At 39.7% G+C, this 52884-nt stretch overlaps 1 protein-coding gene across 1 annotated transcript; it reads left to right on the top strand.

Moving 5' to 3' along the window:
* The first annotated feature begins 2542 nt into the window (after window positions 1-2542).
* Window positions 2543-39286, top strand: LOC138841625 (zinc finger protein 585A-like). Its single transcript, XM_070042401.1, is given in 7 exon segments — window positions 2543-2610; window positions 3595-3677; window positions 5909-5967; window positions 9621-9747; window positions 11432-12923; window positions 36391-36397; window positions 38081-39286. Coding segments are annotated over 7 exon segments (3042 nt in total).
* Window positions 39287-52884: the final 13598 nt, after the last annotated feature.

The raw sequence follows: 52884 nt of genomic DNA, 5'->3' as shown, positions 1-52884 counted from the left end.
CCTTTGATAAAGCCTGTCCAAAGAAATGGGGACTGTCTCGAAACCCTTGAGGGAGGACCGTCCAGGTCAGCTGTTGTGCCCTTGAAGTGTCTGGGTCCACCCAAGTAAAAGCAAAGAAATCTTGGCAGTCGGGATGCAGGGGGATTGTGAAGAATGCATCCTTGAGGTCCAGCACCGAGAAGTGGGTGGTACCAGGAGGTATCTGTGAAAGGAGAGTATATGGGTTAGGCACAACAGGATGAATGGGAAGGACTGCAGCATTAATAGTGCGCAGGTCCTGGACTAGGCGATAGGTCCCATCAGGTTTAACTACTGGCAGGATAGGGGTGTTAAAGGGGGAGTTAGTGGGTCTGAGAAGTCCTCGTTTAAGAAGGCGAAGGATGATGGGTTTTAAACCTTGCCTGTGCCTAAGGGAAATGGGGTATTGGGAAGTACCAGGGAAATGGGTAGGGTCTTTAAGTTTAATGAGGACAGGAGTATGGTGTCTAGCCATAGTAGGAGTGGAAGTATCCCAGATAAGAGGGTTGACAAGATCTGGAGGTAAAGGGAAAGGATTTAGTTGGGAAGTTACAGGTGGAGGTTCATCTAAAGATAAAAGTAGAACAGGTGTGGGCTGTTTGGGGATATGGAATGAAAGGGAGACTTGAAATTTAGAGAGCAAGTCCCTTCCTAGGAGTGGGGTAGGACAGTGAGGTAGGATTAGGAAGGAGTGTGAAAAAGGAAAGTCTTCTATTTTACATGATACTGGTCCCGTAGTTGGGGGACAGGTAGGTAGGCCATCTACACCCACCACCGAGATCTGGGAGGGAAAAGTCTTGCCTGTATATTGACATAGCACCGAGTAAGTCGCTCCCGTATCCAAGAGAAAAGATATTAACTTACCGGCTACATAGAAACACACCCTGGGCTCCGTCATTGTGATGGTTTGGTTGTTGGGAGCAGGTGGCCCTGGGCACCTTCATTCTGTAGCCAAGCAGAAAATCTCCGACCGGTCTGGCTCCGCCTGCCTGGGTGGGCGGGGTGGGGGAGGGGCTGGCCTACCTTGTGGAGGTGAGGAGGGGCAATCGACTCCCCAATGTCCTTGTTGTCCACACCTTGGGCAGGGTCCAGGTGGAGGTCGTGGTGAGGGACAGAATTTCGCCCAGTGGCCCTCTTGCCCACACTTGAAGCATGCTCCAGGTGGTGTTTGTTGGGTGCGTCTCCTCAGAGGAGGCCGGATGGCAGCAGCCAGGATTTGATAGTTTTCCCTCTCACGGGCTGTCTTATCGGCAATCTCCTGTTCCTCTCGATTATTGAAAACTTTAAATGCCATACTCACCAGATCTCGTTGAGGGGTCTGAGGACCGTTCTCAGCCTTTTTTAACTTTTTTTCTAATATCGGGGGCTGATTGGGCAATAAAATGAGTATTGAGAACCACCTTAGCCTCTGGTGACTCTGGGTCCAGCCTTGTATAGCGCTGGAGCGCTACTGTAAGGCGTTCAAGAAATTCCGCCGGGTTTTCATTGGGCCTTTGAGTAATGTGGTTTAATTTGTCGTAATTAACAGGGAGATAGGCTGCCTTTTGAAGGCCAGCCACTAAGCAAGTTATCATCCTATTTCTGCTTTCCCGCCCAGGAGCATTATGTTGATAATTCCAATTGGGCTCTTCCCTAGGCACAGCTGTTGCTCCCACTGGAAAGTTAATATCTAGGCGGTGAGCTTCATCGGCATGTGCCTGGGCTGCAGTCCACACCCTTTCTTTTTCCTCAGCAGTAAGGGTAGAGGATAGCATTAGATATATGTCCTGCCAAGTAAGGTCATAGGTCTGAGCCAGGTTCTTAAACTGCTTGACATAATTATTAGAATCTTGGGCATAAGATCCCAGCCGCTTCTCAATCTGAGCAATATCAAACATTGAGAATGACGCATGCACCCTAATTACACGTTCAGCCCCTGCCACCTCTCGCAAAGGGCACAGGGGGTCTGGTGGAGGTTGTGTGCCACCAGTGTGAGACCGGGTGTGAGCTGCAGGGGGGGAAGAGATAGAGGGTGAAGGAGAGGAGAGTGAAGAAGGTGGGGAAGGCACCAGATGCTCAGCAGGAAGAGGGGCAGAGTCAAAAAGAGGGTCAGGCACATCAGGCTCCGGAGGGAGCCCTGCGCTAGAGTTGGGTTCTCCACGTGCCAGGAGGAGTGGAAAGGCCGGGCATGATTGGCATAGGGCTGGGTTGTCCCGGAGAGCAAAGAATGGCTGAATATGAATGACCTCAGACCATTTACCATTACGACGGCAAAAATCGTCTAAATCTCTGAGAATGACATAGTCCAAAGTCCCATCTCTGGGCCATCGAGAACGATTATCCAGTTGGTACTGTGGCCAAACTTGAGTGCAATAATAAATCAGGCGTTTCTTGTCGATGCAGTCAATAGACAAGACATCCAGGGAACGCAGGAGGCATTTTAATGGAGTTTCCTCCTTTGGGCGTGACTTACAACAACCCATTAGAAATGCAAAAGAGAAAAACGTAGGGGGAAAAATTTAGTGAGTGAAGGAGGGCTTACTGAATGGAAGCGGTGTCCCAACTTACCACCGAGCCCTCTAGAGAGAACAACCGGAGTCAAGTAAAGGCCTAGTAGGTTCTCCGGCGTGGTATCTGTAAAGAGACTGAACGACAGAGGCCCCTTAGGGAGCAGGTCACTCACCAAAATGTAGAAGTGTCGAGGAAGATGCAGAGGCCAGCAATAGAATTGATGCACTGTGTCCGCAGCAGATAGACAGGTTCATAAAAGGCCGTCAGAACTGTGGGTATTCCTCAGAGCAAAAAGGGAAAAACAAAAATGAAAAAAAGAAAAAAAAACAGAGAGGAATCTCGGCTGTCCTGACTTTAAGCCCTTTATCCGAGTCACGGCACCATTTATGTTAGGTTTTTAAAAAGAGGTAGCCGAGTAAGAACTGCACCACGCACGTGGTATTTAGGTAAGGGGTAGGTTTATTCAGTAGACCTGCTGGGACCAGGCAAGGTTGGCACTCCACGCAGCTGGCAAAGGAAAAAAAGGGGCGGTCTGGCGGCGGTTTAGGCCTTATATAGGGTAGGGGCGGGGAAGGGTGTGTCCAGGTAAAGGGAAGTGGGATCAGGTGGGAGAAAGGTGTGGCCACATCAGGTTAGGATGTGACCTTAGCAGATGAGGACGTGACCTCTTCCAGGTATCCCAGTTGCCTGGGTAACGCAGGTACTGGGCGAGGTCTGTTCGTAGTCCAGGAATGGACCTTACAGTCTTATGTATTTCAAGAGGAAACAGTGGTTTTCAAGAAGAAACTGAGCTTAACTCCCACAGAAGGCAGAGAAAAGTCCCAATGCACACAAGCCACTTGTTCCCAGGTATATAGCAGGGTGGCACCGAGCATTGTGGGAATTGTAGTCTCCATGGAGGATATTTTCTTTGAAAGTCCTGGTTTGTTTTTGTCTTTTGGAGGGGGGAGGTGGGACAGGAGATGCTTTTGCACAAGCGTCTCCCCGCCCACCATAGGCGTGTTAAGTTTGCCTCTTCCGGATTCTTTTATTTGTCTTGCTGCTGGAAGTGCCCTGAAGTACAGTTTGTCCTTCCATAGGTGTTAGCCAGGAGGCCGAGGCCCAGCTCTGTGCAGTGGAGCTTGGGAGCTGTAACTTGAAAGAATCTCAGGCTTTGGAACTGATGTCAGGTAGGAACTGTGCGATTGCTGCCGTAGTCTCCCCTCCATGGGTTTCTGTTTCTTTTTCTGTTTCTGTTTGTTTGGTGGGGCGTGAACTCTGGGCCTGCAAGCAGCATTACTGAGCTCCTCAGCTCAGAGGGAGAGCTTTATACTTGAGCCAAAGAGTATACTTCCCTCTCCACGCTTTTCTCCAGTCTGGGGTTGATAATTTGCTTGAGGTTCAGGAGTTTGTGCTGCCATTAGCCTCTGGGCCTTCAGATGCAAGAACCTGGTTCCCAAATGTCTGAGAGCAAGCTGGGTGATTGTCCAGACTAGGAGAGCCCAAGAGCTGTGCATTTGTACTCCAAGACCAAGGGATTCTTCTATTAACTCATGTGACTTTATTTGCTTTGCCCAGGTGGAGGAGTAGTTCAGGAGAATTCTAGTGAAATTGTGAGGTGTGTGCCTGCCTGAGTCCTCTTACACTGCAGTTGTATTTGGGGCTTCTGTATTGTTTATCTTAGAGTGTTTTAATCTATTTGGCTTGATTTTTTATTTTCCTGGCTTGAGTTCCCAAGCGTTTGTACACTATCCTGTTTCTAGAGACAGTTGTACATGGGATATTGGAGTAGTGAGTACTGGGCCTGTATGTTTAGGAATGAAGCCTAGCAATGTTTGAAGCAGAAAACCCTATGAATAGGAATCTCCATCCTAAATGACAGACCTTGTCAATTCTGGGTAGCCATATAGAGCAGAAGCAGAAAAGCACAGGAAGGGGAAGATGTTGCTAGCTTCCCTTGCCTTATGCAAAAATTGTTGCCACTTCCCTGAGTACCAGATTCACCTGGTATTCTTTCCTACACCACTCTCAATTACTTTTTGCTGTTGAAACATTTAAACTAATTTCTTGGAGTTGTGATGTGATGGATTGAGGAATAAACCAGAGCGTAGTTATCACAGGGTACCTGAGGCAGTGGTTTGGGATGGTTGGGCAATTATTTTGACTGAAAGTATTAATTTATGTACAAATCCCTACTCTTCTCGCTAATTTATGCAGCCTATTTCCACTAAGACTTCTAGTATGTAATCATTGAAACTTCTCTTAAATGTGCCATCTGTGGATTTGCTAATGCTAGCTCTAATCAGTTGGTTGTGCCTGGTAGTTCAGGTTGGTCAGGGACCTTTGGTCTTATAAGAAAAATCACAGAAGAAACCTTGGGGTAATATGTCTTCTCAAGGTTGTATGCTTTGTAGATGTTGCCTATCATCAGTTGTGTCACTCCTATATTGTGTATTTTATGCTGTACATTTTTTTTTAGCCCTGTATCTCCAGTAGGATGGCCAAGGTTCTTCCCATGACTGTTTAGGAAAGTGACCAGTAGGAACTTCTCAAACCAGGGTTTACATCATCTTTACTCATGTTCCTGTGGCCAAAGCATGCTAAATGTCAAATTACAAGTCATTGCATAGGTGTGCAATGGATACAGTGAAATTTGCCATTTGACAATCATTACTGAAATAATATCACTTCAGAAATATGTTCTGTATATATTTTCCTCTATAACATTTGATAAAAACTAACTACTGAGTTACATCAGACATGCATTCCATGGAGTTTAAATATGTACATCAATGAGGTAGCACATACATTCCAATGGATTCCTAGGATACCTTTGCATTAAAAGAAAGCAGTTCACACATCCTGAAGTACATTCAGTAATAATTACTTTTAGTGGAAATGTGATATGTTTTTGCTTTCAATTATTCATTTTTTTTGGGGAAACTTTCTTTTTCTTTTTTCTTTTTTTGGGTCCATTCGTGGGGCCTGAACTCTGGGCCTGGGCGCTGTCCCTCAGCTCTTCTGCTCAAGGCTAGCACTCTACCACTTGAGTCACAGCGCCACTTCCGGCTTCTTTTCTTTTTGCTTATGTGGTGCTGAGGAATCGAGCCCAGGGCCTCATGCATGCAAGGCAAGTGCTCTACCACTGAGCCACCTTCCCAGCCCCAGAAGCTTTCATTTTTACAAATTTAGTGTGTACATAAACATAGAAATTAGTTGCTTTAATGATATCTTTGTACCAGGAAATGGGCTGGATTTGTGTTTATAGGAGACATTAATGCTCTTCTTGAGACATTAAAGATTCTTCTCTTTAAGAAAGCTTTATGCTTTTCCAAACCATGTATCATGTTTGCAAGAGGAAATTCTGGAGCAAAATACTCAAAGATTCTTTTCTGAATGTGTCATTTGCCTTATATCTCAGCCATGCTTCCAGAATCTTCTGTTCATTGTCAGCAGCAAGAAAGAATGAAAGGATCTCTGGTGAGTTTTTTATTTTTTATTTTTATTTCTCATTTGTTTTCCATTCCATTATATGAACCTAAAGATGTTCAAGAATTAAAAACAAGGGGCTGGGAAGGTAGCTCAGTGGTAGAGCGCTTGCCTTGCATGCTTGAGAACCTGGGTTCGATTCCTCAGCACCACATAAGCAAAAAGAAAAAAGCGGGAAGTTGTGGCTAAAGTGGTGGAGCGCAGGCCTTGAGCTGAGGAGCTGAGGAAAAGCAAAAGGACCAGAGTTCAGGCGCCACGACTAGACCCCCCCCCCCCAAAAAAAAAAAGAATTAAAAACAATAGGAGCCACACAGATTCAGCCTCAGGAACATATTCTTAAATCAGATAAAGATGGCTTGTAGATTTAGCAGATAAAGATTGCTTGTAGATTTAGCAGATTAAATGGTTATATTCTTTCTAAGTTGAATGCAGATTTGCTTCAGAATGTCTATGTTTTATGTTGTCATAAAATTGATTCACACTTGTTATGTGATGTAATGACACCAAGGAGGTTATATCTCATGAAAGGTGAAGGATAGATTGCAACCAGATCACATCCTCATGAGTAACATTAAACTATCTCAATGACATTTTCCTGGAATTGCTGAAAAAGTCTGGTCACACACAACTTCATGTGTTCCTAAGGAATGATTAACCTACATGTACTTAAATTAATCTCCATATCTACTTCTTGGGCCACTTCATGTTCTTGGTCTTACTTGAAACTATATTTGTTGCTAAACTTTATGGTCTTTCTACAAAACCCTGATTGTTTTCTAAAGTATCCTCACAAGATTCCTTTCCTCTATATTCTCTCTCAATTCTTGATTTTCTACTCACTAGTGTTGGTTATTTTTCTCTTCCTCACTCTTTGTATCTATCTTTGAATCTTTTTTTTTAACTTTTTTTATTCCATCTTTCCTCCATATGTGTCTCAGTTGTTTCTTTTCTTCAAATGATCTATCTGGGAGCTAGTTTTTCTTAGTGATCAGGTTTACTTTGCTGACGTGGCTCTTATGATTAACATTTTTCTTACTCATTATATAGGAAAATTGTTTCCTAGAGAGTTCTACAGGATTCCAGAACCAAAGACAATTAGAGAAACACAAAAACATAAACAGATAGACTTAGGGGAAATTAGGGTTTTGAAGGATCTATATTAATATTACAATCAGAGCCACAACAGGTTGTGAGGGAAACATATTTCCTTATTCTCCTGAGACAGACGACTGGCGCCAAGAGAAATTGCAGACATGAAGTTCACCTTTCCTAGCCGTCAAGGTAAACAGCACCTCAGTTTCAGCTGCTGTCTGTCTAAAACTAAGGAAAAGGCCTGCACTCCAGTTTCTTAACCCTCTGCAGAATTCTTTTAAGCCTTCTGCAGCCAGCTCTCAGTGCTCTCAATGCTGTCGGGCTGGAATTCCAACCTCTCAATCCTTTACCCCCTGCAGCTCAACTTCAGAGTTCCATACAGAAAAGTACTTCATTCCCTCAATTGATACACTATAAGAAAATCTGATTTCTCCTGCTTCTGTTATCTTTGGTAACTTCATTTGATGTGGTATTCAGTTTTGTTTTTCCTTCCCACTACTTTTGAATATTTTCATTCACTGCCAGTATAAGTTTTGAACTACTTTTGATTTAAAAAACAATACAGTGCTGAGGTCTTCTCTACTAGAAATATCACTTGTTGCAAAATCTCACAGATGTTTGCTCAGGAATTTATTTTGATGTCTGAGGAATTTCATTATTAACTAACAAAAGTGGAAATATATCCTTAGCGATCTACTGTTGAAATGACTCAGGAATATGTGCCACATTTGATCATTTGGTCATATTTATAATTTTTGTCATCTTGAGTGTTCCTTGAGCCTGTATAAATTTGCCTCCACCTTCCATGAAGGCCTATTAAAATGAAAATCTTCTCAAGGAACATTTTATTCCCCTCCCAAATATATTTTGTATTGTAGAATGTGGGGAAACTTTACAAAACTTCATGGTAGCAGTTCTTTTTTATGTAGGAAGGAAATATCAGGGTATCTATGACCACATTTCAATATTTAGTATTTAAACCAAACATGGTTGATGGAGGATGTTGTTTTTTCTTTTTTTGGGGGGGTGGGTTGGTCCAGTTGTGGGGTCTGAACTCTGGGCCTGGGCGCTGTCCCTCAGCTCTTCAGCTCAAGGCTAGTACTCTACCACTTGAGCCACAGCGCCACTTCCGGCTTTTTCTCTTTGCTTATGTGGTACTGAGGAATCGAACCCAGGGCCTCATGCATGCAAGGCAAGCGCTCTACCACTGAGCCAACTTCTGAGCCCAACCTAGGTTATTTTTATGTGGGAACTACCTCAAATCTTATAAGGGTCCAATAAATCATTAGCTTCTTTCTGCAGTACTGCTACTGTTTTTTAACATTCATGAGGACACTGCTTTGCATAGATCTGGTAATGTTCTATGTTCTGTATTCCATGTGATATCCTGAATGTGTTCTGCTTCCTTATTGTAGTACTTGTTAACAGTAGATATAAATAGGATTTATGATGATGCAGTATATGTAAATGCAGGAAAAATATTTGTGTAATTCATTGTTACCCTGATATGTACTAAAATTTTATCAAAAAATGATAATATAATTTTTAACATACCTCATTAGACTTATTGTTGTCATGCCACATTATTGTCTCCTTATAATTTTTTTTGGGGGGGAGGGGTCTGGTCCTGGGGCTGAACTCGAGGCCTGGGCGCTGTCCCTCAGCTCTTCAGCTCAAGGCTATTGATCTACCACCTGTGCCATAGCACTACTTCTGGCTCTTTTCTTTTTGCTTATGTGGTGCTGAGGAGTAGAACCCAGGGCCTCATGCATGCAAGGCAAGTGCTCTACCACTGAGCCACCTTACCAGCCATGTGTAGAATTTTTACCTTGTCTCTATTGCTAGCAGCAGAAATGTGTTTGCATGCACTAGGGAAACTGTAATTTTTATTGGTCTTGGGCTTCAATTCTGGGCCTGGCTGTTGTCAATCAGCTCTTCAGGTCAAGGTAAGTGCTCTACCACTTGAGTCACAGTGCAACTTTCAGTTTTCTGGTAGTTTATTGGAGATAAGTGTCTCCTGGACTTTCCTGCCTGGACTGGCCTTGAACCATGATCCTCAGACCTCAGTCTCCTGAGTAGGTTGGATTGAACACATAAGCCACCAGTGCCCTACAAATCTGTGTATTTTAATGACCAGGTTTATATATTGTCAAATATTTCTAATTTGCTAATTAATTCTCTAAGTGAATAGATAACACAGCAAACTGTGAACATTTTATGTAAGACAAAAGCATACCTGCAGGGGTTGGGAAGGTGGTTCAGTAGTAGATCGCTAGCCTTGCATGCATGAGGCCCTGGGTTCGATTCCTCAGCACCACATAAGCAAAAAGAATAAAGGCTGAAGTGGTGCTGTGGCTCAAGTGGTAGAGTGCTAGCCTTGCGCTGAGGACCTAAGGGACAGTGCCCAGGCCCAGAGTTCAGGCCCCATGACCGGACCCCCCCCCCAAAAAAAAAAAAAAGAAAAAAAAAAGCATACCTGCAGCATAATGAAATTCCAGATTGGAGTTCTCATAACCCAGGTCTGATTTCTTGATGGATATATGCCATTACAGAATTTGATATCATTTGATGATGTGGCTGTGGACTTCACCTGGAAGGAGTGGCAGGATCTGGATCCTGGTCGGAGGACCCTTCATAGAGATGTGATGCTGGAGACCTATAGCAACCTCATGTCCTTGGGTGAGCAAAGGTTTTTTTTTTACTTAGAAGATCAAGTGCTTTTTATTTTACTAGACATTAGACTCTTTATGTTATTTAGGGATAAGATTCCAGTCCATGGGAAGTGTCATTTCTTTCTAAGGGAAACTTCAACCTGATTATATGTAACTCAAGAGCTAATTTTATTCTCACTCTTTAAGAAAGCAAATCAGTAGTTGGACAAAAGTCAACTATGTTCCACTAATACAAGACTGACTTCCCAGACTTGGAATGATTATTATAGGTGGATCTACAGTCTAGATAGGATATACATTACTACTGATTATGATCTGGAAATCAGTAGTTGAAAGTGTGTATTTGTACGCCAAACCTGATATAGAGTTTAGTGCTTCAAGCTTTGAATTCTAGATACTCTGGAGGCTGAAATCTGAAGATTTTGGTTTGAAGCCAGCAACTGTAGAAAAATGACCATGAGACTCTTATCTTCAATTAACCATTCAAATACTAGAAATGTAGCTAAGATTCAAACTAGTAGAATGCTAGCTTTGAGCAATAGAGCTGAGTTCAAGCCACACAATTGGCACAATAAACACAAAGCTGGGGAAACTCCACAATTGAGCTGTTAAGAATTGAGAAACCATGGGCTGGGAAGATGGTTCAGTGGTAGAGGAATTGCCTTCCATGCATGAGGCCCTGTGTTTGATTCCTCAGTACCACATAAGCAGAAAAATATTGGCGATGTGGCTCATGTGATACAGTGCTTGCCTTGAGCTAAAGATCTGCTGGACAATGCCCAGGCCCAGAGTTCAGGCCCCAGAACTGGACCCCAACCTCCTAAAAACAATTGAGGAACTAGATTTAGGAGCAACCTTGTGGACAGGATGTCTGCGTCCTTACATTAATGATGACCCAGCAAGAGCAATAGTTCTCCACTATTTCTTAATCACAGGGCTCTGTGTTCCTAAGCCTAAATTGATTGTGAAGCTGGAGCAAGGTGCAGAACCATGGATAAGAGAGGGCTCAGAAGAGAATTTCACAGGGAGTTAAAGCATCTTGAATGGTAATGGTGGGTCCAGAGCCCAGTTGGTCTGTTTAACTTGAGCTGTACAGAGCAATAGTATTACTAGTGCTGCTGAGTCATGTGTGGCAGAGAAGTAGGTGATCTTTTGTCTCAAGGAATTGTCAATCCAGAATTCACGTGGAGACAAACTGAATTTGGTGTATCAGTGTAGTTAATGTTAGCAATTCTCTTTGTCTGTAGAGAAATAATTCTGAAAGAGAAAAACACAATGAGAAATGTAGAAAAGGTGATCTCATTTTCCTTTAAACTAGTATGATGCAGGTAGGAGGAAAAGAGGAGTATGCTAGGGCTGCTATCCTGTGATCATGACAATTTCTTATCAGTGGTAATGGGCATAGAGGGAGATTCAGAATTGAAGCATTAAGAGGATGTAGATAAATAATTTAAGTAAATATTTCCTGGAGAAAAATAGAAAAATCTGAAAAACAGAAAACATTGTTTTCTATTGTAAAATATCAGTACTACTTTCTTAATTACTACATTGTGTAGAAAAGTATATATTCTGCATAAAACAAAGCTTTGATATATGAAAATCTAGTAACAGAAAGTGAGGAAATATCTTTACCTTAAGGAATTTATGGATCTCATTTATGTTTTTGTCTATTTTTCTCTTATTCATTTTAGATGTCCCAGAAATGGAGGATATGATTAGCACCTGTCAGGAAAATCACAATGAATATCTATCTGAAGTAGCAGTCATGACTAGTAACCCAGGGGAGGAAAAAGTGAGATTTATAAGAAGTTTTAATTTGAGCTCAAAACAGAAGTCAGAACTGATTAAGAATAATGGGAATTCCTTAGGGATGAGGACAGAAAAGCTCACTGGGTGTCAGAACAGGAGTGTTTTCAGTGAACCTGGTAAGATGTGTGCTGTATATAGACCTCATGTGTCTTCTGTAGTTGAAGAATATAAACAATGTGAAAGGTCTTTCACCAAGAAGACACAACTTATTCTCCCTCAGAGAACACAAACAGGAGAGAATCCTTATGAATGTAACATGTGTGAAAAGATTTTCACCTGTAAGCCATATCTTACTGTCCACCAGAGAATCCACACAGGAGATAAACCATATGAATGTAAGGTGTGTGGAAAGTCTTTCACTCAGAATTCACACCTCACTGTCCACCAGAGAAGACACAGAAAAGAGAAACCTTTTGAATGTAACATGTGTGAAATGTCTTTCACCACGAAGTCAAACCTTACTATCCACCAGAGAACACACACAGGAGAGAAACCTTATGAATGTAACGTGTGTGGAAAGTCTTTCACCCAGAAGCTATACCTTACTGGGCACCAGAGAACACACACAGGAGAGAGACCTTATGAATGTAACATGTGTGGAAAGTCTTTCAACTGGAAGACACACCTTACTGTCCACCCGAGAACACACACAAGAGAGAAACCTTATGAATGTAACATGTGTGCAAAGTCTTACTCTTGGAAGGCAGCCCTTACTGGCCACCAGAGAACACACATAGGAGATAAACCTTATGAGTGTAACATGTGTGAAATATCTTTTACCTCGAAGTCAAACCTTACTGTCCAACAGAGAACACACACAGGAGAGAAACCTTATGAATGTAACCTGTGTGGAAAGTCTTTTACCTGCAAGGCATATCTTACTGACCACCAGAGAACACACACTGGAGAGAAACCTTATGAATGTAATACGTTTGGAAAGTCTTTCACACAGAAGTCATACCTTACTGTTCACCAGAGAACACACACAGGAAACAAATCTTATGAATGTAACATGTGTGGAAAGTCTTTCACCCAGAAGCTACACTTTACTGTCCACCAGAGAACACACACAGGAAAGAAACCTTATGAATGTAACATGTGTGGAAAGTCTTTCACCAAGAATTCAAACCTTACTGTCCACCAGAGAACACACACAGGAGAGAAACCTTATGAATGTAATGTGTGTGGAAAGTCTTTCACCCAGAAGTCACAACTTACTGTCCACCAGAGAAGACACGCAGGAAAGAAACCTTATGAATGTAATGTGTGTGGAAAGTCTTTCACCCAGAAGCTAAACTTTACTGTCCACCAGAGAACACACACTGGAGAGAAACCTTATGATTGTAACATGTGTGGAAAGTCTTTCACCAAGAAGTCATACCTTACTGTCCATCAGAAAACACACAGGAAAGAAACCTTATGAATATCATATGTGTGGAAGGTATTCCAGCCAAGATCTATACGTTACTGTCAACCAGAGAGCACACACAGGAGAGAAATTTTATGATTGTAACCTATGTGGAAAGTCCTTCACCCAGAACATACACCTTTCTGTCCATCAGAAAAAAACCCAACAGAGAGAAATGTTATATATGTACCAGGCATGGAAATTCTTTCACGTGGAAGGCACAACTTAACATCCATCACAGAACACAAGAAGAGAAACCTTATGAATGCAACCAGTGTGGAAAGACCTGGAGGTCACAGCTTAACACACATAAGTTGATTCACACAAATGAAATAACTTACGATTGTACCAAATGGGAAAATCTTTGACCTGTAAGAAAATTGAAATTGCAATACAGAACCAATACAGGATAGAGACCTGATGATATAGCAGATGTGGAGTCCTCCAACTAGAAAACACTGCTCAGGGTTCATCATAAAACACACAAAACACAGAGACACACAGACACACACATACCCTCACACACAAAGAGGAGAGAAATCCTATGTAGGAAAAATAAATGGAAATGTTTTCAAGAAAAAGTCCTAACTCAGTTTGCATCAGAGAACAGACACAGGCGAGAATATCCAAATGTAACAATTGTGGAAAGTCCTTTACCAAGTATTCATGGATCCAAGTTCGTAGGACACACACAGCAGAGTAATCTTAAAAATATTACAAATGTGAATAAGGGAAACCATGGGACCTATTATTTGCAATATCTAGTATGTGTATGAGTCAAGCAGAAAAAGTCAGATAATGTGATGTTAGGAAAATGAACGCTTAGATATGTATTTAAATGTTTTTTTTCTTTCATGCATTTCTTTCTAATGCATTTATAAGATTATTTCTTTGTTGCTTTGTATGTCCCTCACCCACAGTACAATCCCTGCTTTCACTATATTTGATGTAGGTATAATTTGTGGAGGAGAAGGGGAAAAACAAGTCAATCAAGCATACCGGTGGACCCGTTTCAACAATGAGAAGTACAAGTTGTCATGTCTTAAATGAACTTTACAACTTTGGTTGGGGGGGAGGAGGATAGGGTGGTGGGGTGGGGTAAGGTTGGGAAGGGATTTGAAGGGTGAACGAAGGAGTAGGCTGCAATGCTTGATAAAAAATGCACTCATTATCTTGCCCATGTAATTGTAACCCCACTGTACAGTGTGTTCACAAAAAAAATAAAATGAAAAATATTACAAATGTGGAAATCCTTTGATCAGAAAGGAATACCTCATGTTCATCAGAGAACTGACTCACATAGGAGAAAATAAAGTAGTGCATAGAACATATGTGAAATGACTTTCAATCAGAACTGAGTCTTCAGCATATGTGAGAGCAGAGACAGGAAAGAAATTATGAGTATAGAAAACATTTTCCCGAAGTCCCATCTGTACAGGTGTCAGAGACCTGGACACATGACAGAATCTCTGTAACTATAAACATGAGAGGATGTCTTTCAACCAGAAGCCAACCTTCAGCAAGTATTAGAACATTCACCCAGGAAAGAAGCCCAATGTAGGAAAATCTTTTTCAGAAAACCTCTGTAAATTATACAGAGAAATCCTTCATGGCAGAGGTAAGCTAGGTGTGATGGGAAACCATTCTTCACTCTTCAGCTTTCTTTGAGCCAACATTTCTCATCCTCTCATATTGTTGAGTGGGTATGGTGTCATTCAATATTATCCAAAGCATGTGGAAACAACCAGTTATAATAAGTAAATCAGAGATTGAAATTATTAACTTGCATCTTTTATACTAAGGAATGGTGTGTCACGGTAATTTGATAAACTCTTCTTAGAAATATCATCAGGTCTGTCCCTTTGGGACTGTATTCAGATCATCTCCCACATGGTTAGGGGAACAATAGTTGAGTGAAGACTGGTATGATAGGAGGCAAGAACATGAGAACAACTTTTTTTCTATTTCTCCCTTAAGTCCCCCTCTGTATGTGTGATCCATACATTACAGTACAAATGACTTACTTATTCCAGTTCAGTTTTTGAATGGAAGTATTAGTCCTTATTGCAGTACATACATAGTAGTAAAGTCTCTATCGGAGGGGTAACAATGCTCGATAGGAAATGTATTCATGACCTAATTCATATAATTGTATAACCAATTTGTACAGTATCTTTACAATAAAATATATATTCTAAAAAATATGGTGGATTAATAAAGACAAGAGTCTCAGGATTTTGCCTTGGAGAAGAACCTCAAAATATCTTCAGTGCTTGCTGTTTTCTTTAATTAATCACTGGTGATGAACAATTTGTGATTGATTCACTCTTAGCCCATTTAGTTGTTCTGCTGAGTGAGCTATAATAAAACACCAGTGAGAACGATGCGTCACATCTGTGTTATCTCATACAGGGCCAATGTAGATATGACATTAGGGGAAGTAATCAAGCACACAAAGATATTGATTAATCTGTCACAAAAATTGAAATAAACAAAAAAAAAACTATCTTCCACTTGAGCTACAGCATCACTTGTAGGCCTTAGAGGAAGGAAAGAAGGAAGGAGGGAAGTTAGAAAGGGAAAGGGGAAGGGAAGGAAGAAGGAAGAAGGAAGAAATAAACTATTCAAAAGAAGAATGTTTAATTTTTGGTGACTGTGAGAATTATTCTTTCAGAAGTGGAGCTCAAGAAAAATGGCTTTAATAAAAAGCAAATTCTTGAACTGTTTGCAAAATGGTAAAGAGGATGTAACATTTTATAAATTGATTTAATAATTCAGTAATATTAAGTAATGAGGTAAGGTGTGGCTGGTGCCCTATTGGCCACATGGTGGATGGTGGGGTCTGGCATCTTGTCTTCATGCAGGGGGAAGGAAATTTCCCCATCCATTACTTGCCACCCAACGGATGGTTGTGGCTGGTTCCCTGGAAGCAGGCATGGGCATTTGGCTGATATGTTAATCTGTTAGTCCAGTGCCTGGGACTGGAATTTCCTGTGGATCTGCCTCCTGCTTAGGCCCTATTTAGGCTAGACCAGCAGTGGCACTAGATGCCATGGTACATGTCTCTGTGATCATGTCCTGTGTCCTGTCTCTTGGCTTGTCTCCGGTAATCATAGTGTGTCAATTCAGCACTCTCTTGTGCTGATTGGTTTCTTTTTTCTTTTACTTTTCTTTTTTTTTTTTTTTTTTTTACATTTTCACTATATTGTGTTTTTGCCTTTAAATATATTTTTATTGTAAAAATACTGTATAGAGGGGTTACAATTACATGGGCAAGATAATGAGTACATTTCTTATCAACTATTGTAGCCTCCTCCTTTGTTTCCCCTTCACATCCCTTCCCAGCCTTCTGCCCCCTCACCCAATACTTCCCCCCCCAACCAAAGTTGTTAAGTCTGTTTTTGACATGACAAAGGGTACTTCTCATTGTTGCAACGGTTTCACCTGTATCCCTATTTTGCTGATTGGTTTCTTAGTGTTGTTTTTATTCTTTTTTTCCCTTTCTGTCCTGTTTCCAACCTGTCTAAATGTATTTGTGGACTGCAAGTCTTTGTTACATCAGGCTGCTTGCAGACTGCTAGCTGTGTAATAAAGACTCCAGTATTCCATCTTCCCAAATATGGCTTCCAACAAATATACTATCTTCTTTTACAGAAACACAAAGGTTGACCTAAATTTAGAATTTCTAGAGCCAAGATAGATGCCACAGTATAGTTATGTAATTAAAGATATCCTGAAGTCATTTAGAAAAAATATCTGTTACATCAGAAAGTGCTTAATTAGTAAACCAAGACCAAGACTCCAGATCCTATATAAGCCAGTCATTCTACATATGTCTAGAGCAGTTTGGTTACATGAAGAGCTCTACTTTCACACTTTCATGAAGAAATGTTTTGTGTCAATATGAGCTGTTCAACTCAGGAACTGAGTTGAAGCCAACCAGAGCTGGCTTCAAAGGAGATTTTCTCATCTTGGCCTCCATAAAAGCTAGGAATCAAAGCATGAGCCCTTTGGGCTTCTCTGAAGAAATGTCTCTCTGGGAATAAGAGGTTTCATTCAGTGCTTCGCCTCATGATTCCTGTCCCTTCAACAATTTCGGTATTTATTTTAATTTCTCAAAGAGAATCCTTAAATCCTGGCCAGGGTTCCATTTACAAGATAAGGACAGTGGACTTCACATTGCTAGATTTAGCTAGGTTGCTAGCTGAACCCCTTCCCTCACACTGTTCACCCTTCTGCTTATCTACTAAAATAGGGGGATAGGGAGGCCCTTGTCTTCCTACTTGTAACACACACACACACACACACACACACACACACACATACACACACACACACACACACACACACACACACACACACACACACACACACACACACACACCGGCCATTGGATATAGTTCATTCTCCCATTTTTACAAACTGGATGCTTTCTGATAAAGGATGGTTATGGACTGAAGTCCCTTCAACCTAGGCCTGTCATATAGCTGTAATTAAAAGACAAACCAACATACCACATTCATTCAAAGTAGCCCTGATGATAACATTTTATTTTTGATTTTATTATTTTTGTTATTATCGTTTGTCCAACACTTTTGCGTGACCTCAAAAGTTAAGGGACTTACTGCTCACTGAATTAGTAAAGTACCCTTTCCTTCTTTTAATTTAAAACCAGCAATTAAAAATGAGCAATTACACTCCGTCATGTGTTGAATCTTATCTACTCAGGAAGCTGAAATTAGAAAGATAGTATTTGTAGGCCATGCCATGCAAAAGCTTCATGAAAATGGTGTCTTAGGCAATAAAAGCATGGATCTGGTCATATGTGCCTATCTTGTTTGCTACTTGTGATATGTAATTATAAAATTAGTGTGTTGAAAGGCACAGACAAAGAAGCAAGACCCTAAGGTGAAATATCAATGATACAAATGGGCATCTGGTATAGAAGGTGAAGGAAGCCTCACTAATTTTGCCCCTGAATTCAACGTGAGGACCACTAATATGATCTGTGCAAACAATGCATTCTTTCAAATATTTATTGGAAGAATTTGGATGTGGTTTACAGAATGATAGGTAAACAGTCCCTTACTGAGATTGCAAAAGGACCTTTGCATATGTCTATATAATGTTATGAATTTTATATCCAATTCTGTGGAAACCATGAGTCCTTTAGATCAAGTAGTTAAGATCTCCTGATCTAACAGGGCACTGGTGCTTCATATCAGAATTCTTAGTTGCTAAAGAGTATGAGGTTTAAAATCACAATTGAAAGACCAACTAAGTAGGTAATGCTGTGAGACTGTTATCACCAATTTTCACCAAATTTCCCACAAGTAGTGCTGTGAATCATGTTGATAGACTGTCATCACATTTGTTCCTTTATTACAAAATCTGAGGGACAGTACCCAGGCCCTGAGTAGAAAGAACTTCAAGGCCGGGGAAGATATTTTGTAAAAATGGGTTCTTTGGCCTTCGTGCAGGAAAGTTTCCATTCCTATAGAAACCTAAAATACTCTATAGGATATAGTCATGGTCTGTCAATTGAAGTTGATATTGAAATGTCTTATACGCCTGGGTAATGATAAATTGTCACAAATAATTTATATCTTTTGTCATGTGAATGGAAATGCATATTCCTTTATGTTTCTGACTAGTTCATAGGTCCTTGAAGAGGTTCAGGATACTATGAATCACAGTGTGGTCCCCATCTGTAAGGTATGGAATTAGACATTCCAAGAGAGATCTCAACATATAAAATGTGGCCAAATATTTCAGTATACTTTAAACAGTATCATAGAGAGTCAATTGTGATTATTTAAGATCTCAGAATACCAATATATTTGAACGAGAACACAATGGTCTTCTACTGTGTGCACACAGATGTAGGAGATATACTCTTTTCAGTCTGTTCTGTCCAGATGTGTAGAAGCACTTTTGCAGTTCTTCCCTTATGGATTGCACTTTATTTCAAGGCCACTCCCAGGGGTGAATGAGTGGATGTTTAGTTTCAGCTCATTCTAAAAGCTCCTATGTCCTGAGAAGAGAAGTGGTGAACCATGACTTGGGTTTATATCCACCTTAAACCTAATCACTAAGAGTGGATTCTGTTATATAAATTTTCAGAATGTCAACAGTCCTATCAAGTTTCATCCTGTAGCAATATCCAAAGTTAGGCTTTAGAAGAGTTGTGCCTTTGTTCAAAGATTTCAGCTCTAAATTAGATTATTTTCAATAGCCATTCATTGAATGTTACTGGATAAAGTACACAAACATAGTCACATCTATGTTACAGAACATTGTGATATCATCAGCAGGGGCAGTTCATATGACCCAAAGTCATGACCCTGAAGAGTCTGCTCTCCAGAGATCTAAGTATTTAACCAAAACCCTCCAGTTCCTAAGCAATCTTGATCCCAATGAGAGAGCAGGATATTAGGTGAATCCTTGTTTCTTCCTGAGGTTAACCTGGAATGAGGCATCTCAGAGTGACTGGAAGGGACAGAAGCCGGGATACTGAGCACAGTGGGTACTGAACAAGGCAATCATAGGATTTTCACTACAATGCAGGTCCCACCCAAGGCCTCCTTCCATTACCTTGAGCACTTATATCTTTATTGTTGTCTACCTCTAGGTCATTTTTCCTCCCACAATTAGCATAATATTAAGTGTACATTTTTCCTGCTCCTTTGAGAAACATCTTACCCTTACCTCTCTTTTCAGTTTCCTCAGTGAATTGTGAGTTTTTTTTACATTTTTTTCTTTCAGTTTTCTTGATCAGAAACATCCTTGTATGAAGTCCCTGTTATAGAGTTGTCAGTACTTTGAGAAGATCACTACCTGGGGCATCCTCAGCTAAACATCTTTTCTTCACTTGTCCATGGGGTCTGAGCAAAACCCAGCCAAATCTTTATATGTGCATTCTAACTTAAATGTTTGTTACCAATAGTTTGATGCGGAGACTTCATCAGGTGTGTTGGAAGTTGTTTGGGCTTGTAGTGTAGGCCAGAACTCAAAATGGAAGGTACGGGAAAGAAAAGATTGGTGAGGAGCTAGCTGAGGAGAGGAGCGCAGTGCCCAAGTCTTCATGCAATATGCAAGCCTGGCAAGCCCTTTGGAACAGGAGTGAGGAGCCCAGAACAGGGTCTGTGCTACCCACCAGTACACCACCAGCACCACATGGCAAATCTAGCATGGGACATGGTGTGCCCAGGTTTCAGGAGGGCTGTTTGTTGACACAGGGACCTGTTAGTCAAGTTAAGCCAGTGGCCTAATGTAATTGTCTTGTCTTGTGTAGATGATACAATTGCTGTTGACAAGAAGAATTGGTAGTAAAACTATTGTCTGATGAACTAGTTAAAATTCTTCAGGATATTTGTGTGTGTGTGTGTGTGTGTGTGTGTGTGTGTGTGTGTGTGTGTGTGTGTGTGTGTGTCCTAAGAAGAAAACAAATTGAAAAGTAGTTCAGAGAGAACTCAAATGACAATGGTGTCAGACTTAAGTCCTCAGCAAGATAGATCCATTCAATCACAACCAATAGGTGAAAAGGAAAGATTTCCTTCACTTATTTTTACCTACCTTGACAAAGTCCATTGTGTTCAAAATAATAAGAACAGAAATGTATGTGTTGCTGCTTACTGTTGTACATCAGCTAGATTACAATTGACAGCAGAGGCAGAGAGTCTCTTCTGAGTGCGGCCCCTGCACTCACTTGAAAGGAGGACAGTAGTATTGAAAGTGAACTAAAGTCACCTGTAAGTTTGTCTTTTAAATTGCAGGGGAAGCATTGACTAAATGAGCAGACATTTTGTTTTGCTGGTCCTTAGGCTTCAGCTCAGAGGCCAGGTGCTGTCCCTGAGCTGCTTTTGCAAAGTGTAGCATTCTACCACTTGAGCCACAGTACCACTTCCAGGTTTTTCTGTGCATGTGGACCTGAGGAATAGAACCCAGCTCCTCATTCATGCAATGCAAGCACTGTACCATTTCGCTACCTTGCTTGTCCTATAAGCAGACTTTTTATGTTAAAAGGAGAAAGAATAAGCTGGTATGCAGTATCCACCTTCCATGTACAAGTCCCAAGTTCAGTCACCCAAAGTGAAAGGAAGAAAGTAGAAAATGGAATAATATGAAGTATACAGTTACAAGAACAAAGAAAAATAGAAGAACAAAGGCAATGAACAAGTATTAGGTTTTTGTTTGGTCACGATTGTTTCTTTTTTCTTTTAATTGTTGGTTGTGGGGTTTAAACTCAGGAGGGCCTGGCATATTCCCTTATCTTTTCCCTAAAGGCTACCATGCTACCACTTCCAGCCAGAATGTTACTTCTAGTTTTCTGGCATTTAATTGGTGATAAGTCACAATGAATTTTCTGCTGATGTGGTGCTGAGAAATGGAACCCAGTGCCTCATGTAGCAAGGCAAGCTCTCTACCACTGAGCCACACTCCCAGCCCTGCCTCCTTTCTTAAAATAGTGTGGTTGGGGCTGGCAATGTGGCTTAGTGATAAAGTGCTTGCCTAGCATGTATGTAGCACAGGTTTTGATTTCTCAGTACGTAATAAACAACAACTACCAAACAGCCCTAGAAGCACTGGTGTTGTAGCTCAAGTGGTAGAGTGGTAGCCTTCAGCATAATGAAATTCAGGAACTGTTCTCACACCTTAAGCTCAAGCCCCAGGAATGTGAAACAACAACAACAACAACAAATGAGCAAATGTAAACCAAAAACCCAATGTGAGCAAGTTTCATTGATAAACACACCACACACAAACACACACACACACACAATTTTTAAAACCATATTCACCTCCTATACCATGTCTGCTTACCCTCGCTGCTCCAAATGCTACCTACATCCATAGGAGAATTTATTCTATGTTTCTGTTGCTTTTGCATACTTAAAAAATTATTGTGAAAGTGATATACATACGTATGTACGTATGGATACCTACATATATATCTATATATACACAGGTGAGTATATATATATATATATATATGTGAGTATATATATATATGTGAGTATATATATATATGTATATATATATATGAGTATATATATATGTGAGTATATATATATGTATATATACACATATACACATATATGTATACATACACATTTGTATATATACATATATACTTATGGGTATTTATACATATAAATATATGTCAAAGTTCCATAAGCCAGGTATTGATTTCATAACTTGATTGATTACTCGATTGATTTCATTACTTATTGAACAATATGCATTTTTGCACAATTCCACCCACTTTTTAAAAGTAGCATTTATTTCCATATATCACAGTAAATCATAGTAATATTAGGTATTGATCTTATTGTCTGAGTCCTGTCCCTGACCATTTTATCTTAAGGATTTATCACTTGAGCCATCTATCAATTTCTACTTCTGGATTTTTAGGTGATTAATTGAAGATAAGAGTTTCATTGACCTTTTTAAAAGGGCTAGATGAAATCTAAATCCTCGGGTCTCAGGTTTACCAACATGAGACACTTGTGTCCAGCACCTTTAAATATTATTATATTCACTATGTTATTTGTGGTATGATTTTTCTTTTCATCATTCACATGGCTTGATCTCTGGGCCTTGGCTCTGTCCCTCAACTCTTCAGTTTAAGGCTACTGCTCTACTACTGGACCCACAGCACCACTTCCAGCTTCTTCTGTTTACGTGGTGCTGAGCAACCTAACCCAGGGCCTCATGCATGCAAGGCAAGCACTCTCCACTGAGCCACATAAGTGTTCACATTCACAATTCTTAAGATCAGGAGTGTTACAGATTTCAAGGTGGGGGCATTTTCTGTGTGTTTTGGGATTTGGACTCTCCTCATACACCTTAGTGACTGAACATCCTGCCTTAAAAATTTCAAGTTTTCTATTTCATATTATTTCATTAGAATATAATCTGAATTTAAAAAAGAGCATTGTAACTGGGCTATCATTCTAATAGCTGTAATCTTAGCTACTCAGAAGGCTGAGATCTGAGGAAAGTTAGTATTATCCTTACCTTTAGTCCTCAGCTCCACCCAGACCTGAGCTCCTCCCAGACCTAGAGTTCCCTCCCTACAGCTGGCCACTCCCTCTTTCATCTCAGACTCACCAGAGCATATACTTAACTCACTTCCTGCCCCCCCAGATCCTGTTGCAACCTGAAGAGGGACAAATGCTTGTGCTCCCTCTCCTGGGAAATATGGTCCTTCTAATAAACCTTATAATAATCTTTCTCCTGTGCCTGCTTGTGGTCCCCTGGGATGGACATGAAGGAATCCTACAAGAATCACAGATTGAAGCCAGGGGGATCTGAAAGTCTGAGAGACTTAACTATAATACACTACCAAAGTAGTGGGAAGTGCAAATGTGGCTTAAGTGGTAGAACATTAGCATTGAACCAAATAATTTCGAGGTCAGTTTCCAGACCTTGAGTTCAAGAATCAGGACAGGCAGACACATATCAAGGGCATTGTATTGTATTCAAATTATATTTTAACAAATGTTTTTGGTGTACATGTATAGGAAATCTCTCTCATTTCTTTTTTGTCAGTGTGAGGCCTGAACTCTGAGCCTAGGCACTGTCCCTCTGACCTTCAGCTCAAAGCTAGCACTCTACTACTTGAGCCACAGTACACTGCTGGTCTTTTCTGCTTATGTGGTTCTGAGGAATCAAACCCAGGTCTTCATTCATGCAAGGCAAGCACTCTACCACTGAACCACCTGCCCAGCCAGTCTCTCTCATTTTAAGTGATGTAAAATAGGCTAAATATATTAGTGGAGAAATTGTAATTTGTCAGAACAGACACATCAATTGGAGTATATCTGTGCCAGCAGCATTTTGAAAGTTTCAAAAGCCATAGGAAGTGCAGAGGATGAAAAGAGGATCAATATGTTTATATAAGACATTTTCAAGGAATGTTTACCATTCATTGGCTTCAATTCACAAAAAGCAAGTTTATGAACTCACATGGGTGAGTACCAGAATGTCTAGGTTCAGGAATATAAACACACAACTCCTGACTCTCCTTGTCTCGAAAATCAGAGGTTTGTAGCCAATTTCTGGCACCTGGAGGAACAAGTGCTAATGGCAGCACAAACCTATGTGCCCATAAAATATCATCCACCCCAGACTGGGGAAAGATGGGAAGGGCAGACTCTGGCTAGGAACCTCAGATTGCTTCATGTTTCAGCTCCCAAGTTCCCCTGAAAAAGAGAAGCTGGGCTTCTACCTCTTGGCTCTGACTATGGAGTGCAAAGCCGTACTTCAGAGCACTTCCAGCAGCAAGGCAAAGGGAACGAAACCCGAATTTGCAAACTAAAAACACCAACAGTGGGCAAGGAGGCTCTGGCGCCTCTTTCTCCCCGCGCTCCCCCCCCACCCCCGATTCCCCCCTACCCTTCCCTCCCCCATCCACACACACTTTCAAAGGATCTATGTCCCTATAGAAACTACAATTCCCAGAATGCAATGCACAATTCACCTAGAGGAAGTGGGCTTGTTACAGGGTTTTGACTGGCACAAGACACTTGGTCCTAAGTGTGCAAGGATGCATGGGCGCCTTTCGCACCCAGCTGCTGGAATTTAGGTGAGTTTCTTCTTGAAAATTCAGTTTACAGGGCTGGGAAGGTGGCTCAGTGGTAGAGCGCTTGCCTTGCATGTTCGAGGCCCTGGGTTCTATTCCTCAGCACCACATAAGCAAAAAGAAAAAAGCCGGAAGTGGTGCTGTGGCTCAAGTGGTAGAGTGCTAGTCTTGAGCTGAAGAGCTGACTGGACCCTCCTCCCCCAAGAAAAGAAAATTCAGTTTACCAACATAAATATTGTGAGACCAATTAAAACACAAATGTATTAAGAGCATTGCATAATTGGGCTTTTTAATTCTTAGTTCTTTTAATATAATTGAGATTATGAAACTACGTAGTTTTTATTATTTGTTTTTGTTCAAAAAGTATGTTCTGCTGAATGTAAATTATGTCTCTGTTTATCCTTAAAGTTTTGAATATCTCCCCTCTCACTTTACAAAGGTATTTGCAGCTGGGTGCCAATGGCTCATGCCTGTAATCCTAGGTACTCAGGAAGCTGAGATATAAGGAACACAGTTCAAAGCCAGCCTGGGCAGAAAAGTTCATAAGTCTTATCTCCAACTAACTACCAAAAAAAATGGAAGTGGCCTTGTGGCTCAAGTGGTAGAGAGCTTACTTTGTGCTGAAAAATGCAGGGACAGTGCTCAGGCTGGGTTCAAGACAAAAGATCGACAAAAAAAAAAAAAAAGTACTTGCAGACAGTAAACTGATTGATTCTGGCATCATCTTCCCCTGCTCTAATATATGTACTGGAATAAAATAACAGAATTTAAAGACAGATATACTTTATAATCTTTGAATTTAATTGATTTGTCAAATTCTACTAATTACTTTCCCAGAAACTCCCAAATTCCATCTACGAAATTTTAAGGAGTTTTTGGGTATTCATGTCTGAAATTTGCCTTTCCTTATAACGTTTTCCCCTCGTTTTGTTGTTGGTCCTGTGGCTTGAACTCAGAGCTTGGGCACTGTCTGTGAGCATTAGCTGTGCTGTACTTTCCTTTCTTTTCTTAATTGCTTCAGGGACTAGTGAAAAGTTTCCTCACACGGGTTTTTTAGAAAATGTTACTCCTCCTCCAAGAATCTTCAAAAAAATGGTTGTCTAGGTAGATCAGGATGAATGTGGGAGGAGGTAGAGTTCAGGGCAGGTCCATGTTCATGTGAAGCTTGATTACTTGCTCCAAACCAGTCTGTTTTTACTTTTCTGTTTTGCATATCCTATTTTGTTTTGATTTTTTTTACCTCTTCTCTGACCCTAGAAGTTCCTGTCAGCAAGTCTCGGTCACATATCTAGGGGTCCTGAGACTGGTCTTCCCAGACTATATCTATTACACTGTGGAATAAAACTTTTGCCTCCCTCACTCATATCAGACATCCTAAGCTTGTCTCCTAATGGTTTGTTGTGATTGTTGATGATCCTTACCCCACATCATGATTGGGAAGGATTGTGTAGGAAATTTTCATGCCTGATATGCAGTCCTCCAGTGTAAGGATTTTCCATCCCTCTTTTAGTGGACATTAGCTATTCCTTATGAAAATGGAGATTGTGAGGCACATTTGGATGTAGGGACGGCAACTTTGGAGCACCTATAAAATATGAAGGAAGAATAATTCTTTCTTTCTTTAAAAGTTAAAAGTAAGTTCCTGAGAGGCACGGACATAAGGATCAGGTAAAAATGGGTGCTTCCCAGACTAGCTGTGTCCCATAGTTGTCATTGTTCTTGGTTATATTTTTCAAACATTAATTTCTACGTATTATGTTTATTATACTAGTTTAAATAGAATTTACTTCCTACATTACTTTTGAATTGTTCATTTCTCACAGAAGTAAGTCTCATTATTATACAAATATTATATCCTCTTATTTCATTGGTTACAGTTATTGACTTTTGCAGATCCTGAGGTAGAAGGTACATGTATGGTAAGGTATTCAGGGATAGATTATGGTTCTGACTTCCTCTGGAGGAAAAGGTGAACCAATGGAAAAAGATGGAGCTTATGCATAACACTTGTAGAATTCCTTTGGCAGGAGATGTGGTGCATCCCTCTTAGGTTTCACTATGCTCAGCAACTCCCATGGTTGCGATGATCCATCACCCTGGAGGGCCAGTGCATTTCACACCTTGTCCTCTGTTCTGGTTGTAGGAGTCTCCCATTATGTAAGGCAGGACTGGTGTTAGAGGAGTGATGTGATCAGTGGTACCTTGCTGGCTCCCATTTTTGTCAGTTTGTGTGGACAATCTCACCCTGACATCTTGAGCCTTGCTGCTGCCATGAGGCCTATTTGAACTATTGCCTCTCACCATCCCATACCTCTGTTCAGAGACCTGTCCTGTTTCATGGTTTTGTATCACTTACTGTGCAAGCTTGTGTTATGTATCCATATATGCTAGTAGTTGGGCTGGCTATGGTTTTCAAGGGTGGGGTGGTGTTTCATGGCTCTTGCAGGAACAATTGTGTTCTCACTAACTGCATGAGTAATCCTAGCTTACTATGCAATCCCCTTAACTTACATTGCATGTTCAGTTGATAGAACCATGGTATAATAAGTTTGGGTCTTGGTTTGCTATTGAGGTTCAGAGGACTCTTAGCCATTGCTGCAGATTTTGGGGAATAATGGTTGCCATCATTATTGCTACCCTGACTCTTCTTGCTAGTGCTACTGCTTCTCCTGTGATCCTTGTAGAAAGCATACATACAGCACTACATGTTAATACTTTAGTTTGAAATGTATCCAGTACCCTTGACATGCAGGTGGGAGTAGATAAAATGATTGTGATAGGTTTTATGATTTGGAAACAGCAATGATGTATGTTGATAATCACATAGACCTGCCAAAGACCCAGTTAAAATGATGTGTCATGCTAATTGTCAGTACATCTGCGTTATCCCTCTTGAATATGATGGAAATATGATTTAGACCAATATGCAGTGCCATATTTGAAGAATCTTGCCCTCTGATAATATAGGCTTAGATATTATGCAGCTTCAGGGTCAGATATCTGGTATTGGTCACTCTACCATGCAGGCTTAGCTGTATCAGTTCTCCATTACCTTCAGGGATTCACCTGGGGAAATAGCACTCTTTTTCTATTTCTTAGGCATTTTCCTGTTTATTGTTTTGGTATTTCTTTTTTCTTCCATTCTTCCTGAGATGTATGATCTGCTGATTTTCCAGGTTCAGGCTGATAGACACTTGCTCAATTTACAAAATGAAAAAGGGGGAAATGGTGCAGACCCTGAGGGGCCAGAAGCTGGCAAGGTGTGAACAAAACCTCCAGAATCATGGACTGCAACCTTCACTGATATAAATACTTCACTTTTTATAGGAGAGAGTGTTCCTTTTAGCTTCAGGGCCTGGGGGCTTACCTCTAGGTGTTTGGTGGACAAGGGTTGAAATAGAATGAAGAATGATGCATATGGCCTGCACTTGTTGGCACAGAGAGTTCCTCGAACAATGTGATGCAAGCACTGGACAGATCTAGAAAGTGTCTATAGCTTAGGTTATTGCTGGAATAAAGAGAGATTTGTCAATGGCTTTCTCTCAGTCTGTTCCATTATCATCCCATTGCCCTTCCAGAGCACTGTTGGTGTTGTGGCTGTCCCGAAACAGTGGTAGAGTGCTTACCTAACACGCATGAAGCCATGGTTCAAGTCCTCAGTAACACATACATAGAAAAAGCCAAACACGGAATTGTGGCTCCAGGAGTTGGGTGCTAGTTTTGAGCAAAAATTCAGGGTCAGTGTCCAGGCACTGAGTTCAAGCTCCATGGCTGGGACATAAAAGGAAAGAAATGCAAGCTAGGTGCTGGTGCCTCATGTCTTTAATCCTAGCTATTCAAAAGGCTGAAACCTGAGGATCGCAGTCCAAAGTCAGCCTGGGCAGCAATGTCTGTGAGACACTTATCTCCAATAAAAACCAGAAAAACAGAATTGGTGCTTTAGCTCACAATATAGAGCACTTGAGCTGAAGGGCTAAGGGATGGTTCCTAGGCTCACCGTTCTAGTGGCATAACCAAAAACAAAACAAAACAAAAGGATAAAAGAATAAAGAAATTCATCACAAATGTAGGCTTTTTTTCCTGTATATTGTTATATATTTTTTCTGTATATTGTTAGAGGTGCTTTCAAGTTGAAGTCTATACATTCAAATATGCTCTTTGATTCCCATTTTCATGAGGAATAGTTCTGGTCCACAATAGAGACATGGAGAACCCATACAGTGGAGAACTAAAATCATACGTGAAAGATTCCAATCCAGTCTTTCCCAATTATTTTTTATGGAAGGGGTTACAAAAAATCACAATAAACACCTAAGAGACAAGTGTAGTTTCTCTGATAAGAGAGAGGGAGACTGTTGTAGACCCTGGGGTGCTGCCAGAAGCAGACAAAATGTGAACAAAGGCTTCAGGACCATTGACTCTCACCCTCAGGACTGCAAGTCCTTGCTCTTTATTTGTTTGAGGAAGTCTATGTTCTAGCATTTTGGCCTGGGGCTTTAACTGACAGGAGGCTTGTGTGGAAAACATGTATTGAAATAGAGTGTAGAAAGATGTGTGCTGTTTGCACTTTTGGGCACAGTGGGTCTAGACCAATATTACACAAGCATTTGAGAAATATAGCAGAATTGTGCCATCAGCCATCTCTCTGTCTCCTTAATTATCATCCCATTGGCTCTCAGAGCCTTGCTTGTGCTCTGATGGGACTGTGGCAGGAGACAAAAGATTTATTCCACAGTTTAATGGATAAGGTCTAAGAAGACAAGTCTGAGGTCCCCTAGATATGTAGCCTAAAGCTACTGAGAGGAACTGTTAGGATCAGAGAAGAGGTACGAATTCTAAAGAGATTTTCACATGCAAAATGAAAAGACAAAAGCAGACTGGTTTGCAAGTGATTAAGCTTCACATCACCATAGCCTAGCCTAAACTTCACTCTTCTATCCCTCCTGCATTCATCCCTGACCCCCCAAAGCACTATCTCTTTGAAGGGAAATGGAGGTGATGTGCCATGTTCATAAAAATCCCTGTGACTGGGGCTGGGAAGGTGGCTCAGTGATAGAGCACTTGCCTTGCATGCTCGAGACCCTGGGTTTGATTCCTCAGCACCACATAAGAAAAAAGACGGAAGTGGTGCTGTGGCTCAAGTGGTAGAGCGCTAGCCTTGAGCTGAAGAGCTGAGGGACATTGCCCAGGCCCAGAGTTCAGGCCCCACGACCGGACCCCTCCCCCCCAAAAAAAAGAATCCCTGTGAGGAAACTTTTTACTTGATACGTGAAGAAATTTTTAAAGGAAATGCAAATAGAGTACAGCAAATGCTCACAGACAGTGTCCAAGCTCTGAGTTCAAGTGATAGGACCAACAACAAAACAAAACATAAAATCCTTAAATGAAATGCAAAATTCAGAAAAAATAAAAACTCATTTGATTTAATAGAATTGAGTAGTATCTGGAAAATTAACTGTTAGATTTTGTGAAATCCAAATCACCAGAATTATTATGCTGCATATTTACCTAACAAGCTCAATATTTTATGCCAGTGTATACATTACAACAATGGGAAATGACCCAGGTATAAGTTTAGTGGCTGTGAATACCTTTGTTAAGTAAGAGGGGATATATTAAGAAAAATTAAGACAAAACAGAGATATAATTTACATCCTGCAGAATGCAGGCATTGAATAAACAGAAAGGTATAAGCAATGCAGTCTTATAACCTAAATTTCATTATTAGAACTCAGAATCAAAAAGACAATGCATCCAATTCTCCCCATATATATCCATTTTCTGATTGGTTTTATGTATTTCAAGAGGAAACAGTGGTTTTCAAGAAGAAACTGAGCTTAACTCACACAGCAGGGAGAGAAAAGTCCCAATACACACAAGAACACTTTTTCCAAGGTATGTAGCAGGGTGGCACCGAGCATTGTGGGAATTGTAGTCTCCATGGAGGATATTTTCTTTGAAAGTCCTGGGTTGTTTTTGTTTTTTGGAGGGTGGAGGTGGGGCAGAAGATGCTTTTGCGCATGCTTTTCCCCGCCCACCACGGGTGTTTTAAGTTGGCCTCTTCCGCATTCTTTTCCTTTGCCTTGCTGCTGGAAGTGCCCTGAAGTACAGTTTGACCTTTCATAGGTGGGACCCAGGAGGCCTGCGCCCAGCTCTGTGAAGTGTAGATTGGGAGCTGTAACTTGAAGGAATCTCATGCTTTGGAACTGATGTCAGGTAGGAACTGTGCGATTGCTGGGGAGTCTCCCCTCCATGGGTTTCTGTTTCTTTTTCTGTTTCTATTTGTTTGGTGGGGCGTGAACTCTGGGCCTGCAAGCAGCATTCCTGAGCTCCTCAGCTCAGAGGGAGAGCTTTATACTTGAGCCAAAGCGCCTACTTCCCTTTCCACGCTTTTCTCCAGTCTGGGGTTGATAAATTGTTTGAAGTTCAGCAGTTTTTGCTGCCATTAGCCTCTGGGTCTTCATATGCAAGAACCTGGTTTCCAAATGTCTGAGAGCAAGCTGGGTGATTGTCCAGACGAGGAGAGCCTAAGAGCCGTGTATTTGTACTCGACGACCAAGGGATTCTTCTATTAACTCATGTGACTTTATTTGCTTTTCCCAGGTGTAAGAGGAGTATAGGAAGAATTCTAGTGAAATTGTGACAAGTATGCCTGCCTTGAGTCCTCTTACATTGCAGTTGTATTTGAGGCTTCTGTGTTGATTCTCCTAGAGATAATTTATTCTCTTTGGCTTGAGTTTTTAATCTCCTGGCTTGAGTTCACAAGCGTTTGTACATGACTCTGTTTCTAGAGACAGTTGTACGTGGGATATTGGAGTAGTGAGTGCTGGTCCTGTATTTTTAGGAATGAAGCCTAGCAATGTTTGAAGCAGAGCACCCTATGAATAGGAATCTCCATCCTAAATGGACAGACCTAGTCAATTCTGAGGAGCCCTAATGGGAAGAAACAGAAAAGCACAGGAAGGGGAGATGTTGCTAGCTTCCCTTGCCTTATGCAAAAATTGTTGCTTCTTCCCTGAGCACCAGATTCTCGTGGTACTCTTTCCTACACCACGGTTAATCACTTTGTGTTGTTGTAAGATTTAAACTAATTTCCAGGAATTGTGATGTACTGGATTGAGGAATAAACTAGTGGGTAGTTATCAGAGGGTACCTAAGGCTGTGGTCTGGGATGGTGGTGTAATTGTTATGACTGAAAGTATATATTCATGTAGTAATCCCTAATCCTCTTCTTGCTAATTTATTCAACCTGTTACCACTATGATTTTTAGTATGTCATCATGCAAACTCATGTTAAATGTCCCATCTAAGGATTTGCTAATGCTAGCTCTTATCGGTTGGTTTTTCCTGGTAGTACAGAAAGTATTGGTCAGGGACATTTGGCCTCAAAAGAAAAATCACAGAAGAAAACTTGAAGTAATATGTCTTACTCAAGTTTGTTTGCTTTGTAGGTGTTGCTTATCTTCAGGTGTGTCACTCCTATATGCAGTATTTTATGTTGTATCTTTAGGATGGTCAAGGTTCTTCCCAAGACTGTTTAGGGAAATGAACATTAGGGACTTCTCCAACCTGGGTTTACCTCATCTTTACTCATGTCCCTTTGGCCAAAGCATGTTAAATGGAAATTGCAAGTCATTGCATATGTGTGCGATGGGTACAGTGAAATGTGCCATTTGACAACCATTATTGAAATATTATAAGAAAAGAAATATATTCTGCATACATTTTTTTCTCTACCTTTGGGGGAAAACTACTGAGATACATAATACATGCTTTCCCTGGTGTTTAAATATATAAATGAATGAGGTAGAACACAAATTCCAATGGATTCCTAGGATACCTTTGCATTGAAAAAAGCAGTTCTTTCATCCCGAAGTATATTCAGTAATAAATACTTTTCATGGAAATGTGATATGTTTTTGCTTTCAAGCATTCAATAATAATTGTGGGAGCATTCATTTTTTCGAATTTAATGTGTACAAAACATAGAAATTAGTTGGTTTAATAATATATATCTACCAGGAAATGGACTGGATTTGCTTTTCTTGGAGACTTTAATGCTCTGTCTGAGATGTTAAATATTCTCCTAAGAAAGTTTTATGGTTTTGCAGCCCATGTATCCTGTTTGCAAGAGAAAATTCTGGACCCAAAATCTCACAGATTCATTTCTGAATACGTCATTTGCCTTATATCCCAGCCATGCTTCCAGAGTATTCTGTTCATTGTCAGCAGCAAAACAGAATGAATGGATCTCTGGTGAGTTTTATTTTTTATTTCTCATTTGTTTTCCATTCCAATATATGAACCTAAAGATGTCCAAGATTTAAAAATACTACAAACCACACAGAATTAGCCTCAAGAACATATTAATAAATCAGATAAAGATGGCTTGTAGGAGATATATATTACTTGTAGGTTTAGCAGATTAAATGGTTATATTCTTTCTAAGTTGAATTCAGATTGGCTTCAGAATGTCTAGGTTTCATCTTGTCATAACATGTAGTCATACCTGTTATGTGATGTAGTGACACCGATCAGGTTACATCTCATGGAAGGTGAAGGGTAGATTGCAATCAGATCTCATCCTCACGAGTAACATTAAACTATCTCAATGAAATTTTCCTGGAATTGCTGAAATAGTGTGGTCATACGCACCTTCGTGTGTTCTTAAAGAATGATTAACCTATATGTACTTAAATTACTCTCCATATATACTTCTTGAACTACTTCATGGTCTTGGTCTTACTTGAAGCTGAGGCTATATTTGTTGCTAAACTTTATGGTCTTTTTTCAAAATCTTGTTTGTTTTCTAATGTATCCTCACAAGATTCCTTTCCTCTATAATCTCTCTCTCCTTTTGGTTTTCTACTCACTTGTGTTGGTTATTTTTCTGTTTCTCTCTCTTTGTATGTATCTTTGAATCATTTTTTCTTACTTTTCTCCTGTCTTTCCTCCATATGTATCTCAGTTTTTTCTTTTCTTCAATGAACTATCTGGGAACTACTTTTTCTTAGTGATTAGATTTAGTTTGCTGACATGGCTCTTAGGATTGACATTTTTCTTACCCACTGTATAGGAAAATTGTTGCCTAGAGAGTTCTACAGGATTCCAGAAACAAAGAAAATTAGAGAAACACCAAAACATAAACACATAGACTTAGGGGAAACCAGGGTTCTGAAGCCTCTCTAGCACTTGGTCTCTGGTTGCCAGCAAGCAAGCATAGTTCCTTGAGTTCTCACAGGGAAGATTACCATTGATAATATGCAAAATTGAAGTATGTATATTAATATTACAATCTGAGCCACAACAGGTTGTGAGGCAAACATGTTTCCTTATTCTCCTGGGACAGAAGACTGTCGCCCAGAGAAAATGCAGACATGAAGTTCACCTTACCTAGCCTTCAAGGTGAACAGCAGCTCAGTTTCAGAAGCTATCTTTCCAACAGTAAGGAAAAGGCCTGCCCTCCAGTCTCTTAACCATCTCCAGAATTCTCTTTTAAGCCTTCTGCAGCCAGCTCTCAGTGCTCTCAATGCTTTCAGGGTGGAATTCCAGCCTTTCAAACCTTTTCCCCCTTCAGCTCAACTTCAGAGTTCCATACAGAAAAGGACATCCTTCCTCCAATTGATAAACTACAAGAAAATTTGATTTCACCTGATTCTGTTATCTTTGCTCTAAATTCATTTGTCATGGTACTGTTTTGTTTTTCCATACCACTACTTTTAAATATTTTCATTCACTGCTAGTATAGGATAGGTAGTTTTGATTTAAAAAAATAATACAGTGATGAGATTTTCTTTATTAGAAATATCATTTGTTGCAAAATCTCACAGTAGTTTGCTCAGGAATTGATTTTGATCTCTGAGGAATTTCACTATTAACTAACAAAAGTGGAAATATATCTTTAGAGATCTACTGGAGAAATGACTCAGGAATATTTAACACATTTGACCATTTAGTCAGATTTATCATTTTTGTCATCTTGAGTGTTCCTTGAGTCTCCATCAATTTGCCTCCACCTTCCATGAAGGCCTATTAAAATGAAAATCTTCTCAAGGAACCTTTTATTCCCCTCCCACCTATATTTTGTATTGTAGAATATAGAGAGTTTACAAAACTTCATGGGAGCAGTTCTTTTTTACATAGGAATTAAATATCAGGGTATCTATGACCACATTCCAATATTTAGTATTTAAACCAAACATGGATGACCTAGGATATTTTTATGTTGGACTAAATGAAATCTTATAAGGGCCCAGTAAATCATTAGCTACTTTCTGGAGTACTGTTAAAGTTTTATAATATTCATGTGGACACTGCTTTTCTTCGATCTAGTAATGTTCTATGTTCAGTATACCATGTGATATCCTAAATGTGTTCTGCTTGCTTATGAGAGTACTTGTTAATAGAAGGTCTAAATAGGATTTACGGTGAAGCAGTAAATGTAAATGAAGAGAAAATATTTGTTTAATTCATTGTTATGCTTATATGTACTAAAATTTTATCAAAAATAATAATATAATTTTTTAGACACCACCTTAGACTTAATGTCATCATGCCAGATTATTGTCTCCTTAGAATTTTTATCTTGTCTCTATTGCTAGCAGCAGAAATGAATTTGCATACATTAGGGAATCTGTAACTTTTTATTTGTCTTGGGGCTTGAATTCTGGGCCTGGTTATTGTCCCTCAGCTCTTCAGGTCAAGGTGAGTGCTCTACCACTTGAGTCACAGTGCTACTTTCAGTTTTCTGGTGGTTTACTGGAGATAAGTGTCTCATGGACTTTCCTGCCTGGGCTGGCCATGAAACTTGATCCTCAGACCTCAGCCTCCTCAATAGCTAGGATTACAGGCATAAGCCACCAATGCCCTGCAAATTGGTGTATTTTAATGACCAGTTTTATGTATTGTCAAAGATTTGTAAGTTGCTATTTGATTTTCCCTGTGAAAAAATAACATAGCCAGCTGCAAACATTTAATGTAAGACAAATGCATACCTGCAGCATAATGAAATTCCAGTTTCTAATTCTCATGACCCAGATCTAATTTCTTGATGGAAATGTGCCATTACAGAAGCTGATGTCATTTGATGATGTGGCTGTGTACTTCACATGGAAGGAGTGGCAGGATCTGGATCCTGGACAGAGGAACCTTTATAAAGAAGTAATGCTGGAGACCTATAGCAACCTAATGTCCTTGGGTGAGCAAAGGTCACTTTTATTTGGAAGATCAAGTGCTTTTATTTTAGTAGACATTTGACTGTTTATGTTATCTATGTATAAGATTCCAGTCCATTCCCAGGTAAAAAACTTCTAGTATAAAAGCCAGCCAAATTCAGGTTGGGGAGCTTGATGTTGTTTGCCTTTCACACTACTGCTTGAGACACAACTCCATTTTGGATTTTATTTTGGGATATATTCTTAATTTGGATGCCCAGGATGGTTTCAAGCCTGCCTCTTCTGATCATACCTCCTAAATGTAGGGTTACATGTGTAAGCCTTTGGACCATTACATTTTGTTGAAAAAAAAAAAAGGATTCCAGTCCATGAGAAGTGTCATTTCTTTCTAAGGGAAACTTCAACTTCATTATATGTAACTCAAGAGCTAATTTTATTCTCATTTTTTAAGAAGGCTAATTAGTAGTTGGACAAAAGTTCTAAACTATGATCCACTAACAGGAAACTGACTTCCCAGACTTGGGGTGATTATTATAGGTGGATCTACAGTCTAGATAGAATATACATTACTACTGTCAGTATTATCTGGAAGTCAGTAGTTGAAAGTGTGAAAGTGTGTATTTGTAAGTCAAACCTGACATAGGTTGCATTGCTTCAAGCTTGGAATCCTAGGTACTCTGTAGGCTGAAATCTGAAGATTTTGGTTTGAAGCCAGCAACTGTAGAAAAATGAACATGATACTCTTATCTCCAATTAACCATTCAAAAACTAGAAATGTAGCCAAGACACAAACTAGTAGAATGCTAGATTTGAGCAAAAGAGCTGAGTTCAAGCCACACATTGGCAAAATAAACCCAAAGCTGGGGGAAAGTACACCATGGAGCTGTTAAGAATTGAGAAACCATGGGCTGGGAAGGTGGCTCAGTGGTTCACCCCGTGATTGCATGCTTGTGGCACTGTGTTCGATTCCTCAGCACCAAAAAAGAAGAAAAAAAAAGACAGAATTGGTGTTGTGGCTCAAGTGATAGAGTGCTAGCCTTGAGCTTAGGAAGTGTGATACAGCTCCCAGGCTCAGAGTTCAGGCCCCAAAACCGATCCCACCAACAAAAAATAAAACAATTGAGAAACCAGATTTAGGAGCAACCCAGTGAACAGGATATCTGCAACATTACATTAATGATGACCCAGCAAGAGCAATAGTTCTCCACTATTTCTTATTCACAGGGCACTGTGTTCCTAAACCTATATTGATTGTGAAGCTGGAGCAAGGTGCAGAACCATGGATGAGAGAAGGCTCAGAAGAGAATTTCACATGTGAGTCAAAGCATCTTGAATAGTGATGTTGGGTCCAGAGCCCAGTGGGTCTGTTTATCTTGAACTGTACAGAGCAATAGTATTCCTAGTGCCCTGAGTCATGTATGGAAGAAAACTAGGTGATCCTTTGTCTCAAGGAATTGTCAATCCAGAATTCTTTTGGAGATAAACTGAATTTGATGTTCCAGTGCAGGAAATGTTAGCAATTCTCTCTATCTGTAGAGAAGTTATTCATAAAGTGAAGAAGACAATAAGAAATGTAGTAAGGAAATCTCATTTTATTTTAAACTAGTATTTTGCAGGTAGGAGGAAAATAGGATCAGGGCAATTTCTTATCAGTGGTGCTGGGCATAGAGGGAGATTCAGAATGGAAGCATTAAGAGTACGGAGATGAATAATTTGAGTAAATATTTCCTTGAGAAAAATATAAAAATCTGAAATACAGAAAAACATTATTTTCCATTGTAAAATGTCAGTACTACTTTCTTAATTACTACATTGCAGAGAAAAGTATATAGTCTGCATAAAGCAATGCTTTGATATTTGAAAATCTAGTAACAGAATTTGAGGAAATATCGTTATAGTAAGGAATTTGTGGGTCTCATTTATGTTTTTGTCTATTTTTCTATTATTCATTTTAGATGCCCCAGAAATGGAGGATGTGATTACCACCTGCCAGGAAAGTCACAAGAAGTATCTCTCTGAAGTAGCAATACTGAATAGTAACCAAGGGGAGGGAAAAGTGAGACTTATAAGAAGTTTTCATTTGAGCTCCATACAGAAGTCAGAACTGATTAAGAATAATGCGAACTCCTTAGGGATAAGGATAGAAAAGGTCACTGGCTGTCAGAGCATGGGTATTTTCAGCGAACCCGGTAAGATGTTTGCTGCATATAGTGCTCATGTGTCTTCTGTAGTTGACAAATGTAAACAGTGTGAAAAGTCTTTCACTAAGAAGACATATCCTATTGTCCCTCAGAGAACACACACAGGAGAGAAACCTTATGAATGTAACATGTGTCAAAAGTCTTTCACCCAGAAATCAAAGCTTACTCTCCATCAGAGAACACATACTAGAGAGAAATCTTATGAATGTAATATTTGTGGAAAGTCTTTCATCCATAAATCAAAGCTTACTGTTCACCAGAGAACACACACAAAAGAGAAACCTTTTGAATGTAACATTTGTGGAAAGTCTTTCTCCTGGAAGGAATATGTTACAAGACACCAGAGAATACACACAGGAGAGAAACCTTATGAATGTAACAAGTGTGGAAAGTCTTTCACCTGGAAGACACACCTTACTCGCCACCAGAGAACACACACAAAAGAGAAACCTTTTGAATGTAACATTTGTGGAAAGTCTTTCTCCTGGACAGCATATCTTACTGTGCACCAGAGAACGCACACAGGAGAGAAACCTTATGAATGTAACAACTGTGGAAAGTCTTTCACCAAGAAATCAAACCTTAGTCACCACCAGAGAACACATACTAGAGACAAACCTTAGGAATGTAACGTGTGTCGAAAGTCTTTCACCGAGAAATCAAAGCTTTATCGCCACCAGAGAACACACACAAAAGAGAAACCTTTTGAATGTTACATTTGTGGAAAGTCTTTCTCCTGCAAGGCATATCTTACTTTGCACCAGAGAACACACACAGGAGAGAAACCTTATGAATGTAAGATGTGTGGGAAATCTTTCATCAAGAAATCAAATCTTAATGTCCACCAGAGAACACATACTAGAGAGAAACCTTATGAAAGTAACTTGTGTAGAAAGTCTTTCACCCATAAAAGAAACCTTACTGTGAACCAGAAAACACACACATTAGAGAGACCTTATGAATGTAACATGTATGGAAAGACCTTCTTTTGGAAGTCAAGCGTCAATGTCCATCAGATAATACACACAGGAAAGAAACCTTATGAATGTCCTATTTGTGGAAAGATTTTCAGCCAGAAGCTACAACGTTCTATCCACCAGAGAGCACACACAGGAGAGAAATTTTATGATTGTAACCTATGTGGAAAGTCTTTCATCCAGAACGTACACCTTTCTGTCCATCAGAAAAAAAACCCACCAGAGAGAAATGTTATGTATGTAGCAGACATGGAAATTCTTTCACCTGGAAGGCAAACCTTAACATCCATCAGAGAACACAAGGAGAGAAACCTTATGAGTGCGACCAATGTGGAAAAACCTGGAGGTCACAGCTTAACACACATAAGTTGCTTCACACAAATGAAATAACTTATGATTGTACCAAATGGGGAAAGTCTTTGATCTGTAAGAAAATTGAAATTGCAATACAGAACCAATACAGGATAGAGACCTTATGATATAGCAGATGTGGAGTCCTCGAACTACAAGACACAGCTCAGGGTTCATCACAGAACACATAAAACACACACACACACACACACACACCCTCACACACAAAGAGGAGAAAACTCGTATGTAGAAAAAATGGAAAGGTTTTCTAGAGAAAGTCATAACAGTAGTAAAGTCCTTCTTGGAGGGGTAACAATGCTCAATAGAAAATGTATTAATGACCTAACTCATATAATGGTATAACCAATCTATACTGTATCTTTACGAAAAAATATATATTTAAAAAATATGATGGATTAATAAAGACTAGAAACTGCATTTTGTCTTGGGGGAGAACCCCAAAGTGTCTTCATTGCTTGCACTTTTGTTTAATTAATCACTGGTGATGAAAAACTTGTGATTGATTCACTCTTAGCCCATTTAGTTGTTCTGCTGAGTGAGCTATAATAAAACACCAGTTACCTATAATAAAACACCCATGTTATCTCATAGAGGGCCAAAGTAGATATGATATTAGGGGAAATAATCAAGCACACAAAGATATTGATCAATCTCTCAAAAATTGAAGTTAAAAAAAAATAAAACCATCTGCCACTTGAGCTACAGCATCACTTCTAGACCCTGAGAGGAAGGAAGGAAGGAGTAGGGAAGTGAGAGAAGGAAAGAGGAAGGGAAGGAATGAGGAAGAAGGAAGACATAATCTATTCAAAAGAAGAATGTTTAATTATTGGTGAATGTGAGAATTATTGTTTCAGAGGTGGAGCTCAAGAAATATGGCTTTTACAAAAAGAAAATTTTTGAATGTTTACAAAATGATATAGAGGATGTAACATTTTATAAATTGATTTACTAATTCAATAATATTAAGTAAGGAGGTCAGGTGTGGCTGGTGCCCTATTGGCCACATGGTAGATGGTGGGGTCTGGCATCTTGTTTTCATGCAGGGGGAAGGATATGTCCCATCCATCACTTACCACCCACCTGATGGGTGTGGCTGGATCCCTGCAAGCAGGCATGGGCATTTGGCTGATATATTACTCAAACTGATAGCCTGGGACTGGGAATTTCCTGTAGACCTGCCTCCTGCTTAGGCCCTATTTAGGCTGGCCCAGCAGTGGCACCAGATGCCATGCCACATGTCTCTGTAATCATGTCCTGTGTGCTGTCTCCTGGCTTGTCTCTGGTCATCATAGTGTCCCAATTCAGCACTCTCTTGGTGCTGAGTGGTTTCTTGGTGTTGTTTTTATTCCCCTCCCCCCTTTCTGTCCTGTTTTCAAGCTGTCTAAATGTATTTGTGGAGTGCAAGTCTTTGTTACAACAGGCTGCTTGCAGACTGCTAGCTGTGTAATAGACTCCAGTATTCCATCTAAAATAATGTGGCTTCCAACAAATATACTGTTTTCTTTTACAAAAACACAAAGTTTGACCTAACATTAGCATTTCTAGAGCCAAGATAGATGCCACTGTATAGTTATGTAATTAAAGATATCCTGGAAGCATTTAGAAAAAAATGTTTGTTACATCAGAAAGTGCTTTATAAACCAAGTCCAAGACTCCAGATCCTATATAAGCCAATCATTCTAGATATGTCCAGAGCTTTTTGGTTACTTGAAGAGCTCTACTTTCACACTTTCATGAAGGAATGTTTTTGTGCCAATATGACGTGTTGAACTCAGGAACTGAGTTGAAGCCAACTCTGGCTTCAAGATGAGATTCTCTCATCTTGGCCTCCATAAAAGCTTTTTCTTTTTGCTTATGTGGTGCTGGGGAATCCAACCCAGTTCCTCATGCATGCATGGCAAGTTCTCTAACACTGAGCCACCTTCGCAGGCATACCCTTCTGCTTATTTACAGAGGCCTAGTAAAAAAAATGGGATTGGGAGGCACCTGTGCTCTTGGCCTTCCTATTTGTACCACTCTCTCTCTCTCTCTCTCTCTCTCTCTCTCTCTCCATTTGGAAATCGCTCATTCTCCCATGTTTACAAACTGTATGCTTTCTGAGAAGGGATGGTTCACAGACTGGAATCCTACCTAGGCCTGTTATATACCTCAAATTATGAACCAACATACCACATTCATTAAAAGTATGCCTGATGATAACATATTTTATTAATGTTTTGAATTATTTTTGTTATTATCATTTGGCCAACACTTTGCTTGAATTCAGAATTAAAGGGACTTAATGCTCACTGAATTGGTAAAGTACCCTTTGTTCTTTTAATTTCAGACCAGCAATTAAAAATGAGCAATTACACTCCCTCATGTGTGGAATGCTAACTACTCTGAAAGCTAAAATTAGATAGTTTTGTAGGACATCCCATGCAAAAGCTCCATGGAAATGGTATCTTAGCCAATAAAAGCATGGCTCTGGGTATATGTGCCTATCTTTTTTGCTACTTGTGATATGTAATTATAAAATTAGTGTGTTGAAAGGCCCAGGCAGAGAAGCAAGACCCTAAGGTGAAAAATCAGTGATACAAAAAGGGCACCTGGCATAGAAGGTAAAGGAAGCCTCACAAATTTTGCCCCTGAATTCAACCTGAGGACCAATAATAAGATACGTGTAACCAATACATTCTTCCAAATATTTAGTAGAAGAATTTGGGTGTGGTTTACCCAATGATAGGTAAACAGTCCTTTACCAAGTGATTGGAAAAGGACCTTTGCATATGGCTATATGATGTTATGAATTTTATATCCTGTTATGTGGACACCATCAGTCCTGTTTGGATCAAGTAATTGAGATCTCCTGATCTAACAGGGCACTGGTGCTTCACATCGGGATTCTTACTTGCTCAAGAGTATGAGGTTTAAAGATCACAATTGAAAGGCAAACTAGGTAGGAATTGCTGTAAAAGTGTTTTGGCCAATTATCACCAAATTTCCCACAAGTAGTGCTGTGAATGAAGTTGATAGACTGTCAACACTTTTGTTCTTTTATTACCAAAGTTCAGGGACAGGAGTAGAAAGAACTCCAAGGCCAGGGAAGATATTTTGTAAAATAGGTTTTAGGCCCTCATGCAAAAAAGTTACCATTCTTGTTTAAGCCTAAAGTCATCCATAGAGTATAGTCATTGTCCTCAATTGTGGTTGATATTGAAATGTCTTATAAGCCAGGGTAATGATAGATTGTATGAATATTTTGGTTTCTTTTGTCAAGTGAATCCACATACACAGACCTTTATGTTTCTGACTGGTTCATAAGTTCTTGTAGAAGTTCAAGATACTATGCAGGACAATGTGGTGCACATCTGTAAAGTGTGGAATGAGACCTTCAAAGAGAGATCTCAACATATAAAATGTGGCCAAATATTTCAGTATACTTGAAACAGCATCATAAGAAAAGAAGTATCAAGTAGTGATGGTTTAAGGTTCCAGAATACCAATATACTCGAACGAGAAGACTGTGATCTTGTGCTGTGTGCACATATATGTAGGAGAAAACCTCTTTTCAATCTGAGCTGTTCAGATGTGTTTAAGCATTTTTGTTGTTTTTCCCTTTCTGATTGCACTTTATTTCAAGGTCACTCCCAGGGGTGATTGACAAGATATCTAATTTCAGCTCATTCTAAAAGCTATGTCCTCAGAAGAGAAGTGGTGAACCATGACTTAGGTACATATTCACCCCAGACACAATCACTAAGAGTGGGTTAAGTTACATAAGTTTTCAGAATGTCAAGGGTCCTACCATATGGTTCATCCTGTAGCTCTTTTCAAAATTAGGCTTCAGAAGAGTTCTGCCTTTGTGTGAAGATTTCAACTCTAAATTAGATTATTTTCAATAGCCATTCAGTGGATGTTACTGGATAAAGTAAACAAATAAAGTTATATTTATTTTAGAGAAAATTCTGATATCATCAGCAGGGGCAGGTAATATGATTCAAAGTCAGGACCCTGAAGAGTCTTCTCTCCAGAGTTCTAAGTATTTAACCAAGAACCTCCAATTCCCAATCAATCTTGATCCCAATGAGAGAACAAGATGTTAGTTGAAACCTTGTTTCTTCCTCAGGTTAACCTGGAATGACTGGAGTGACTGGAAGGGGAAAGAAGCTGGGATACTGAGCACAGTGGGAACTGAATAAAGCTATCATAGGATTTTCACTAGACCCTCAGGGACCACCCAAGGACCCCTTGCATTATGTTGAGGACTTATATCTATATGTTTTTCCAGCTCTAGGTCATTTTTCCTCCCATAATTAGCTTAACATTAAGTGTACATTTTTTCTGTTCCCTCAATGAATTGAGAAGTTCTTTTAAAATTCTCTTTCATTTTTCTGGATCACTTACACCCTTGTATGAAGTCCCTATTGTAGAGGTCTCAGTACTTTGAGTAGATGACTACCTGGAGCATCCACAGCCAACCATCTTTTGCCTTACTTGTATATGGGGTCTGAGCAAAACCAGCCAAAACTTTATATGTATATTTTAACTTAAATATTTGTTACCAAAAGTTTGATGTGGAGACTTCATCTGGTGTGGTGAAAGTTGGTTGGGCTCATGGTCTATGCCAGAACTCAAAATGGAAGGTACAGGAAAGAAAAGTTTGGTAAGGAGCCCGCTGAGGAGAGGAGGGAAGTGCCAAAATCTTTATGCAACAGCAAACCATGCAAGCCCCATGGGACAGGAGTGAGCAGCCCAGAGCAGGGTATGTGCTACCCATCAGTCCACCACCAACACAGCATGGCACCTGCACCATTGGCCAAGGTGTGCAGGTGTTTCCTGCAGGGCTGACTGTTGACACAGAGACCTGTAAGAGAAGTCAGTGGCCTAATGTAATAGTCTTGTCCTAAGTAGATGATACAATTGCTTGTAGATAAGAAGATTTGGTAATAAAACAATTGTTAGATGACCTAGTAAAAATTCTTGAGCATGTGTGTGTATGTGTATGTCCTAAGAAGAAAAGAAATTGAAAAGTAGTTCAGAGAGAACTCAAATGACAAGTGTGGGACTTGAGTGTACAACAAGATATATCCATTACAATCACAACAAATAAGTGAAAAGGAAGGGTTTCCTTCACTAATTTTTACCTAATCTTACAAATCCCATTATGTTCAAAATAATAAGGGCAGAAATGTATCTGTTGATGCTTACTGTTGTACAACAGCTAGTTTATAAGTGACAGCAGAGGCATAAGGTCTGTTCTGTGTGTGGCCCCTGCACTCACTGGAAAGGAAGACAATACTGTTGAAAGTCATCTAAAGTGATTGGAAATAATATCTTTTACATTGCAAAGGAAGCATTGACTAATTTAAATGTGTAGACTTTTTGTTTTGCAGGTCCTTGGGCTTGATTCCAGGGCTCAGGTGCTGTCCCTGAGTTGCTTTTGCTTAAGGGTAGCACTCTACCACTTGAGCCACAGCACCACTTCTGGCTTTTTCTGTGTATGGGGACTTAAGGAATAGAACCTAGCTCCTCATTCATGGGATGCAAGCACTGTACCACTTAGCCAACTTCCCTGTCCTATAAGCCAACGTTTTTTATGTTAAAAGAAGAAAGAATAGGTTGGTATGTAGCATCCACCTTCCATGTGCAAGTCCCAAGGTTCCACCCCCAATGTGAAAGAAAGAAAGTTGAAAATGGAATGACATGAAGTATTCAGTTACAAATAGAAAGAAAAAGAGGAACAAAGGCCATGAGTAAGTAATGAGGTTTTTATTTGTTTGGGATTGTTTCTTTTTCCTTTTAATTGTTGGCTGTGGGGTTTGAACTCAGGGAGGCCCTGGCATATTCCCTAAGCTTTTCACTAAAGGCTAGCATGCTACTACTTCCAGCCAGAATGTCACTTGTAGTTTTCTGCCATTTAATTGGTGATAAGTCACAATGAATTTTCTGCTGAAGTGTTGCTGAGAAATGGAACTGAGTGCCTCATGTATGCAAGGCAAGCACTCTACCACTGAGCCACCTTGCAGCCCCTGTACTAGCATTTTCATAGCAGTTTATTAGGCCTTACCTATTTGTTTGTTTCACAGATTCAACAAACCATAGAACCAAAATACTTGAAAAATATGCCCCCTTTAGTAAACATGCAGCCTTTGAACAAACTGGCATTATCCTAATAACAATGCAGTATAACAACTATTTAGTAGGATTTAAATTGTAGTAGGTATCAGAAGTGATTTACAGTGTATAGAAGATTGCCTGGAGATTATATAACAGGTGATATGCACTGTATAGTAGGCTGTGTGCAGGTTACATGAAAGCAAACTAAGAAAGAAGTATCAGATGAGACAAACATAATAAATAGCAAATTACATGAAAGCAAACTAAGAAAGAAGTATCAGATGAGACAAACATAATAAATAGCAAAGTAATTACTAAATGAAGCCATGTTTATATTGTAATGTAAAAATAGTAAATATATCAGGTTCTGTCTGATTTGAACAGAAGAAAATACACTCATAAAACTCAATAAGCTTTTCAAGGAGATATACATTAATTATCAAGAAATCAAAATAAATCAATATAAGGATACCCTAAGCAAAAATCAATAATGAAAAATACAAATACTGATCATAAAAAATACAAATACTGATAATATGAGAGGAAATAAACATCAGCACAAATACAGAGCATTGGTAAAAACAGGTATATCATAAATCTGTATAATAAAAATTTTATGCTGAAAAGTAAAGTCTACAAAGACATGGTTAAAAGGCCAAAGAATGATAATTTCTTTAATCTATCATTATGATAGGAGAACTGGTACTCCACTTTTATTTTGTCGGCCCTGGGGCTTGAACTTGGGGCTTGGGCACTATCCCTCAGCTCTTGAGATCAAGGTGAGTACTCTACCTCCTCAGCCACAGCGACACCTCCGGTTTTCTAGTGCTTTATTGGAAACAAGTGTCTCATGGACTTCCTGCCCATGCTGGCTTTGAAGTGTGATCCTCATATCTCAGCCTTCTAAGTAGGTAAGATTACAGGCGGGAGCCACTGGTGCCCGGCCTCTAATACTCCACTTAATGACTAAAAAGCCAGACAAACAAGATGTGGAAAGCATTATCTTTACCTAAATGCTGTTTATAAAGCACTATGATGTTATATTTACCAAGACAGACACACTGAGAATAGATCTGAAGACAAATTGTCTAGTAATCTGTATGAGAAAGGAATCTATGTTATAAACACAAGAAAATTCAATAATATATTTTCTAATCTAGCAGTAAAACAGGTGGAAACTAGAATGGATCTGTATCAAAGGTATGCTATTACTATTATGTATAGAATATTAAAGGGAGCAACTGTCTTAAGTCAGTTGTAAAATCATAACAATTGCTTTCAATTATGTAAGGTGAATTCACATGAATATCTTCTGGCGGGGGTGGCAGAGCCATAGAATTTGAGGGAAATAGGGTAATGAGAATATAGTATTAAACTCAAGCATAGAGACAGGAGGGAGGGATTGGGAGAGAGTGAAGGAATGGAAGATACTGTATGAAAAGAATTTATTAATCTCTATGCATCACCTCCATAATAATATTAAATTACATTAATAATAAAACAATACCACCAGCATAAAAGATTTGCTTAGTGATGAAAATCTACCACAGTTAGAACAACAGTTACAATTTTTAGAAATCTAATACAGCACTCAATTTGCAAGATAAACTATTTCAGTTTAGGTTGAATATTAACTCTACATAAACCAGTAACAATAATCCTTTCATTGTAGTATTCAATTAAGTGTTAATGTTAAATGCTGAGGTAATAAAAAAAAACAAGACCAGCACTTCTGGCTCAAGACTGTCATTTTACCCTGAGGTCTGGAAGCCAGCCTACATAGACAACTCAAATTAAGCAGCTAATGAACATGTTAGAGGTAAGGCTCAAGTGATAGTGCCAATAGTGAGTGAGGAAGCTGACTGTCTGTGAGACCTGGAGTTCAAACTCCAATAGCAGCTCTAGAAAGCTATGGTGGAGTCTGAGGTATGTGTATTACATGTGTTTCTAAATTAGAAAACTAATTGTTGTGAAAACTGGCAAGTCTTCATCTCAGACATAAAGAGAAAAGAAAATGAGTGGAGGAGGGAGAGAAGGGAATCCAAAGGTCAGGAAAAAGATGGAAGAAGAGGAGACAAGAGAGTAGTGGAGAGAAAGAGGGAAAGGGAAAGGAGGAGGAGGAGAAGACAGGAGAGGAAGAAAACCTTATGGCATTAGATTTGACAGTAAATCTTAAATAAGACACCAAAAGTGACTCATGCAACAAAGAGACAAACAAACAAATGCCAGGCTCTGGGGGCTCACACCTGTAATCCTAACTACTCAGGAGAGTCAGATCTGAGGATCATGGTTCAAAGCCAGCCTGGGCAGGAAAACCTGTGAAATCTTATCTCCAATGAAACACCAGAAAGCCAGAAGTGGTGCAGTGGCCCAAGTGGTAGAGTGCTAGGCTTGAACTGATGGGCTGAGGCACAAGCTCAGACCCAGATTTCAAGCCCCATGAATGACAATAAATAAATTAATGAATAAGGGTTGGGAAGGTGGCTCAGTGGTAGAATGCTCGCCTCAAATTCATGAGGCCCTGGGTTCCATTACTCAGCACCACATAAGTAGAAAAAGTCAGAAGTGGGTGCTGTGGCTTAAGTGGTAGAGTGCTAGCCTTGAGCTGAATAGCTGAGGGATAGCACCCAGGCCCAGAGTTCAGGCCCCAGAACTGACCAAAAAAAGAAAACAAAACAAAGCCAAGAAAATAAATCATAAGTAAAAATTAAAAAATAAATACAAAACTAAACAAAAAAAAACAAACAAGATTAAGTGCACATAATCAAAATCTTGTATAATGAAAAGAACTATCAACGAAAACGCAAAAGCATGGTAGGAGAAAATATTTGCATATGTCTATAAATAGATTCCTAACAAATCTGAATTAGAAAATATAAAGAAAATCCTACAAGTAACCCCCACACAACAAAATCTAATTTTAAAATAGGAAAACGATTGAAGAGTCTTTTCTAAAATGGATATACACAAATAGCTGATTAAAATATAAAAGTAGTATCAATGGTCATGAGAATAATCCAAATCAAAATTACAATAAAATAACTATTTTACACATGTTAGTATGGCCATAGTTTTAAACAAAACACCAAAAATCCTTCCAAACTCCAACAAAAGCTAGGAAAGTTGTGACAACAATGTGAACCTTGATGCATTTCTCTCAGGTATGTAAAAGTATCAAAGATGGCACAAAGAGTCCTAAAAAGAACTAAATATACAATTACATAGAAATATGGTCCAGTACTTCTACACTTGTACGTACCTTAGAGAAAAACAGAGATTTCTATAAATACCATCAAAAATACAGCCTAAGTTTCAAGAAAGACAAATACCACAAAGCAGTCCTAGAGTATTTACAGAGACAATTGAAGTACTTATAACACACTCAGTCCTGTATAGCAATCAAAGTTATGTTTGACAACACTATTTCAGCAAATCCAGTAAAACTTCATTAGGATAGTCTAATGTTGTGTATGAGGATGTGATGTCTGACCAGTTTCTAGCCAACCTTTACCTTCCATGAGAAGTTACCTCCTAGGTGTCATTGAATCACATAACAAGTGGAATGACTTTGTCCTGACATTCAAAAATGAGAAACAAACTAAAGCAAACCTGCACTTAACTTAGAAGGCAAGTTTTGATAATCTGCTAAATCTCCAAGCCATCTTTAGCTTTTTTGGAAACATGTTTCTGAAGCTGAATCTTTTTTTTTCTGTTCTTCAATCTTGGACACCCTCAGGTTCATAAAATGGAATGTCAAACACTGAGAAATACAAGAATCTCATCAGAGATCCTTCCATTCTTTCTTGCTGTTGACAATGAATAAAGATTCTGCAACCATGGCTAGGAGAGAAGACAAATGAGAGAGTCAGAAAAGAACCTGTGTGATTTTACCCTAGAAGTTCCTGGTCAGAATATGATAGGTGGGCTGGAAAAGCATAAAGCCTTCTTATGGGAGAAGAAACATTCCTGAATCAAGTAGAGCATTAAAGTTTCCAGTAATGACAAATCCACAGAAGACTAAAGCCTTATGTGTTACTAAACACTATTAACAGAAAATACACCCCAAAATGTAGATGCATAAAATGCAAAGAAACACAACTTATATAGGTATGTGCTTTGGCTTATATTTGTTGGTTGATGACACAGGAAATTCTATTATCCAGCATTCAGTTATTTTTCCCATTTACCCACAATAGTAATTGTTAATATAAAATACATGAACTTTGCAGTGACATTTACAAAAAGCGAAAATTTATTCTGTTTACATCAGTGAGGTTGTTTTTGATAGGAAACACAATATGAATCTTTTAAAAGCAGTGTTTGCACATTAGTACTGGGTTTTTCTACATTATAAGAATATTTTTTTCTTTGAAAAATTAAAGTGGAGCTGGGAAGGTGGCTCAGTGGTAAAGCGCTTGTCTTGCACGCCTGAGGCCCTGGGTTAGATACCTCAGTACCACATAAGCAAAAAGAAAAAGCTGGAAGTGGTACTGTGTCTCAAGTAGTAGAGGGCTAGCTTTGAGCTGAAGAACTGAGGGACAGCACCCAGGTCCAGAGTTCAGGCCCTACGACTAGACTGAAAAAAAGAAGAGAAAAACTTAAAGTTAATTTATTATAGCCTAAGTGTTCACATTCACAATACTTAAGATGAGGAGTGTTACAAATTTCAAAGTGGGATATTTTTGTGTGTTTTGGGATTTGCACTGTCCTCATCCACATTAGTGACTGAACAACCTGCCTTAAAATTGTCAAGTTTTCTATTTCATATTATTTTATTAGAATATAATCTGAATTTAAAAGAGGACATTGTAACTGGGCTCTCATGTCTAATGGCTGTAATCTTAGCTTCTCAGAAGTCTGAGATCTGAGGAAAGTTAGTATTATCCCCACCTTTGCTCCTCAGCTCCACCAAGACTTGAGCTCCTCCCAGACCTAGAGTTCCCTCCATACTGCTGACCACTCCCTCCCTCTACCGACACCTACCTGAGCTTACACCTACCTAACTTCCTGCCCCCAGCTCCTGCTGCTACCTGAAGACAGACACATGCATGTGCTCCCTCTCCTGGGAAATATGGTCCTTCTAGTAAACCTTATAATAATCTTTCTCCTGTGCCTGCTTGTGGTCCCCTGGGATGCACATGATGGATCCCTACAAGGATCACAAAATGAAGCCATTGGTAAAAGAATGTCTGAGAGACTTATCTCCAATAAAATAGCCAAAGTAGCTGGAAGGGGAGGTGTGGCTTAAGTGGTACAACAGTATCATTGAACCAAATAATTTCATGGTCATTTTCCAGACCTTGAGTTCAAGTATCAGGACAAGCACACACATATCAAGGTCATTGTATTGTATTCAAATTATATTTTAACAATTAAATTGGAATACATAGGAAGTCTCTCTCTCTCTCTCCATTTTTGTTGGTTGTGGGGCCTGAACTCTGAGCCTGGGAACTGTTCCTCAGCTCCTAAACTCAAAGCTAGCACTCTAAGTGGCGCTGTAGCTCAAGTGGTAGAGCGCTCGCCTTGAGCTGAAGAGCTGAGGGACAGCGCCCAAGCCCAGAGTTCAAGCCCCACGACCGACCAAAAAAAAGAAAAAACAAAAAAACAAAACAAAACAAAAGAAAGCTAGCACTCTACTACTTGAGCCACAGTGCACTGCCAGCTTTTCCTGCTTCTGTGGTTCTGAGGAATCAAACTCAGGGTCTCATTCATGCAAAGCAGACACTCTACCCCTGAACCACCTGCCCAGCCAGTCTCTCTCATTTTAAGTGATGTAAAATAGACTAATTATATTAATGGAGAAATTGTAATTTGTCAAGAAAGGACACAATAATTGGAGTATATCTGTGCCACGCGCATTTTGAAAGTTTCAAACACCATAGTAAATGCAGGGGGTGAAAAGAAGATCACTATGTTTATATAAGACATATTCCAGGAATGTTTGCCATTCATTGGCTTCAAAGCACAAAAACCAAGTTGATAAAGCCACATGGGTGAGTACCAGAATCTCTAGGTGCAGTCTCTAGACTCTCCTTTTCTAGAGAACCAGAGGATTCTCAGCCAGTTTCTTGCACCTGCAGGAACAAGTGCTAATGGCAGCACAATTCCATTAGGCCAAAAAATATCATCAACCTCAGACTGGTGAAAGATGGTAAGGGCAGATTTTGGCTGGCGACTCAGATTGCTTCAAGTTACAGCTCCCAAGTTCCTCTGAAGAAGAGACACTGGGCTTCTTCCTCTTGGCTCTGGCGATAGAATGCAAAGCTGTACAAAGTAAAAACACCAACAGTGGCCAAGGAGGTTCAAGGGCCTTATCCCGGCAGCCCTCCATTCTTTCAAAGGATCTGTGCCTCAATAGAAACTACAATTCCCATAACACGATGCATTCAACTAGAGGAAGTGGGCTTGTTACAGGGTTTGGACTGGCACCAGACACTTGGTCCTAAGTGTGCATGGATGCATGGGGACCTTTCTCTACCAACTACGGGAACTAAGGTGAGTTTCTTCTTGAAAAATCAGTTTACCTCCTGAAACATTGTGAGATCAACCAAAACAAAGAAATGTATTAGGATCATTAGATAATTTGGTTTTTTAATTCTTAGTTTTATTAATGTAATTGAGGTTATGAGACTCCATGCTTATTGATTGTGTTTTTGTTCAAAAGTATGTTCCTCTGAATATAAATTAGGTCACTGTTTTGCCTTAAAAATTTGAATATCTCCCCTCTCTCTGTAAAAGGGTATTTGCAGCTGGGTGCCAGTAGCTCATGCCTGTAATCCTATGTACTAAGTATGCTGAGATCTTAGGATGCTGGTCCAAAGCCAACTTGGGCAAGAACATTCCTGAGCTTTCTCTCCAATTAACCACCAAAAATACAAAAGTGGTCTTGTGGTTCAGGTGGTGTAGAGCTCACCTTCAGCAGAACAGCTCACGGATACAGCTCAGGTCCAGAGTTCAAGCCACAAGATCGGGTATTTACATACACTGAGCTGATTGATTCTGGGATCATTTCCCCCTTCTCTAATATATATATATATATATATATATATATATATATATATATATATGAATAAAATAGCAGAATTTTAAGGTAGACATATTTTATAATCTTAGAATTAAATAGATTGGTCAAACTCTACCCATTATTTTTCCAGAAACTCCAAAATTCCCTCTATGAAATTTTAAGGAGTTTTTGGTTCTTTGCATATGAAATTTTCCTTTCCTTTAATATTTTTTCCCTCCTTTTGTCGTTGGTCTTGTGGCTTGAACTCAGAGCATGGGCACTGTCTGTGAGCATTTGCTGTGCTCTACTTGCCTTTCTTTTCTTAATTGCTTCAGGAAACTAGTGAAAAGTTTCCTCCCAGGGGTTTCTTAGAAAATGGTACTCCTCCTCCAAGACTCTTTCAAGAATGGTTGTCTAGGGTGATCAGGGTGAATGTGGGTGGAGATAGAGTACAGGGTAGGTCTATGTTCATGTGAAGCTTGATAACTTGATCCAAACCAGTCTGTTTTTAGTT

This window comes from Dipodomys merriami, unplaced genomic scaffold, assembly GCF_024711535.1.
Source record: "Dipodomys merriami isolate MVZ:Mamm:240054 unplaced genomic scaffold, mDipMer1.0.p SCAF_323, whole genome shotgun sequence".
In the NCBI taxonomy this organism is placed as follows: domain Eukaryota; kingdom Metazoa; phylum Chordata; class Mammalia; order Rodentia; family Heteromyidae; genus Dipodomys; species Dipodomys merriami.
The sequence above is the reverse complement of the archived record's forward strand: the minus strand, read 5'-3'. Positions and strand labels throughout refer to the sequence as shown.